Source organism: Camellia sinensis, chromosome 12, assembly GCF_055761805.1.
Source record: "Camellia sinensis isolate YWXY chromosome 12, ASM5576180v1, whole genome shotgun sequence".
In the NCBI taxonomy this organism is placed as follows: domain Eukaryota; kingdom Viridiplantae; phylum Streptophyta; class Magnoliopsida; order Ericales; family Theaceae; genus Camellia; species Camellia sinensis.
In genome coordinates, this window is record NC_138972.1 from 47,083,597 (window position 1) to 47,155,685 (window position 72,089).

The window sequence follows — 72,089 nt, forward strand, 5'->3', positions numbered from 1 at the left end:
CTATTTACACTTTTCAGAAATTCTTGTTGCCACTCAAGAAGTCCTGCATGTGTGAACACAAAAAAGTTTCTTTATTAATTGCGGGTGTGCCAGAACTTGTGAATCTAGTTCAAGGTGTAGAAATTGTTGAATACTTCTGACTTCTAACATAGACAAATGATTGTGTGTGACTAAGAGAAGCCGCCACTGGTTTGGATCTTGCCCCAATGAAGAGTACTTTTATAAATTTATGGGTGCCAAAGATAATTAGACTAAAATAGTGACTTGCATTAATTGAGAATGAAGTGCAATTGATAATCTAAGATAACTAAGCTATGAAACTAAAGAAACTAACCGATGAAGTTATGATAAAGAAGCTATGAAGCTAAACTAAGATAATTAAGTTATAAAGCTAAGATAAATCAGTTATGAAGCTAAGATGAATTGAAAGACTCTTGGTCAAGTTGATTGGTGCAGGACCCCTTCAAATGTTGCACTTGAAGCCCTTTATATAATGTTGAGAAAGCCCCTAATTCTGTTCAACTGCCAGAAACGTGGTAGTTCTTCTCAGTGACATGTGTCCTTGATCCTTAGCTTCCCTCAAAACTAGGAAACAGTTTTGACCACCAACAACTAAGGCCTATCCTTGTTGCTTTGATTTGATCCACCACTTTAGAAAGCCGCCATGTGTGTTTGCACATAAATTTCAACCAAATTTATGTTCAAATTTCAAATATAGTCAATTAGTTAATGACATGCATAGAGCCTATGATAGAATTGTTGTAGGTAATCACTTTCTAAAATGATCAATTTGATTCGTTAAAGTGCATAAATAAAACAACGTCGTATCTCAGCAATGTTATTTAAGATACTCAAATGACATGTGGAGCCTACGAAGGATGACACCAGTAAAGCCTACCAAAAGGACATCACATGAGATGAAATCCAAAGAGTCAATACGGTTAATCAGATATGATGATGTCAAATTCAAGCGGCATTATCATTCCATTTGAAATTCAAACTGAACATGCGACACTCTTATCACATGGATGACCCTCTATAAATATGAGGATCATCACATAAGAAAGGGATCAGAAAACCAGAAGTCAGAAGATCAGAGAGAGAGAGAGAGAGAATTCAAAAGTCAAATAAGTCTTTACAAAAAGAAGAAAAGAAACAAGAGAACTCAAGAGTCTACACTACATTGCAAACATGACAAGTGATAGGTAAAGGGTTCCAAACCCAACAATTGTATTTTGTATCTATATGTTCTAAATCCCTACAATTTCAATAAAATATTTTGTTTCCTAACTTTGTCTTCTGTTAATTTTTTTTTTCTTCAATAATCAAAGGTTTCATCAAATTAATATGTGTAATTAACGATCTGAAATACAGATTGAAAATAGGAACCTACTATTCAAATAATCAACATTGTTTAGTCCAAAAACCAAATAATGAATATTTGTAACATGAATTTTGAAATGTGTTGAAAGATTTCATGATTCGAAATTTGTGCCTAAAATGTGTCCTTCCAGATTTGAATTTGAATTGATTTTTCTTGATTTGGAAAAAAGGCTCATTTGTTGTTGCATAGAATTCTCTTCTCTTTGTGAGGCATGTTTATCCTTAAAGAATTCAAAAACCAATCTTACCTTGCTTGGAAAACTAACCCCTTTATTGTACATGTGTTGATCCTTCATATCTTCACCAATTACCACGTGTACATCAAAAACCCACTCGCCTTGATTTTGAAAAAAAAAATGGTTTCACTTTTGTAGCTTTGTTGTTGACATGTGAGATTTTCAAATCTTGTGTAAGCCTCATTATTAGCAACCTCTTTAACAATCATCTTAAATATAAGGACAAGGCACTTAAATAGGCCTCATCCACCAAATCTAAATTGTTTTATTTAATTAATTAATCAACTAATTTTCTTAATTAATTAATAAATTAAAAAAATTTCCTTTGCTCAGCCACCATGTATCTTTGGTGGGCCCCAAGGAATTTTTAACTCTTCATCTTCCATCACCATGGGCCATTAAAAGTTGGGGAAATTGCCACATGGCAATTCTGTCAAAAAGGATACAAATAGTATTATGTGTTGATCAACTAACTATTTTAATCTTGAAATTGTTTAAAATCAAAATGTTCAAAGAAGATTTTAGTACGAATGACATTGCCACATTATTTAAAATTAAAATAACTTAATTTTTTAAAAATGATAATGCCATGGTAATAAATTTTGTATAAAAATATTTCTAGTAAGATTAGCATTTTTTTCATAAATTTTTTTAGGATAAATTACACTGACTTCTCTCAAGGTTTGAAAAAAATATGGTAAACCTCACAAGTTTGATATAATTACACTAAGTTCCTCTAAGATTTTAACTTATATAATATTTGGCTTCCTTTTTATCAGAAATTCGTTAATCATATGAATGAAAAAATCATATTATGTATATTTTATTTCCTATATCCTAGTATCTTCAAACTATCTACATTAGTTTTAGTCTCTTTAACCTTATTGCACTACAAAAAATTAAGGTTTTATATACCAAAATTTAAGGACAAAATTATTTTTTAGGAACCAAATAATTTTGTTTCGAAAAGTGTCGTTATTATATTTTTAGCAACAAAAATTAGACATTAGTGATGAATTGTTATCTTTTTGGGACCAAATTTTTTGTTTCAAAAAATAAACCATTTTAAAACCAAATTATTTTGTTCCTAAAAGTTTATTTATTAGTGACATTTTCAAAATTTTGTCTCTAAAAGCCTTGTTTTTGACTTTTTTGGATAACATTTAGCGACTATCCTCATAACGATGGAAATTAGTCCCTAAATATATTTTGAAACAAATTTTTTACTTTTAAAGACCAAAATATTTAGTCTCTAAAACTCTTAGATGTTGTAATATTAAAAGAGAAATTAATATAATTATGTCAAAACTGTGATAATGTTGTATTTCTCTAAATCTTAAGGAAGTCAGTGTGATCTATCCATTTGTCTACAAGTTAAGCAAAATGTTTGGAAAACAAGATTGTAATTTTATGGAGGTACAAAAGCGAAAGGAATCAAATTCCTATGACATAAGCAAGATGTTTGGTTCTAACCTTAATGCATGGTTGAACTCTTTGATAGATCCTCGTACTGTGATGTGCAGAGGCTTTAAAAAGAACTGAAACTTTATTCTTTGAGTGTGAAGCAACTCCAAATAAAGTGAGAGATTAGATCCAAGTTGGACTCTCCCCAGGCTAGTCATGGAGCACATATGATTATAGGATCAACTTTCAGGTTTCAGCGAATTGTACCTAGTCTTAAAGAGTGTGAATTCAAATTTCTGCTTATATGAGAGCGCTTAACTTACTACTATATGATTAAGTGATTCTGTTGCACTATTTAAAGGTAACTTCTAAGACCTCAACTCCTTAGAATCTAACTTCAGAGTTCAATCTTTCTGTAGTTAAACCTTTTAAGATAGGCAGAAACCTAATCCATTTGACATATAAAGTAAAATAATATTAAAATAATGCCATTTATTGTAAACTACATATTCCAATATTATGCTTTAATTTTAAACTTAGACCGCCGTAATATCACAAGAAAGGATAATAATAATAATAATAATAATAATAATAGAAGAAGATCTTGTTGTAACCCTGGCTAATGAAGGCGGGACATTTGGTAACACAATAATTTGTTTAATCATCAATTATTGCAAATAAAAAAAAATTAATTTTGCTTGATTGTATTTTCATTTTGCTGCTTTTAATTTTTTTTTTCGGAAACAAAAATAATAAAAAAATTGAAAACATGTATCAGTTTTTTTTTTTTTGTACAGATTAGGTTGTTTTTAGACTTTTTTTTTTTTTTTTTTATCAAAAATAGTTTGCCAACTAAGTAATGTTATTTTTGAAAAATAAAAATAGGAAATGAAAACACAGTCAAACATGCAATTTTAACCCTTTACACAAGCCATAGTTGCAAATCAGTGTAGTAGAACACAATATGTTACAACTTAATTACTTTCATATATCATATTATATATTTAGTTTGATAAATAAACAACATGAATAAAGATGATTTGTTAATTACAAACAGAGATTGCATTTCTCTTCTAATGACAACATGTCACGCTTACAAGTAGGGCTGCAAACAAGCTGAGCCGAGCCGAGCCGAGCCAAGCCAAGCTTTAGTATGTTTGGGCTTGTTTATTAAGATTTTAACGAACTCCAGCTCCAGCTCGAGCTCAAGCTGAATAAAAAATTAACGAACCGAGCTCGAGCCGAGTTGGCTTAGGCTCGACTCGAGCTCGAGCCTGTTCACGAGCCTTAACGAACCAAAAAAATTATAAATTCATACCTACATGTGAGACTAAAGTTACAATTAAAACTTTGATTATACAATTATATATACAATATATATAAACATACTAAAAAAAAGTCCATATTTTACTAAAATAATAATATCTACTATCACTATTATGAAAATGTACTATCTATAGTTAACTATTATTTACATTTATATTTTTTAAATATATAAATAGCATATTTCTCTTATTTTTTATACATATTTTTGTATTATTTAATATATAAATAATAAATATTAAACGAGCCAGCTAACGAGCCGAACTTACGAGCCGAACTTTAGAATGTTTCGACTTGTTTATTAAAAATTTAACAAGCTCGAGCTTGAGCTCGAACGCAGAAAAAATCTAACGAACCGAGTTTGAACAAACTCTTACCGAGCCGAGCTCGAGCCTGTTCATAAACGGCTCTGTTCATTTGCAGCCCTACTTACAAGTAAGTATTTTCATATTCTCAATTTATATGAATAAATAGACATGAATTCTAATCAGTAGTCGGAAATTAAGACGTTAACCTAATCATGGGACTCACCTTTATTAGGCGAATAAACGTCATTAAATGAACATCGGTCAAAATCCAAGGGAAGTGAGCCAAGCAAAAGGTCACACCAGATCCGACCCACTAGGCCCAAATGGGTCCCTAATAGCAAGGCAGCGAATCCAAGGGAACTTACTGAGGCTCTAATTTAAAAATCGAAGAAACGGAAAAAAGAAAAACCAAAATTTTTTTAAAAAAAAAAATGAAATAGAAAATTATATCTAGAATTTACTCCTATGACTACGTGGGAATGTCCTGACTTGTAAACTACCCATATTTTATAAAATCCTTGTTTAGATGACAATGGTAAGTTGTTATTTATATGGTTTTGATGATGTTCTGTTACTCAAGTTCAATGGTGTGACAGATACTGCGAAAATGGTTAAGAAATTTCATGACCGCATCACCCAATTCTCGATAGGAACCGGCTGATATTACCGATACTGATACTCTGCGATCGATACCGTTACTTTACCTGTTACCGTGATTTAAAACTATGGTTGTTTCGAATAATGCTATTTTCTATATTTTGATAAGCATTTATAACACATTGTTTGTATTAGTAGTTGAATGAATTTGTTGTTCAGAAATACACCAGCATGTTCTTGTGCCTATAAACAGAAAAATATAGTCCCCTTATTGTGGTGTTAGCTAATTGTTCATGAGGTTTATGTATTTTGTTCAATTCATGAACATTGCTAGAAGTTAATTTCAAATACAGAAACTGGATATTGTAATATTTTGGGAGAAAAATATACTTAGGATGCCTAAAATGTTAAGAAGATAAACAAAAGTTTCTCTTTTTTTCCCAAATGATGGTGTGGGTTTGTGTGGATTTGGGTTGTGGAAGAAGGTTTAGGTGTGGAGATGGCAGAAGGGAATGGGTGTGGTGAGTTGAAGGGCATTTGGAGAGGAAAGTAGAAGAATGAAAGAGAGAAGAGGAAAAGACCATTTTGCCTTTTAAAATTGGTCAATGTATCATAATGACCCTTTTTTCATCAAAAATTTGGGGAGCCATTTTCAATTGGACTTACAGACACAAAACGAAGAATTAAAGGGAAAATGTGTTGTAATTCAAATGCAACAAATTGACACACATGAAAACCTTAGAGATGAGACGGTGTTGTAATTTGTGACCCAAAAAATTAGAGACTAGACGGTGTTATAATTTGTAACCCCAAAAAAAATCCACTTCAAATGCATGCAAAAACAAAACAACTTGATTCTTTAACCTACTGTGGCTAGTAGTTGAACACAGGACTAGGAGCTCTACTATTTTCGGATAGTTCACATAGATACATGTGATTTCGTATTTGGAATTTATTTATAAAATCTTACACTGAATGACATGGTGAACTGGTTAGAATTCTTCATCATCAAAAAATGTAGACAAAAACCAGGTGTTGGCAGAGTGAAATGGATATCATTGCTGGAGATAATTCTTTAGCCAGTACATAAAATTCAGTAGCTAATGATTGAACATACGGCTAGAAGCTCTACTACTCTGGGATTCCAAATTTGCTAAAGTTGATCACAGTGAAATGTAGTTTTGTTTTTCTTCCATAATCGTCCAACATTTCGCGATGAGTTGTAGAAGGCACATGTAACAAGTTGTAGAAGGCACATGTAACAAAATGGTACTGCTCAAGTGGCTGGCCATTTCACTTTGCGAACACCCGGTTTCGTCTGCAATTTTTTTGATGATGAAGAATCCTATCTGATTCCCCATGTCATTCCGTATAAGACTTGATAGTAAAATCCGGATATGAAGTCATTTAGGAGTTTGGATTTATTAAAGTAAAAACTGCAATTTCATAGTAAAATCGATCCATTATCTGACTAATTCGGATTCATTTTAGTGATCGAAACTGTTTATTTTATACAACTAGCTAAGAAAATTATCAATACAAAAAATCAAATTGATCCAACTTCGATTGTCATACTATTAGACAATTTTTATCTATATGTCCTACATATTTTTAAGAATAGACCGTTCACGTGTTATAATACATATGTGATTTGATCATGTGATTAATTTTCGCATATATGTTCTTTTCAACTTGTCATATGAAATAAACAGTTTAAATTATTAAAACGAGTCCAAGTCAAATAATAGATCAACTTTACCGTGAAATTGAAATTTTTAACTTCAACAAATCCAAACTCCTGAATGACTTCATATCCAAATTTTTCTATCAAGTCTTCTACTGAATGACATGGTGAAGTGAAATGGCCAGCCGCTTGAACAGTACCATTTTGTTACACGTGCCTTCTACAACTCATCACAAAATGTTGGACGATTGGGGAAGAAAAACAAAACTACATTTCACTGTGATCATATGGTCTCAATTACAATTTCAAGTGCACAGAATCTGTTTACAGAATTGTTTACATAATTGAGCACAACTTTCTCACACGTAAATCCCACCAAATGTATGAGTCCCACCTCCGTGTAGGAAATGTACAATTCTGTTATCTACTATGCACTTAGAAGAAGAAGAAAAAAACAGTGATTTTGGAGAATGTTGAATCCACAAGAATTTTTTGTTTGGTGGTTGGTTCCACCTCTCCCTATCAAATATGCAATCCCCACTTTCTAGACTTAGCAATTTTGAATATTTTAAGAAATGTTTCATTTTCCAAATTGAGTAGTACTAGATGACAATCAATTTTTCTTGATGGTCAGAATTCATGGCAAGCTCACATTTTTTGAAAATTCCCCTTAATCTTCTCCATTGAACAAATGATCAAATCAGAACTCATACCCATTAAAAATATAAGCAGTGTAATTGGAAAGTAATGGTAGCAAAGAGAGAATATGCTTCAGAAAACTTGTTTTTCATTCTTTGTTCAGCATTTATTCTCAAAGGCTAACAAAAGATTACGACTACGAAAAAAATATTGCCAGAGTCGGTGAACAAAATTGCATGATCAGAAGTTATAGACCTCATATATGTCTTCTGGCAATACAATAAGTAAAAAGAATGGCCAAAAGCTAACATGTTCAAATCACATACTTTTTAAGGTTGTTTACCAGAAAAATTAGCAGAGGAAGCAGAATCATAAACTATCTCTTGGAAAATTCTTGGCTGCGCTTGGCGGCAGCAACAACAGCATTCATGAGGATCCCACGAAACCCACCCTTCTCCAACTCATGAATACCGGCAATGGTGGTCCCGCCAGGTGATGCAACATCATCTTTAAGCTGGCCCGGATGCTTCCCTCCCTTGCTAACCATAGATGCTGCTCCCAATACCTACAAACAAAGAATTTTTAATTGTTCCAGCACCATGTGCATATTGTGATTATTACCACAATGGGCTTTAAAAGAAGGCTACTAGTCAATTTTTTTGTGAGCATGAATTCAGATACTCAAGTCATTTAAACTTTGAAACATCAAAAACAATAAAGAAAAATATATATATATATATATATATGTAGAGCGTTGTTGCAATGAAACTGTAGCCAGCAGGATCTCTCTGTCTCTCAATTTGCATCAAATGATGAGCGAGGTTGCCTTCTGCATTTTGGCTTAAGAAACACTGTCCAAGCCATGTCCCAAATGTTTCCAGCCCAAAAAATTAATTAAAAATTTGGGCACATCTTTGTGGCATGTTCAACATATCTCCAGCCACGTCCGAGGTGTGTCCATGTCCAGTATGTGGTGGACCATTTTGGCGTGTCGTGTCCATGCTTCATAGCCTATACGAGAAACAAGAGAATTTCCAACCACTGTATGATTATACCAAGGGTCACACTTGAGCCCATATTTATTTGCCTTAGTCATGGATGAAACGGCAAGGAATTCACACTAAACTAGAAACCTGGAGAGAAGCACTGGACTCAAAAGGGTTTAAAGTACGACTAAAACTAAATAATGTAACTTTAGTGACAATAGAATTAGAAATAGCTGGATGTAAAGATTCAAAACTGGAACTCTGGGAGATACCGAAGAGTGAACAATTTCATTACTTACGTTCGATAATTAAAAATGATGGAAAGGTTAGAGATAATGTGACTGATGGAATCAAAGCAAGTTGGCACAAGGGAAGGAGTGCTTCTGACAATTTTGCCTTCATAATATTCAATTCTAAGGAAGAATTCGATCTTACAAGAGGAAGGTGAGATAGAGAGAATGGCTTCGATCTTTTTGAAATTGTTTAAAGAAAGGATAGCTTGGCCCAATGATAAAGACTTGTCATTAGTGTCCTTGTGGCATGGCTTTGAGTTGAGGAATAGCTCTCCAAAATTGGCAGCAAAGTTGCGGACCTCTATTTTGAATATAGAAACTAGAATATTATGTTAAATATAAGAATTAGAATAGGAATTAGAATATTTTTATTTTGATTGTAGGAATCTCTTCTTGTTTATATTGTTTCCTAAAATTGTATCATGAATATATTATATATACATGGCTTCTACCTCATTCAAGGTAAGCCAATTCAATTTTTTTCATTTATTTGGTATCAGAGCCAAAGCAAAGAAACCCTAGCCTTCTACTTACCTTCTTCCTCCGTTGTTCTTCCTCTGTCGGCACTGCCAACATCATCTGCAGCCCCCTTTCCTCCTCCTAAGCCTTCAGCAGCCCTACCCGCCTCATCTTCTTCACTTGACGGGCCCCTCCTCTTCTAGACCACCCAACACCTGTCCTTTCTCTCCCCTCAGCAGGTCTTCTCCACCCCTACCGAGGCTTCAGTAGGTGCCAACCAGGAACTTTCCTGGTGTTTGGTGCTTCGTGAACCCTTCAAGGGTGGTCCGGGCCATCTTTTTCCCTTCCTAGGGTAATGTGCTGAATGTATTAAGCACTGTCTCTGCTTTTTTTTATTTATTATTCAATGGGCTACCAGGTTTGTTTGGTAGCAGTTATTTGGATACGCCGTGAGTTCTTTTTTCCAGTGTCTTGAGTTTTATTTGGACTGTGTTGCTACGTGTTTTTCAGCCCCTATTTTTACACCATGACTGAGCCATCTCTTGTTGTCTCTTCTGATGTACCCACCAAACCTATCCCAGTTGGTTCTGATTTTTCTCTTTCTCATCACATTCCTGTTAATCATATTACGATTGTGGTGTTGAATGGAACAAAAATTTTGTTGCATGGAGCCGTTCCCTTAAACTCTATTTAGGGGGAAGGGGAAAGGTCCATTGGATTTTACCTACTACTACCCAGCTAGCTGTGACCAACCCTACCCGTGCTTAGTAGGATATTGATAATTGTACTATCTTGGGATGGATGTTCAGCTCCATGAAGGATCGGATTTACCGCATGTTCCTTTATTGCGACATTGTTTCGATTCTATTGCGTGCCTTATCATAGATATATGTTCATGTCCCTAATTTCTGATGGGTTTAGACTCTGAGTTTGAATCTCTTCGAACTCAGATTTTAAGCACATCACCCATACCGTCTCTTTATGAGGCCTTTGCCACCATTGATAGTGATGAGCATCGTAGGCGTCTGATTCTGTCGAGCCCTCCTCCTGTGCCTCCGGTTTCCTCTGATCAGATGGCTCTTGCTGCAAAGTCTGGCTCTCGGGGTTCTACAAGTCCGGTTACATGTCATTATTGTGGTGCTTCTAGTTATGTTAAGGCTCGTTGCTTCAAACTTCATCCTGAGTTGCGGCCACAATCTTCTCGTCCTCGTGGTACTAGCACCCCTTACACTGTTGCGTTAGTGGAGGCTACTCCAACGCTAGGGTCTCCTAATATCCCTAATTTATAGGAGTTACAGCCTCAGATTGGTCAGCTTCAGGCTCAGCTTGGATCTCTCACTGCTAGTTCTCATGGCCCATCATCTTCCACTGCTGCCACACTCACTACAGATACTTCTACTGCTTTCCATGTTCGGTCTGCTAGTCCCTTATGGGTTATAGATTCTAGGGCTAATGATCATATGACGGATGAGTTTTTCTTTCTTTCTTCTCCAGTCCCTACTACTATTGCCTAATCCATGTCTGGCCGACGGTTCTTCATCTTATGTTCGTCATAAGGGTGTCGTATCTTTATCCCCTACCATTACTTTATCGTTTGTTTTACATGTTCTAAATTTTGTCTATAATCTCTTATCTGTTAGTCGTCTTGCCAAACAATTTAATTGTGCTATCATCTTCTTATCCTCCTCGTCTTTTACAGGACATGAGTTTGAAGAAGATTTTTGGCAAGGGTTATGAGCGTGATGGGTTTTACTACTTTGGAGATCCACCAGCCAAGCATTCCTTTTCTTCTTTAGCTAGTTTTCAGGCCTCTATTTTGCCTACTTCCATGTCTTGTGTTTTTAATATTCAAACTTTAGCATTATGGCATATGGGTCATGTCACTTTTCAATATTTATGTCAACTTTTTCCGTCATTTAATAAAGCTTGCAAAGATTCTAAATTGCATTGCGTGGTTTGTGAGTTATCTAAGCATACTCGTACTAGCTACATCTCTCATATGATTCATGCTCCTTTGATCTTATACATTTTGATGTCTGAAGTCCTTCCCCTGTCACTGCTTTTTCTGGTCACAAGTATTATGTAACTTTTATTGATGATCACACTAGATGCACTTAGGTTTTTATCTACTTTGTCGTAAGTCTGACGTGTTTTCCATTGTTGTTCAATTTTTACAAATGGTTAGAACTCAATTTCATACAGTTGTTCGGAATATCCGTTTTGATAATAATGAGGAATATATTTCTAATAAATTTCATACCCATCTTAATCAAACTAGTATTCTTCAACAACCTACTTGCCCTCGAATCTCTAAACAAAATGGTGTTGCTGAACGAAAAAATCATTATATTATGTCTGTTGTCTGGTGTGTTCTTCGGGATACGGGCGTTCCCCAGTCTTATTAGCATATGGCTGTCCTTACTGTTGTTTATGTTATTAATAGGACCCCGAGTCGTGTGTTAAATGGTCTCACTCCGTTTCATATCCTTATGCCCGCTTCCACTTTGTTTCCTCTCTTACCTCGTGTCTTTGGGTGTACCTGTTTTGTTCAAAATCAGAGTCCCACTTGCACTAAGTTAGATGACACATCTATTCGTTCTGTCTTCTTAGTCGACTCTTCCATGTCCAAAGGGTATAGGTGTTATGATCCTGTGCCTCGCCACTTTCATCACACTTTGGATGTTACTTTTTGTGAGAATCTTCCTTTCTTTTGTACTAACCCTCCTTTGCAGGCTTCTCCTCCCGTTACTTCCATTATTCGCCCGGTGCCCATTTTGGACGAGGTTGAGGATGAGGTTGTTCCCCTCTCCTTCTCAACCTTTGCCTCCTCTCCCATTGCAAATATACTCCCGTCGCCTACGCACTCAGCCCCCCCTGCTGCCTCTCCAATCTGTAGGTCATGTAACTCTTCTCCTTTAGCTCCTCTACTTCCTTGCCGTAACCCACCTCAGGATCGACATCCTCTAAATCATTTGGGTTATTTGAGTAGTACTAATCATTTTATTTCCCAGTATCTTTCCTATGACAAGGTTTTCAATTCTTACCATTCTTTCCTTAGCAAGCTTGAGTCGGAATCCATTCCTCATTCCGTGTCTGCAGCTCTTCAGAATCCCAAATGGGCCGCGGCCATGCAGATTGAGATGGCGGCTTTAGAATAGAATCACACTTGGGATCTTGTACCTTTACCTCCTGTGGAAAGCACGGTTGGTTGCAAATAGGTGTTCACTATCAAGTACCTCACTGATGGCTCAATCGACTGTAACAAAGCCTGACTAGTGGCCAAAGGTTTTACACAGATTCTTGGCAAGGACTTGGTTCCACTTTTGCCCGTGTCACCAAGTTTACTTCTGTGCGTCTCCTTATTTCCTTTGCAGCATCACATTCTTGGCCTCTTCATCAGCTTGATATCAAGAATGCATTTCTTTATGAAGATCTCCTTGAGACGATTTACATGGCTCCTACACTCGGTTTTCGGGCTGAGGGGGAGTATTCGGGAAAAGTGTGCCAGTTACATAAATCCTTATATAGTCTGAAACAGTCTCCATGAACATGGCTTGGTCGCTTCAATTCTGTTATTATATCTATGGGCTTTGTTCAGTGTCACTCAGATCACACTTGTTTCAATCGCCATAATTCTGCTGGTCAGTATATAGTCTCGTTAGTCTATGTGGATGATATTATTCCCACAAGTGATGACTTTGTCGGCATTGGTCAAGTAAAGAACTTGGGCCAAACTTTTGATATTAAGGATCTGGGATGTCTCAAATATTTTATGGGAATTGAAGTGGCTCGCTCAAAGGAGGGGTTCTCCTTGTCTCAAAGGAAGTACACCATTGACTTGTTTAAGGATACTGGTATGTTAAGGTGTAAACTTGCTTCTACTCCAATGAATCCTAATGTCAAGCTCACATCAAAGTCTGGTGAGTTGCTGAATGACCTAGGCATGTATCAGTGCCTTGTTGGATGCCTCATTTATTTGACCAACACTAACCTGATTTGACATTTGCAGTTAGTGTTGTCAGTTAGGTCATGCATGCACCTCGTACAGAGCACCTTGACACGGTTTATCACATTTTGAGGCCTTTGAAGACGTTTCCTGGCTTGGGATTGTTCTTCACAATAGCTCTCCAATCTGGGCTCTCATGTTTCACAGATGCTAACTATGAAGAATCTAGGACAAATAGGCGTTCCACTTCTGGCTTCTATACTTTCTATGGTGATCATCTTATCTCATGGAAAAGTAAGAAGAAGGCAGTTGTTTCTAGGTCTTCTGCAGAGGTTGAATATCGAGCTATGGCACATGGAACGTGAGATTCTTTGGCTTCGCTTTATTCTAGCAAGGTTGAGTTTTGAAGAGACTATTCCTTCCTCTTTATTTTGTGACAACAAATCTGCTATTATATTATCCTTTGATTTTGTGCTTCATGAGCATACCAAGCATATCAAGGTAGACATACATTTTATCAAAGAAAAGGTTCGGACTGACATTGTGCGTCCACCCTTTGTCTCTTCTTCTCAGCAGTTAGCAAACATGTTCACAAAATCTGTGGAACCAATGTTGCTCCAGTCTTCTATTGACAAGTTATGTTTATTGAACATCTTCACGCCAGTTTGAGAGGGAGTGTTGAAGATAGAAACTAGAATATTATGTTGAATATAGGAATTAGAATATTTTTATTTTGATTGTGGGAATCTCTTCTTGTTTATATTGTTTCTAGGAATCTCTTCTTGTTTATATTGTTTCCTAAAATTGTATCATGAATATATTATATATACATGGCTTCTACCTCATTCAAGGTAAGCCAATTCAATTCTTTTCATTCTATTCCCTAGACCCCACTTTATATTGGGTTTCCTAGGGCTTTGAAATTCTTCAAGTCCACGTTATACTCTAATTGTTTATTATTCTGCAAAGTTCAATTTAAAGTCCACAATTCAATTATAGGACCTTGAATGTTACTGTTAGAATTTACCTACACCTACCACCACCTACTACCACACCTACTACACCTACCACCAATTTACCCTCACCTACTCCTCACCTACTACCCAAACCCTCTCCTATATAATGAGCTACTCTGCTTTGTAATATAACACAACAATATACATCAATCAATAATACAATTCTCTATTTCTCTTTATACATCAATTTTAACATGGTATCAGAGCAAGGTTAGCTCTTGGTGATCTTCACCTTCCGGCGGGCGGCAACCTTGCCTTCACCGCCCGCCGGACCCCAACCATGCTTATTGAAACCTCCATCAACTCCATTACCTTCTGGTCCATCATCTCCAACCGCAATCAATCTTGACAAGTCACAATGGGTCACCATGAGTCAACCACTGCCAACACACAAGCTTCATGTGCTACAAGCTCTGCTTCAGTGAGCTGTGTAGAGAGTCTGATGACAGAGATAGTCTCTTCTTACTGCAATCACTTGTACGCCAACAAGCCAGAGCTCGCTGCTCGAAGGATCGAAGCTATTGGCTATCACGTCGGCCACCAGCTCTCTGAAAGGTATACGATGGACCGGCCACGGTTCAGTGATCATCTAGAGGCAATCAAGTTCATCTGCAAGGATTTCTGGACTGAGCTCTTCAAGAAGCAGATAGACAATTTAAAGACCAATCATAGAGGTACCTTTGTGCTACAAGACAATCAATTCAACTGGCTTTCACACATGTCAATTGAACCGTCCTCTCAAAACTCTGGTTCAGTTCAAGATCCATCTACTATGGCTGAAAGTAAGGCAGCACAAGCTACAGGCATGTATCTTTACTTCCCATGTGGGCTCATACGGGAAGCGCTATCGAACTTGGGAATTCCTTGTGCGGTTTCTGCAGATATATCGAACCTTCCTGCTTGTTCATTTGTGATCCGGATAAAGGCCTGATGAGTGGTATTAACAGAGGGATTGAGGCTTCTGTTCAGTTCAATGATCTGACCCACACCAAAGATGTGTTCTTCTTTCTACTCTCTCTCTACTCAACGACATCCACCAGGGTGACCACTTTCCAACCCCTTATCCACCACCTTTTGCACATACCCATACTTTTTTTTTTTTTTTTTTTTAAACCACTCTCCACCAAACAAGCCAGACAGACTACTTATCACCAAACCACTTGCAGCACATGTATGGCCATTATAATATTACAACATGCTAGCAAAAATCAACCCACATGATCCCCTTTTCTTTTCTTTTCTTTATTTTCCACTTTCAAACCCTCTCTTTTTTATTCTCTTTGATCACCCCATGTCTGACCAAACACCACTCTTTCTTTTTATTTCACACTTTTCTTTTATTTTAAAGATATATATATATATATATTTTATTATAATATATTTTTCTATCCCTACTTTTATTTTATTTTATTTTATTTTTTGTTTTTTCTATCTTTCTTTTTCCATCAATATTTCATTATTATACCACTCGTTAGTGAGCATCACCCTTTTTTCCATTTTCTTATTATTATTTTTTATATTCCACACAAAAAAAAAACAACACCCAAAACCATTTACCACTTTGCACAACAACCCATATTTTATTCATCTCAGGGGTTCACCCCGATCCACATTTTACACCACATAAAAAAAAAAAAAAAAAAAAAAAAAAAAAAAAAAAACCACACAAGATCACCATCACAACAACAACAGATTTGTTTTCTTTTCTGCCGACGGCCACCCACCGACCTCACTTCCACTACTCTGCCGCCGGTCTCTTCTTTTTGCCTCCATCCTGGGCAGTCCTTGACGGTGCGGCCTCCGTGTTTCCTTGTCCACCGAGCACGTTCACTCCCCCATACTCCTCCACTGCAGCATATGGTGTCCCTCCAAATCGGAACATCACGGTGGCCTTCGGCTTCAACTCCTTGTTTTCTGTCTTTAGCACACTTATCTCTGCTCACGCATCCTTATACATGCGTTGGAGCAGAGCCAGCTAGGAGTTTAACTGTTGCACCTCATTTGTCCTGCTCTGCAGCCGGTGCGACAAGTTTGTTACCGCCGTCATGCTTTCCACACATGCCTTCAGAGTATACTGATTGGCCTCCACATCCGACTACACTGCCATTCTTTGCTCCACCGACCGCATCGGAAAGTTCAACGGAGCAAACTCCGGGGCGCTTGGTTGCGGTTCCAGTGCCACCGCACCGGTTCTCTCTCTTGTTGACTCGTTGAGGTCGGGAAAGAGGGTGAGCAGTCCACGGGAAGACGAAGACGAAGCCATTTTCTGGGCAACAGAGTGTTATACAGAATCTCTCTCAGAAATCTCTCTCAGAATATCTCTCACAGGTGTTTTTGCCTCAACCTCAGCCTCTGTCTTATAGCCGAGGCAGCCACGCGCATCGCGCGCCTCTTGACGCCCGACAAACTGGCACGCCTTTTCATGGCACATCGTTTGATAAAGTGGGCACGCCTTTTGATGGCACGCCTTTTGAAAAATTGGGCACACCTTTTGAGGGTGCAACTTTTACAAGGGTCCGACAAGACTCTATAAACTGTCCCGACATTTGATACCGGTTAGCTTTTTTAAGGGTCCGACAAGACTCTGTAAACTGTCCCGACATTGATTCCGGTTAGCTCCTTTATGGGTCCGACAAGACTCTGTAAACTGTCCCGACATAGATTCCGGTTAGTTTCTACAAGGGTCCGACAAGACTCTGTAAACTGTCCCGACATTGATTCCGGTTAGCTCCTTTATGGGTCCGACAAGACTCTGTAAACTGTCCCGACATTGATTCCGGTTAGTTTCTACAAGGGTCCAACAAGACTCCGTAAACTGTCACAACAACTGTCACAGCATTGTCTGCTACAACGGTCCGACATGACCCCATAAACTGTCTTCTACATCGGTCTGGCACCACCATACAGTGTCCTCTACAATGTTATGACACCACCATCCAGTGTCCTCTACCACGTTATGACACCACCATACAGTGCCATCACCAACGGTCTGACACGACCATACAGTGTCTCCTATCTTTTTTTATTTTTATGTATTTTCTTGTTTTACTCCTCTCTCCAAACTCAAGTTGGTTAGTTTCTATCCTCCTTGAGTTTGCGGGGGGCTGTTAGAATTTACCTACACCTACCACCACCTACTACCACACCTACTACACCTACCACCAATTTACCCTCACCTACTCCTCACCTACTACCCAAACCCTCTCCTATATAATGAGCTACTCTGCTTTGTAATATAACACAACAATATACATCAATCAATAATACAATTCTCTATTTCTCTTTATACATCAATTTTAACAGTTACTTTGCTTCACCCTAATCCAAATTCAATTTTGGATGCACTAAAAATATCACAAAGTCAAAAGTACTTGTTAAAGTGTAAAAGAAGAAGCAAGTACGAAAATTCTGAAATATTTGGAATGGAAGTCCAAATCACCCCATTTGATGGGACTTAAGGCTTGATTTGGTTTGGTTTGGTTTGGGAAGTCCAAATCATGTTAAGGACAGCAAAAACAATGAGGTATTTGAAACAGATCGTCAAAATAGTAAATTTTAATAGAATCATAAGTCATGACTGCTTACATCCAGGATTACATGACTCTGTAAAAAATTAAGTTACAAATAAGAGCAGGTGAACTCACAGTTTGAGAAGCTAGGCCCAGTGCGAGTTCTCGTGGTAATCCTGCAGCCACCCCTCCATCAGCCAAAGCCTCTATTGCTAAGTAAATATATGCTGGGCCGCTGCCACTGAACATTTTGAGGAGAAAGAAATATATCGTTATTCGTTATAAAAAACAATTCATTCATCTCTATCCATCCAAATAAAGGAACATTCGTACAATTCCATACATGGGTTCGTATGTCCACCACTGAATGGAAAAGAAGGAAAACTTCTAGCATGGACCCACAAGCCCATATATAAAGCTCAAACAATAGCAGTGCCTATAGGCAATAGGCAAATGAAAGATGCTAGGACTTGTATGTGGGGTTTTTAATTAGCATGGTTCTTAAATCATAACAAACCACATACCTCAGCCCAGTTATTGCATCAAACAGCTTCTCATCAGCTTTCCATATCTTGCCAATTGCCCCAAACAACTTAGCTATTAACTCTCCATCTTCCTCTGTTGCCGCTGCTCCCAAGCTCATAACTACGTGAAGGCAGACAAAACTTTAATACTAACATATTTGCAATATTGATGAAAATCAAAAAATGAAATCCGAGCTCAGGGGGGGAGTTGGATTGCTAATTTTCTTTGAACCAAAATATAAATGTAATCTGACAAACAATTTAAGCTTTCAAGGCCAAGAAGTTGTAAACAAATCCTAAAGCTTTTGTCAAAGATACATCAATGCGTGTTTAACTACCATGTTTCTGGAAGACAACAATCTTCCCATAAGAAACATTCTTCCTGCTGCTTCCTATAATGTATAATTCAAAGATAGTATATTTGTTGCTGACGTGATGCAGCTTAGTTGATGCAAGATTCACATCAAGTTCCTAGTGAAGTTAAGAGTTTTTTTATGGAGTCCTTTTCTTAATTACATTTCTTGTTTTCCCTCTTTCAGATATTTTTGGGTTAAATGATGGAACCTTCTCTCTCTTCATTTCCCTCTATAGCTTCTCTCTATGTCCTCTTTCTTCCTATATTCTTTCTTCTCTGCTTCTACTGCATCTCCACTTCTTGTCTACCCCTTCTACTCTGGTTCTGCTCTTTTATTGCTTCTTCTATATCTCAATTTCTCTCTCAATATTTACTGTCATGTTTATTTGCACATCACAAGTTCGACAAAATTGTTCTGAACCACTGTTTCGGATCTAGCATCCTTAACCACATTGTCCCAAGAAAATGCTTTCTAAGTGTTATTGGTATAACAAATCCCAGTGAAACCTTCACAAACATGACTGCTTTTTTTTTTTTTCTTTTTTTTTCAGTGAGTACATGACTCAGCTCTTGATTAAAGTAACAATTCTATCTCTAAATAGATTTCTCATCCACTTAATATGGATACAAGACACCAAATGGTGAAACAAATTAAAAACTGGAATATACTGCATTTTAGATTCCCATTCATCTGCTATTACAGCAGAAGTCAGATTTCCCAAAATTTCATGATCTAGAATTTGGGATTAACCAACATCCCTATGCAATTTTGCAGTGACTCAGTCATCACAAATAAAAGGGAAAACCAAAACGAGGACTAAAGAATTCAGTAATCTCATACTCAACAAGAACAATGTTGAACACTTGCAACTTGCATCACTATTTTCAATGGTTTATGATGTACGATGGTTTATAAAAGAGGAATCTTAGTTTAAAAAAAGATTGATTACTAGGAATTGTGTAACTTTCAGCTCTTAGGTTTTCCCATGCCTTTCATACTGATGAATGTTGACAATAACAAGAACAAGATGACTTTACAAATGCATAATAACGAAATATTAATCACGAAAATTTTAATTTGATAATAGACCGACATCTGCCCATTTAAAGGAAATACTGAAGAAAACATATGACACCATAAGAAAGCGGGCAAGAATTGATACCTGATGCCGCCTCCCCTACAGCAGCAGGAGTATTCGGTATCACCCTAATAAATCGATTGTGACCGGCCCATTCCTGGATGAAACACAATAATGGCTTTCATGAAAATGTGTAAATATAACAGATATCCAAACTCGAAATAGTGTAGTCTCCATAATATAATTGCATTCATAAAAAATGCTAGAGGGTGAATAACAGAGACACAGGACAGAACAGCATAAAGCACGTGAAAGAGCAGATATTCTCAAGAATGGATGCACCTGAAATGAGTTTGCACCAATGGCATCTCAAGTCATTAAAAAAATTAAAAACATAAACTTCGAGAGATAATTTAGAATGAGTTAAATAGACTGAATGTTTTGCTTAAAATCCCACACACATAGTTGCATTGCACATCCACCCAGGGCCATTGTATAATGGAGCAGCAAGAAACAGAATGAGAAGTAAGGAGTTCCGTGGTACACTGGTGAATCAAGAGTATCTGCGGAATCAAAGCCATGAGGAGTGGAGAGAAAAGCAAGGAACTTTTGTGGACAACTTCTTCAGTGAGGTTAACCAGGTTTTGGTTGTAACAAATCTCGTCTTAGATCTTATAACTCTTAATTCATAATGGGTTGTTAGTTGGCTAGGTGTACCCATAGTTTTTCACCTCGAGGAGAAATCTTCAAGGTTTTCCACGATAAAATTTCATGTGTCCTAGATAACAATAAGCATAAGACCTTAACGAGCTAAGAGTTCATTAAGAAATTTTTCATATTTATTTTCTATGCAATTGATGTGTGGATACTTATTGATTAATTGATCATATCTTGACAAGGCAACTTAAATAATAATTAGCTTAAAATTTGCCAACCAACTTTAGGAGTTTGACCTATTCACCTCATTTATGCACAAACTTGTCAATCTCCACTATTCCAAATTCATCTAAATCATCACCGTCAGGAATTTGAGGAGAATGGTCATATCCACATTGTCATAGTAGAAATGTCTAAGGTAGAGCAGATAACTAGGATCGCAGAGGTGAATTCAAAAGCCCTAATGCTTGTTTGAAACAAAGATACTTCGATTTCAAACCGCCATAATGATAGCTGTCAATAGCATAGGCTTATGCTCAACTCCGTTAGCAAGCAAAAAGTTTTGAATAAGATGCAGCTACTCAGTAACTCAAGCTTCAAATGCACATGAATGTTCTTTTTCTTTCCACGGCCAGAACAATAACAGGTTGCCATTGAAGAATATGAATGTGTGTGTGTATATATTTGTGAAAGCATACAAATGATGTTGAGGTGCATATAGTGACTTATAAAACAATCAAAACAGATTCACATGTTCTAGGAAAAGTTAGGGAAAGGTTGGCCCTCAATGCACTTTGGTTCTCAGCCTTGTCCATTAGAAGTTGAAAGCCACCTAGAAGTTCAAACCTAATATTTTGCGATTACATCTTTTAAAATCTATTCACAAACTTATACAAAATTGAGGGCACTAGCCTTAAGTAACTGTAGCAAATGGAAAGGAAATCACACTCAAATTAGTATTATTTTTCACAGAAGAAGCATGGAATGGACTATTAGTTTCATTGGTCTTCCTAATCCATTAACATCAAATAAGCACAGAAGAATTATAGTTCTTTCTTCTTTTCAATGTTGTGAACCACCAAATCAAAGACTTCTTTCCAAAGATGATAAAAAAAAATAATAAAAAAATAAATGCCTTACTCCTTGTTTGCCACCAAAGGTGTGATGATTTTGTTGATAAGTGTATTTCCCCTCTCAGCCAATAGTGAAGAATTATAAAAAAAAATTGAAAATATGTACGAAAGAAAGAGGACTTTTAAACATAATTGCAGGTTAAATTACTTTATTAATTCACACAATCTTATTAAATGAAAGACTCTTGGAGCCTGGTCAACGGTCTTCCAAAAGAAAAAGAAAAAGAAAAGAAAAGAAAATTAACAATTAAGCTAATTTCAATTCATTCTCTGTATACATTATTATATTTAAATGTTGTGAAGCTGCAAAAAATCAACTTATACAGGATACAATATAATATAAGTTCTAATGCTCCAAGCATGACAAAATTTTCCACCTCGTGGCCTATGAGATGGAAAATTTAAATTGACCACGCCATCATGATTCACAAACTCAAGCAGTCACTTTCACATGGCAACAATTGCCTACAGGTCCAAAACAGCAAAGCTGTATTTATTTATTTATTTTCAAATGTTTCACTCTATTACATGGACTCTTCTACTTACCCCACGTACCTGTGTCCATTGGGTATGACCTGGGTAAACGAATGAGTATCCGTACACAATTTAGACACTTAGATCCTCTAATTTTATATGATAGTTTCAAGAAAAGACACTCACTTTTGCTAGTAAAGAAACCTTTCTAGTTTGTTACATGAATGGGTGATATAAATTTCATATTTTCCCTAAATCTCATTTAAATTGAAGTAAATTTCTAAATAATTCACATTTTATGTAAGAATATTATACAATATACGATATATATACATATTTAAGGCATGTCTCCATACTATACCCAACTTTTGGATACATATCTCAATATCCTAATATTTTGGTTTAGGAAGATATGATGCTTGGATACACTCGCACTTGGTACTCGTACCCTAGTCCATGTAACACACCAAAGCAGACTATTATACAATATTAAGAGCACAAACAAACATTCTTAATAATCTATGCACACAGATTTAACACAAATAACCAAATAAAAAATAAGCTGAAGATACGTACTCATAGACATTAAAATTAAGATAACTCTACTCTTGCAAGGGGCATTATGTTACATAATATTAAAATAGAATGGAATAAGGCTTTCAGCTTTAGTAAATTCATCGATCAAGGAATATTACGTGCAATGAGCCATAGACAGTTGTGGTGCCAAACCTGGAGATCTGCTAAATTAACTCCTGCAGCAACAGAAACCAGAAGCTGCTTCTCTGACAGTAGTGGTCTCAATTGCAAGGCCACTTCCTTAACTGCAACGCCATGAAACAGCATAATGACAATGGTAAATAGAGAATTATGTGAAAATTGTTATACATAAGTCAGATATTATAATCTAATATACATAGGAATAGGCTATCCAGAGGAGCACTTAAAAAATAATTTTATTGCATGAGAAGCTAAAGAGAAGTGGTCCCATATAAGAAGCTCCCTCAAATGATTCAAAAAATTCACCATTTACCTACTACACCAAATCAACAATGTTATAAACATGCATATGCTTAAAAAATTTAATGTTAATTGCACCACATGCAGATTAGTACTTTTTTTGTTCACCATTAGAAGAAGATGACAATAATATCTATAGGAGAGACAAAACAATGTAGCAATGTCAGGAGAAAAACATGCATATAGATTCCACTAATTGGCGATTTATTCCTTTTTGCTTACTATGTACACTAACTGCTAATGATTTCACAGAAAAGCCATGCAAGGAAATAAACGGCTTTTTATTGGGTTTTCAAGAATATCTTAGTGATTTAATGTTCCCTAGAGTCATTTTTATTTGGAAACATCATTAGTCCTGTACATACATGTATATTGCTCAGATCAGTATCAGTGGGCAGCAAAGCTGCATCAACTTCTTTAGTGCAAAGATTTTTTCAGATCCATGGGTCACTCTCTTTGTATTACTCTTATACACGCATATAAATAGTATCAATCAACATTAATGGGAAAGGGAGGGGCATCAACATGAGCAAAGAATTTTCTAGATCCATCAGGGGACCATGGCCCCACCTGCCACCCTGGCCATATTGCATATGAGAAGATCTAAAACTTTCCAAAGCTTCATTTTGTTCTTATCCAATATTGTACACGAACTTACGAAGTTACAAAGCATTATGAGAAATCTCCTTATGTCATCCAAGTTTGTACATGAACTTACAAAGCACCCCAAGGAATCTCATTATGTTCTCATCCAAGTTTCTGATGAACTTAGGAAAACAAAATGTGATAAAGGTGGTTGTTTTCATGAACTAGTTGGGCCAATATGCTGCAAACATCCACAATATGCTATTTGAGTAAGTGGGAGATGTACTATTGTACCTGTTGAAAAATGGGTTGGGTTTAGAACCCAGATCCAACTAGATCGCCCATATTGGCATGACCCAGTTAGGAGAGATTCAGATAATAACAGAACTTATCTGTTAGTTGAAATTTGAATAAAGGATAATTATTAATATGAGATAAATATTAATATTGGATAAACATTATCCGAAATAATATACGTATCCTCATAGGGGTCTCTCAGCTTTCCTATATAAACAAAACTTGGGTTTTGTATTATGTACAAGGAAAAAAATACAGAAACTCTCACTCTTGTTCTCTCTCCATAGAAATGCAATATAGCCTTTGTGTTAAAATCCACCTACTCTCCACCTACTTCACCCACTTAAACCTACTCCACTAAACCTAACCCACTACACCACTACCACCTCACCTACTCCACTAAACCTAACCCACTACACACTACCACCTCCACTTCACCTACTCCTTACCTACTACACACTCACCCTCTTCTATATATAGGAATCATGAATCATTGTAATAGACATCAATTAACAATACATCAATAATAATACATACAATTTATTCTCTCTCTTTCTCTATACATTATTTCTTACATGGTATCAGAGCTGGTTTAAAACCTAGTATTTTCGCTTCCCCGGCGGGCGGCAACCTCACCTTAGCCGCCCGCCGGGCCTCAACCTATTCCGCTGATAAAATCAACAAAGATTTGTGCAACTGTAGTCATGTGTGAGGCTGATGGAGAAGAATTCTTCACCTCATATGACGAGACAGTCTGGAACTGGAAACACTGCAACATTCTGCTCTGGAATTCTGCAGCAGCTAGATTATAGCTTGGTTGAGTGCCAAGCTTTGGTTCTTCCACCCACTCTTGAACTTGCCCAGCAAAGTGTGAAGGTTCATGCTTGTGTTGGAGGGACTAGTGTGCGCGAAGATCAGCGCATTCTCTCCAGTGGGGTTCATGTTGTTCTTGGTACTCCTGGTCGTGTGTTTGACATGTTGCGGAGACAATCACTTCGCCCTGTTTACATCAAAATGTTTGTCTTGGATGAAGCTGATGAAATGCTGTCACGAGGTTTTTAAAAATCAGATCTATGATATTTTCCAGTTGCTGCCACCCAAAATCCAGGTTGGGGTGTTCTCAGTTGCTGCCACCCAAAATCCAGGTTGGGGTGTTCTCTGCCACAATGCCACCAGAGGCTCTTGAAATCACCAGGAAATTCATGAATAAGCCTGGAAAGAGAAAAAGCTCATGCTAGGATTTGCGAAGTGATTCGCTGCAGAAATTTTGGCTTTGGATGAAACCCTTACCATACTCCACTCATTCTCTCCAACTGTTCTAATTTTTTATTTTTATTATTATTATTATTATATCAAATAATCAATGCACTCATGTTCCCCACTAACAGTGTCCACTTTTGACACAAACCATTTTCAATCCATCATTTCTCCTTCACCTTTTGCACCCCACTCACCGACTCTCTCTCCACTTTATCACATGGGTTTGTCCTTCTCTCTCCTCCATTTGATTTCAAAAATCACTTATTTTTATTTATTTTTTCCAAGTCACTTTTCCTCTTTTTTAAATACCCCACTTTATTTTGAAACAATCGCACTGATGTTTTTCATATAATCCATCTATAAATATTTTTTATCTATTTTCTTTCTCCCTTGTTTTCTTTCATTTTATTTTTATTTTTTCAACAAAAAAAAAAAAAAAAAAAAAAAAAAAAAAAAAACAACATTTTACAAACTTGTCATTTCTTCATGCCGGGGATCAACCCCGATCAGCATTTTACACCATAAAAAAAAAAAATAAAAAAAAAATAAATAAATAAAAAAACACAAAACACAACCAACACAAATCGGAACAGTGGGATTTTTCTTCTCGCCTATTCCGCCGGTCTTTTCTTCTTGCCTCCGTCCTGGGTGGTCCTTGCCGGTGTTGCCTCCGTGCTTCCTAGACCACCAAGCAAGTTGCCTCCTCCCTGCTCCTCCACTACAGCATACGGTGGACCTCCAAATCGGAACATCACGGTGGCCTTCCGCTTCAGCTCCTTGTTTTCCGCCTTCAGCACACTTATCTCTGCTCGCGCATCCTTATACATGCGCTGGAGCAGAGCCAATTGGCCATTTAAATGCTGCACCTCATTTGTCCTGCTCTGCAGCCGGTGCGACAAGTTTGTGACCGCAGTCATGGTTTCCACACATGACTTCAGAGTATACTGATTGGCCTCAATATCAGTTTGCACCGCCATTTTTTGCTCCACCGACGGCATCGGAAAGTTCAACGGAACAAACACAGAGGTGTTTGGTTGAGGTTCACTGGCCACCGCACCAGTTCTCTCTCTTGTTGACTCATTGAGGTCGGGAAAAAGAGTGAGCAGACCACGGGACGAAGAGGCCATATTCTGGGTAGCTGAACGGGAAGACGAGGCCATGTTATGGGTTGCTGAGTGTTTCAGAGAAAGGTTGGTTACAGAATGGCAACAGAGTGTTCCAGAATCTCTTTCTCAAAAACGGAAGAGTTTTTTCAAAGGATTTTCGGCGGTTTCAGACTGGTTTGCACAGCCTCCGCCTCAACCTTGGTTAAATAGCCGAGGCCGACACGCCACTCTGTCGCTCACGTGCCTCGCCGCGTCTCCGGCTCACCTTTTAATGGCTCGACGCTTTCTGTCAGGCACGCCTTTTGATGAAGTGGGCGCGCCTTTTGAGGGCGCGACTTTTGAGGGCTCACTATATATATCCATATATATATATATTTGGGCAGCCTATATACACCATCATACAGTGTATTTTTTAAGGGTCCGACAAGACTCTGTAAACTGTCCCGACATTGATTCCGGTTAGCTCCTTCATGGGTCCGACAAGACTCTGTAAACTGTCCCGACATTGATTCCGGTTAGCTCCTTTATGGGTCCGACAAGACTCCGTCAACTGTCCCGACATTGATTCCGGTTAGTTTCTACAAGGGTCCAGCAAGACTCCGTAAACTGTCTTCTACAACGGTCCGACATGACCCCATAAACTGTCTTCTACAAGGGTCCAGCAAGACTCCGTAAACTGTCACCACAACTGTCACAACATTGTCTGCTACAACGGTCCGACATGACCCCATAAACTGTCTTCTACATCGGTCTGACACCGCCATCCAGTGTCCTCTACACCGTTATGACACCACCATACAGTGTCCTCTACATGGTTATGACACCCCCATACAGTGTCCTCTACAACGTTATGACACCAGCATCCAGTGTCTTCACCAATGGTCTGACACGACCATACAGTGTCTCTTATCCTCTTTTATTTTTATGTATTTTCTTGTTTTGTTACTCTCTCCAAACTCAAGTTGGTTAGTTCCTATCCCCCTTGAGTTTGCGGGGGGCTGTTAAAATCCACCTACTCTCCACCTACTTCACCCACTTAAACCTACTCCACTAAACCTAACCCACTACACCACTACCACCTCACCTACTCCACTAAACCTAACCCACTACACACTACCACCTCCACTTCACCTACTCCTTACCTACTACACACTCACCCTCTTCTATATATAGGAATCATGAATCATTGTAATAGACATCAATTAACAATACATCAATAATAATACATACAATTTATTCTCTCTCTTTCTCTATACATTATTTCTTACACTTTGTACTATGAGTTGTGTGGGTAGAGCTCCAGTAGTTCTACTCCGTCACTTGTGGAGTGAAGAAGAAGATTCTAAGAGTTCGCAATTCATCAATCAATCCAAATTTGTCGTGTGATTAGTTTACCTAAAAGGTATGCCCGAATCCATATTCTTCTGCTGCGTATATGTATATATTTATTCCTACATCACCAATCAAGTCAAAGGTATCTAAGATATTCATACCTAATAATTTTCCACAAAGTGATGATGACACGAGCTAAAGCATCTGCACAACTAGGACATGAAGTTCATCATTTTATAGTTTGACAAATTAAAATTAAAATGACTTAAACTGGATAAAGTATGTTTACTGCATCTTAACCATTTCTGCCAATACCAATAAACTAAGGGACTAACCTATAAAGCCCTCCTTCACCTATTACACAAACATAAGGAGAGAGCATTTACACTCTATTTGGATGGAGAGGTTTGGTGAGAAAATAAAGGAAATGGTGAGAATGAGGTTTCTCATCACTTGTTTGGATGATTAATGAGGTGAGTAATGGTGAGAAAGGAAGAGAAATGGCGAGAACGACAAATCACTCATAATTTAAGTTCTGTTTCTCACCAAAAGTGGTGAGATTTGGTGAGAAACCAAAATTACTCTTTACAAAAAAAATTTATAATCCTAAATTATCCCTCTAAATACAAAGCAAATAAGATAAAAAGACATGTATCCTATTTTAATCAATATTCATCCAAACAAGAAGGTGAGAACCCACAATCATTTCTTTTCTTCTCTCACCTAGATGAGAAACGACAATCATTTCCTTTCTTTTCTCACCCCATAATCCAAACAAAGTGTTAGTTTTGAACTAATAATACTTTGAGTTTACGTATCTATTATAGAAATGTCAACTTAAGGATTTGAAGATTTTTCACTCTTGATTGGTATGATTCATGGGACACATTTACCCTTAGTGAAGTTGTCAAATCAATAATCAAATTGTGAATCAAATCGAATCAAGAGACATTAAGATTTAGTACAAACTATAAAAATATACATATTAAATATTAAATAATTGTATATATGAAATAATTTTTTTTTTTTTTTTTTGGTATATATTATAAAATACTTCTTACATAAGAACATGATTATATCGTCTAATTGGGAAGACATTGCCTTCTTTGCAAAAGACATGGCCCAAATCCCACCAACTATAGAATTATTAAAAAATTATAACATAATCTCACTTTGCATTAAAAAAATGGACTTAGGAACCATATATAGAGTACAATAAGAAGAATGAGTTCAAAGAAATCCTTTGTTTTAAAACCTAAAACACTTTAAAGGAGTGTATGCTTATTGTTTATAAAAAGTTTTACAAATAACAGTTGTAGAACTATTGGGTCTAACTGACCTGACCCATGTAATACTGAACCATATTTATTTCACTAAAATACCAATAGATAATTCATAGGCAAAAGTTACTTTAACCTTAAACATCCTCAAAAGATGTATTATGACATTTTTCAAAGAAAAAGAAAAAGAAAAAATTAAGAATATGTTAGGTTTGACTAGACCTGATTGGATCTAATTGATTTCAAATTCTCTAGTGGCCAAAATTACAAAAAATCATACATAGGTATTGGTTATATTCATACTAACATCCATCGAATTTTGGCTTGCCCGAATCGCCCGAATTTGTGCATGCTAGTTGTCTGGCCGATCATCCGGCAACAAAGGTGACAACCGCGGTAGACAAGGGTTGCATCGGTCATCCGAGGCGGTCGACCAGCATGCACAAATTAGGACGATTCGGACAAACTCAAATTCGGTGGATAAATCATTTTTGGAAGTTGTATTATGCCATTTCACTAAAAAATGTAAAAAATTGTCAAAATCTGTTGGACAAAATAGTTTCAAAAATCTCTTGAATCATATGATTTACCATAGATTCCATATCAAAATAGATTCGTATTGATCTATGCATAAATCACGAATCATGATCGTGAATCGTAAGATTATCATGACTGAGAACTTTGGAAAATTTTCATATCCGAATCTTATTAAAAGCAGCCTCATTGCTCACCTGATAACAATATCCTTTTATCTAAATTACAATTTTTGTATTAATCCTCAACAATATTTTAAAGGCGGAATACTTCATCCTATGCTCCCATCATGACATCAATTGGGGTGGCATTGAAAGCCATGAATGTCAAAGAAGAAGATTTATATTCCCAAGTGTTATGGTCCTTTAGTTTTTAAGGAAAGTAAAATTAAAACTTACTAAAAATTTACGCATGACTTAAATTTTTTTTTTAAAAAAAAAAATACATATATTTATATTTTTTTTTAAATTAAGATCAGCCTTTTGTTGATCTAACGTTTTTTAGACCAAGGTCAAGAATATGAATATGCATAAGCATCCATAATAACTACTTCATCGTCGTAATTTGGTGAAAAAAATTGGAATGAGCTACTTAGTTTTTTGGGTTTTCTAGCTTCTTAGGTTAAAGCCAAATGTAATTTCTTCTAGAAAACTATATTACTGTTCTTCATTAGGTCTTGATTTCAGTTCCCCTTTTTATTCTTTTCCCAAATCTCATTTCAATTATATGCATGATCTGCAACATCATTTTCAAACTACTCTACACAAAATCAAAGATAAATTTCTTCAATGAAATTTGAGTATAAGATAAAGGATGTTGACTTTCTATGAGATAGAAATTGTTATTTATCATCTTTTTGGGCCTTGTTATCACCTCCTTTAGAGGGATTCCTTTTATTTCTAGAGATATGAGGGTGGTCTGCAATAGATATGTAGTGAGAGACTTTGTTTAGTTTTGTATTCACTCTTTGGGGGACTCCTTGTCCTCCAATTTTCTTGTATTCTTCTTCTTTCTTAATAATACTTCTTTTGTTTTGTTGATGACAATAGATATATATATATAACTTGGGGCCTAGGAGTGTGCTCTCTCTAGGTCTTAGGTTCAACTCCCATTAGGAGCAATCTGTTCTTTGGGGCCACGCCCGCAGGTTCTACCCGAGATTTGCTAGATCCACATGAAGGAGACACTTTGCATGGGTCCCAGGATTAGTCAAGGTGCATGTAAGCTGGCCCGAATACCCGGCCATAAAAAAAAAAATTCTATATAGTGATTTTGTCAGATCATACTCTCTTACTGACTATACAAAAACATGTACAAGCAGAAACCATGGTTATCAAAATCCCGATTCGAATCGTAGGATCTTACAATTCTACGACTTCAGTTGGCCAAACGATCCAGATCACACAAGGATCTTAAATTTAGTAGAAACTTAAAGTAACTACGATCCAAGTCATAAAATAATGTAAAATCGCATACGATCCCAATTCTACTACAATCCCGATCCTACCAATTTTTTTTGTTATTATTTATTTCTTATATATATGTGTATATCTATATAAAAAAATTGACTATAAACTCATTTTTTAAACGTCTCCTCTAATTTATGTTAATATAGAATATACATTATATCAAATTTATCAATTTCCTTTAATCTTTTTAAAATTATACAACAAAGATTATCATTATTCGATAATTTTTTATTTTATTTTGCATTAAAAGTAGGATCTTATGATTCTCGATCCGATTTTACGATCCGATCCACAAGCCCCTCCCAATGATCCTCCTTGGGATCCCAATTTTAACAACCTTGGTAGAAACAAGTAAAAAAGTGAGCTTCAACTAAACTTTGTGCTTTTTGATGGCAAGACATGGATGTTTACAAATTCCCTCCCTACGATTAGTCAAGGTTAAGGACTTGAAGGGCTTTGTCATGTCTCAATCTGACACACACACACGCGCATGCATGCGCGCGCACACAGATTTTGCCTAGCACTGCAATTGAATAGAGAGAATCGGATGAAGTCAACAATTTCTTTCTCAATATTCCTCCCCTACGAATTCTACTTGAGAATCTTTTATAGGTTCCATTTAAGGTCAAGCATAGCTGCTTGGGCCTGTAAAGAGTATTTTTATGTCTACCAATCTAAAACTAATCATACAATAATACCACTTAAACATCTGGATATCTTGATATTAGAACTTATATATATATAAGAATCTAACGACGATTTTACGTGTTGGTGTCAGGCTACCTAACATACAACTCTCCTAATATGGAGTTGGGACCAGCTATGTAAAAGACAAAGCGCTAAACACGACACGGATGGAGTCATTTAGATAACTTGATATTGTCTTCATTAATTTCAATGGTTATTTATTTTTATTCCTCTTCCATAGCAGTCCCCATTTTACTTTTTATGTTTTGGCCAAGAAACCTCATCTGTTTTTTCTTTCTTTTGATATATGCACTAAGAAACTTTCAAAAAAGAAAATTGGTCAAATCAAGCTATAACTAGAACCACATGCTTCTACACAATTCCAATAAAGAACTGAATTTTGGGATATATCACATTTCCCTCACCATCAGACACACAAGTCATTTATACAATATATCATGTAGCCTTTTCCATAATAATTTAGGCATCACATCACAATAGAAAAAGAGAAGAATAGAAAAAGTATCAAAGCAAGAAACATAGCATCGTCACCACGCATTGGCCAAAATATTTTCACGCTACAAGCATTAGTAGCATACATACCAGAATTAGGTTAGAGAGCTACAAGAAAATGTTAAGTGGAAAAATAATGCAAGGCAAATTTCATACCAATCTGAGGTTTGACAGAGAAGATGATTACATCACTGTCTTCAACTACCTGGAGATGATATACAGAACACAGATTTAACATTAAACACAAAACTCTGGACATATTTTGATGATAGAAAGACAGACGCAAAGGGAAAACCACAACTAGATCTTGACCGAGACAAAACAAATCAAATAATTAATAAATTTTAGCTCTGAACTTAACCACTTATATGATATATGATTTGATAATAAAAACAAAATATAAAAGAAACCTTTAACAGATATAAACCGAAAAAATTACTGTTTGAATGTAAGAACTGAGTTGCAGCTTTAAAAAATAACTTTTAAAAAAAATTAAGAGGAAAGAAAAAAAAAGAAAAAAAAAAAAAACAGTTGGTGGTTTAGAATCTTGAGATGATACACCACAAAAACAAATATCATATTCTTCATTACAAAAGTGCTCGTATAACATTACCTAGACTTATATTTTATTGTAACAAAAATAGGATCATATAAGATATATCCAGATCATTAAAAACGATTACCACCCATAAAATAAAATTTTCAAAATTGGCAAAAAAGAACAAAAGAAAACAAATTATTATATATACTATTATATAAAGTGCACCCCAAATTGAAGTTGTGTAAAGCTGATTTTATTTCTAGAATTATGCAACAATTTATGTAACTAACATTACGCGCACACCAATGCGTTTGGCTGATCAGTTTAGTGTGAACACGAAACCGAAGCAGTGTAAAGCTGTTTTATTTCTAAAATTATCCAACAATTTATATAAATGCTGTGTTTTGCACACAATTCATACACACACGGACAGATCAAACAAGGGGCCAGGGAAGTCACATGCCCTGCCTCACTTTTGAAATATATATATATAACATAACTTAAGAATACAAGATGTGCCCAAGTGACTCCCTACCCCTCACATACTCCCCCCGTCGTTCTGTAAGGTCTCCTCCCCCACCCCCCTTACTTTTCTATCACAGCACAAAGAAAATAACTATAAAGCATGAGTACTTCAAAAATATTATCGTACACATACCAGGTAATTATCCAATACGGGTATGCGTACTAGGTACGTGAGATACATTTCTAGTGTCTGGTATGCAAGATACTCTGGGTACGGCTTGGGTACGAGACGGGTATGGCTTGGGTATGAGATAGGTATGGCATGAGTACAGGACGAGTATGGCATAAGTACAGCTTGGGTGCGGGACAGGTACTTTTGTGGATACTTTGAGGCAAAACTATAATTTTTTTTTACAAAAAAGGGATACTGAACAATTATATTGTGCCTATTTTTAAAACTTTAACAATATAGGGTATTTTTACAATTATGAAAAATATAAAAAAAAATAATTGAAATTCTTTTTCGACCATTACAAAAATACTTTAATTATTTTTTGCGTTTGATTTTTAATTATTACATGTCATTTACCAGTACAAATTATAAAAATATATACCTTAAAGAAAGTACACCAGACCATACCTGTACCCTTTTTTTTTTTTTTTGCTTTGTTGTATCACGTACTCGTAGCATACACACCTGCACCGCAACTGTGCTTCCTAGGACACTGTCCTATCATTGTGCTCTCTCCAATAAAGCTCATGACACTTAATGATCAATTTGATATATATATATATATATATATTGTCGACATGAGAGTCACAAGGTTGAATGGAATTACTAATGTTACTAGGAAAATGGTGGAGCTATGAATATTGTGAAGAACCGACTGCGAATCCGAATGGGTGAACAAAACGTGGTTGTACACATAGAAAGAGACAATCCTTTTACCTCATTGATAATGATATTATCATGGAAAGGTTTAAAATGAGAGTCATCATTTATTTGGGGCACCATGTGGGGGCACCATGTGGATTTGTCCCAAGACCACATAAAATTTTTCTGAAAATTCATCAGGATCAATTATCAAAGTTTTTATGATTAATACTAAAAAGTTGTAATAATTAACTCTAAATTAATTTTCTGGCTCCACCACTGCATTCACATTCTAGAAAAATATGTATACATAAGATCTATTCTAAGAAACCCTGAAAAGTGGAGACAGAAAGAGGTTTATTTTACACCATAACAAGATTAAAGAATTACAAATTGCGATGTATGTATATATATATGGATAGATCTAGATATAGATATAGATATAGATAGAGAAAAGCATGCATGTAAATATTAGACTGGGGAGAGAGGATATGAGAGATTGATGTACCTGATTATTGAGATCGACAACTTTGACGCCGAAGGACTCGAAAGCAGCTCTGCGAGCGGAGCCGAGGTGAGCGGTTCGGATCCTGGAAGCCGGCAATAAGCCTGATTTGACGACGCCTCTGGCGATGCTCTCCGCCATTTTTCCGGCACCGATGAACCCTAGCTTGTAACTGTCGCTTGGAATCGGAGTAATTACACCCGCCATTGCTGGACCCTGCACAGCTCTCTCTCTCTCTCTCTCTCTGAGGCTCTCCCTCTATGGAATTAAAAAAAAAAAAATGGGGTGTTGTTTTGGAGGGAAGGGATTTGACAGTTGCCTCCTCCACTGTTTCCGAAATATCTACCTCAATTAGAATCAAGATCTAACAATAAAAGTTAATTAAATCAAGATCTAAGAATAAAAGTTAATTAAATCAAGATCTAACAATAAAAGTTAATTTTATTAGACAATCTAACAATAAAAGTTAATTTTATTAGACAATTATAAATATAAGAATAAATAATAAGGTTGTAAACTTAAATTATTAATTTTATAAAATAAAATGTGATTTATTTATGTATTTATAATTGTCTGATAAATCTAATTTTTTTATAAATAACCTTTATTGTGAAACTTATGAAGGATATAGTTTTGATCATCAAAGTGAATTCGAATTGAGGTCATAAGAGGAGTATGGATGAGTATAGAGAGATGAAGTATGAAAGAAAGTGTATCTCTCATATGGATCTCATACTCATATAAAACATTTAGTAAAAAAATTAATAACATTTTTGGAGTCTCTAATATTATTATTTTTTTTAAATATTTCATCCCTCAATTTTTTTTCTCTCTCCAAACTCTTTCAAATCATGTGGCAAAACCAATCAACCCTCTTCAAATTATCTATCACATCATTAGGAGAAAAAAATTAGGGAATATAGCGTTACTCAAATTATAAATACATTCATTGAGATTTGTTTAAAATGCATATGATCTCTTGTAATTTTAAAAATTATAAATATCTCTTTTTTATAATTTTTTATTTAATAGAATTGATAGAAAAAATAAAATTTTTAACTGTTCTCTTATACAATAACAAAATTACTAAATTTTTTAATTATAATATATTTATGATATACCATTAAAAATGATAATTAACTTAATAATTTATTAATAAAATAAGTCATTTGTTATGTCATTATAAATTTAAAAGGACGAAATATAATTTCTAATATATAAAGAGTAATTCATATTTTAAATAAATCTTAAAATTGTATTTATAATTTATTCAAAATAATAAATATTTAATATTTTTTATTTAATGAGATGGGTAGATAGGGTAAATATTAATGCAAGTACGATTCTAGGTGACTACATTGCTCTCTAATAAATAATCTTGATTTACCATAGATACTATAATAATATTAAATTAGTGTCCGACCGTGCGATATACAAATTTATCAAAAATAAAATTTATTAAATCTATCAAAAATCATAAATTTTATTTGTATTAAAATATTTTTTATTGCAAAAAACTAAACACACCGAAAAATTCTATAATATACAAATTACGACTTAGTTACAACTCATGGTATATTATTTTAATTATTAATCGAAAAGGTCTTTATTAATTTCTTATATTTTTAGTTATGTATAAAGTGGTGTATCAGATTTTTAACTATACTTCAAGAAACGTTTGATTATGATCTATTATAATATTTTTATATCACAATATTTAAGTATTTTATTATACGAAAAAGTGCTTAAACCATTGACTCAAAGGTATGATTTATATTTATATCAATAATATCATAAGAGTTATTGACATTGATATATAAAAAATTACAAATTCAAATCATAAATAGTATCCTCAAAGAGAATCATGCACAAAATCTCTATAATTTTAATAATTTCAATTCTCAAAGGGTTTTGATTTATTCCAGCCAAATTATTTTTGGATATCTTTTCTGGTAAAGCTCATAAAGGTGCATTATCAATAATACCACAAATTCAAAAATTTTATTTAAAAATTATTTAAGAAACATCAATAGGTGCCTTAAATATATACAATCATTTTTGATAAATCATTATTCTTTAAAAGAATCCTTCACACTATTTATTATTTGACATTTGTCAATTTATTTTCAAAAAAACTTATCAAAAAAAGTATTGAGTTTCATTATTTTAATCAATTAATATCAAATTAGACGCTACACATGTATGTGAATCACTTATAAAAATATGGGGTTCGTTTGGTTTGTATTTCTGAAAAATTTTTGAGAAATTTTCTCTACAAATAAGTTTTTAAAAGTAATCAAACCAAATAAATTTTCCCAAAAAAATTTCTCAAAATTTGTAAACCAAACAAGTTTTCCAAACAAATCTCTCTCTCACACACATCAAATCAATCACTTTTTCCAAAACTCTCTCTCAAAATAATTTTTCAAAACATCTTTTGAAAAAAACCAAATCAAACAACTTTGCGTACTTTTTATCTCTAAAACACATCTCTCAAACACAAACCAAACATACCCATGATGTCTAACATAAAATCAGAATAGAGTTAACTTTAATTAATTTAATAATATTTTATATTATGATATGTGTTACAAAAAAATAATATTAATTTAAATTTAAATTTAAATTAAAATTTAAGTTATTTATTTTAATAATCTTAACCTCATCGTTATATAAAAGTGTTACTTGAATACTTATATATAATAAATTTATTTAAACTATTCATTTATTTTGATAATTTTAGTTATACTGTGCTATAAAAGTGTAATTATCATATAATGATTTTATATAATATATATTAAATTATAATATAGAAAAATAAATACTCATTTTAATATTAAAAATAAGTTAAATTATAAAGAGAATTAGTAATATATAACTAAAAGCGACTTGGATTATTTAATTTTTATTTTTATTTTTATATTTATTTGGAAAATAAAAATACGTAAAATTAGAATTACACAAAATTTATTTAAAAGATTAAATATAAATTTGTTGTGATTGGATTAAGAAAAAAAATAAATTAATTATGTAAAGTATTGATTTTTTTCTTTAATATTCTTTTGGAATTATTTATACATATTGTATATAGGTATATAAAATTTTAATTAAATATAAATTTTTATAATAAATAATTTTATGTGAAATATAAATTGATATTAAAACATCAATAAAATAGACAAAAAGATAAAAAAATATATATATAAAAAATTAATTTGATCCGTATAATGTACATAATTAAGCATATTCTGTCTTGTTTATTTATTTAGTTGTATATTGAGATAATTTTTTTAAAATATCATAATAATTAAATTATAATTATATATATGAAAAATAAGTATTTCTCAAATCGAGTCTATACAAAATTGACTATTATAATTAAAATTAAATTTGTATAAAATTTTATATGTAAACAAAAAAATATACTAATGTAGTTTTTTTTTTTTAAAAAAAAATAAGCATTTAGAACGTGCCACATAAAAAAAAAAAATACTACTTTACATATTTAGTTTGGGGTGTCCTAAAAAAATGTACTTTTTATCTTTTTACGAAAAGATGTATAAAAAAGTAGAGAGGTGATATGATAAAAAAAAATAAAAAAAATAAAAAGATAAATTACATAATGTACCCCAAATCAACCCATAATAAGTCAGAAGAGATTTTAAAAATGTCCTCCAAAACGGTTCAGATGGTTGACTCTCGATATCCAACGTTTACAAACGCCTTCCCCAACATTTCCTGCCGCTTTCTTTTTACCAACCCCGCCCCACCGGGTGTTCACCATGCCGTCACTCTCTCTCAATTAATAACCCTTTTTTTAACTCACCACCAATGCTACCCACTCAAAAAAAAAAAAAAAAAAAAATTGCACTACATATGGGTTAATATGTGGGTTTGTTGTAGGTTTTTAATGGTTTGGTTTAATTTATGTTTAAAATTTTAATTTTTTTCTAACTTCAAAACAAAATAAATTTTGAATTTTAAATTTATAAAAATTATTTTCAAAGTACACAACTAAATAAAATTTCAAATTTTACAAACTCTTTTAAAAAAATCTAATTGTAAAATTCATTTGAAAATCAAAACTAAATAAACCATGTATTTATATATATATATATTTTTTTGAACCTCATGTATTTATATTTTGACCTCAATTTTTTTGCAACAAATTAAAAAAAAAATCCATTTTAACCTAATAATTTTCTATTCAATTATATTTTAATTCTAATATTATTTTTATCTTGCCTTGACACGTAGATATACACTAAGTATATATATAGGCCTGTTTGGTAGGGCTTATAAGCTGTTTATTTCAACTTTTAACTTAATTTAAGCTAAAATATTGTGTTTGGTGCAGTTTAAGTTAACCAGCTTATAGCTTAAATTACGCTATTTCTCAGCTTATTTCAAAATCTAGTCAAGGGGTGCTTAAATTTTCGACTTAAGCGCACAGTTGGTGTGGGGCTAAAATTACGTAAATGCCCTCGTTAATACCCAAATATTAATATTAATATTAATTAAAAAAGAAAAAATTGTATATTTCTGAAGAAAAAGAAAAAAATCAATCTTTATTAAAAAATAAATATTAATTGGTATTAATTATTAATAAATTCGTATTGTATATTTTTATATTAATTAAAAAAGAAAAAATTGTATATTTCTGAAGAAAAAGAAAAAAATCAATATGAGAGGGAATTAATGGCTGCTCGGTCCTTGAGAGCCTCAGGATTGGTCTTTGGTCCCCTTGGACTCTGTAGGAAAATAGAGGGTAATTGTAAGTGGGAGCGCGGTCGTGCAAAACGAGCTAGAGTTGAGCTCGGTCGTGGATTGTGTCAAACCATCTCGGTCGTAAATGCTAGCCAAGGAGCTCGGTTGCCCGAGCGAACCAGAGATTAGCCCGGTCGAGCGACCAAGTCCTTTTTGCTACCCCGGTTTCTCCTAAGGTTGGGACAAACTAAAGATTTGCTCGGTCTGAGTGATTTTTTGGACCGAATGAAGATCTGGAGCCCGGTCCGCCCCAGATCTTCATTGTTCATCAGGGAAATTGAAGAACAGTGAAGAAACTAAGGGGCATTGAAGGTTTTGGGTGGGGGAGGCCCTAAACCTACGGATTTGGTGCTATAAAGAAGAAAAATATGAAACGAAAACAGTAATAACAAGGGCTCGGAGAACTTACCAAGAGAGGGCAAAGTCTTCTTCTTCGAAGACGAACTCAACAATGGCAAGCAAGCGAAGGCAGAAGCTCTGGATCGACAAGGAGGAGAGAGAGTCGGTAAGGTTGAAATGAAATAAGGTTCAATATGTTTATAGAGATGAATAAGACCGCCAAAAATTTGAATCTGAACGGACGTGATGTTTGGCTGCTCGAGGTCAATCAACCCACGACACGCGTCCCTATTGACGGCGGCGCCAGTACTGAAGAGACAGGATGGTAAATCAAGGCATCGACCGGGCAAGTTTTGAAGACAGGCATGTCAAGTAGCCCGGTCACCGTATTGCAAACCGAGGACCGAGGAAGTGGTATCCCGGTCAGAATTGTTAATCTCGGTCATGCTTGTGCGGACGAAATTAAGGGGCAATTGAGAGGGAGAATTATGAGCTGGGTATGGGCTGAGTTAGAGGCCAAGCAAATTGGAGGCCCAATAGTGCGTTGGGCCGCGATAACTTTGGATTTGCCTGGAGTTGGGGCTGCTCAGAGATGGACCGAGCCACTTGGATCTGCGCAGATGATAACCGCGCAACTTGCGTTGCTCGGTCAAAGGCGCACACTGTTAGCCCCGCCGAGAAGCTTGTGCCAGAAGCCCGGCTGGATGGCCTTTGGTTAACTGGTACGACCAGTCTCAAGGTCGGCTCTACCGAAATGCTGCCGAGCATGGCTAGAAGGGATCTCAGTTCTTGGAGCAATTGTGCATGGAACACAGCATGGCCGTTGACAGCCGAGAAGATTCAGCCCGGCTGCCGAGCTCCCAGTAGAGTGGGCTGGCAGTCGGGTTAGGTGATGTTCAGCAAGATTTGTGCTGACAGATGGGATAGCAGAACCACGTGTCGAGAGATCACTAGGAGTAGATTTGGGGCACAGAAGGTATATAAGCAAATCTGTGCCCCCCATGCTGAGGACATGAACATTTGGTAAGAAAAATACTTACACTCAACTCAGTCCTCTCTCTCTCTCTCTCTCTATCCTCAGGTGTGTGCTAACTTGATCGTCGGAGGGGTTTTCCGGCCACACATCGCCGGGTAGCTCACCGTTGTTGTGCACGCAGGTGATCGGATAGAAACGGAGCTCGGAAGCAAGGAGTGCGGGCTCGCCTGAATATTTGCTTCCCGTACAATTGGCGCCGTCTGTGGGAATTCGACAAACAAAACCTTGTCTTCCAGGCTCATCTGATCGCCATCCATGGCGAACATTGAGGAAATTTCGCTGTCCGCCGTCGATGGAGTTACCCCGGAGTCGGGCAGACGGAGATAAGGACATCCCACCATCATTCCTCCGATGGCGGACCTAGAAATTTCTCCAGGAGGACATTCAAGAGATGCGCGGGATAAGCGCGGAAAAAGTTATGGTCATTCACGGAGTCCAGACGGTCATCGGTGGCGGAGAGAATCACATGCCAGACGTCTGGAACACAAGTTAAGGGACCAGGACGCCGTCATCCGGCGAATGGCGGGGGAGATGGAGGAGCTGAAGCGGCATGTCAAATGAAAGGGTGTAGCTGGAGAGGGAGACCATAGTGAGCGCACCCAACCACGCCGTACAAGCAGTCAGAGCCCGTGGCGTACACCGTCCATCTCAATCACCAAAAGTTACAAGGTTGGAGATTCCGACGCGCACGAAAAGAAATCCAGCACGCAAGATAGTACCTACCGACCCTCACGTCCGGCGATGACGTCGAGGTATTCTTATTCTACTAATTCAGAGGATTTGCGGGCAGTTTTAAAGGAACGGGCTCGCTGGCGGGAGGCTCAAAGGGTGCCGGCGTTCCAACGGCTATCCTGTGGGGTTCATGCCAGCGAGGAGGTCGGAATGCCTCTACCCCGCCCAACCGCGCCTCTTCTTGTAGGTATAGACTTGGCAAGGCTGAGTGCCACTCCATTCTTCGTCGATATTGAGACCGCACCACTTCCGATGGGCTTCCACCAGCCAAAGTTCACGCTCTATGACGGAAAAACCGACCCGTATATTCATGTAAGTCATTTTCGACAGGTCATGGTCGGACATAGGCGGAATGACGCTCTTATGTGCTTGATCTTCCCATCGAGTTTGGGCGAGCTGGGTTTGAAATGGTTCGAGAGGCTGCCGGAGGGGAGCATTGAAAGGTGGCAGCAGTTGGCCGAAACCTTTGTGACGCGCTTCAAAACCAACACCAAAACACCAAAGGAAGTTGATCACCTCCTGAGTGTCAAGATGGAACCGAACGACACATTGAAGGCATACAACTCCAGATATTGGGAGACCTTCAATGAGATTTTGGATTGCCCGACTAACCTTGCAATCACACAATACAAGCGAGGTCTCCCGGTCGGACATAGACTGCGGGACTCGCTTACCATGCACCAGCCGACATCCATAGGCCAGCTAATGCAGCGCATCAATGAGCACATCCTAGTAGAGGATAATACGTCAGCATCTACCATGAAGGCAACTCCGGTTACAACTAACAAGCGGTCAGCTGGCAAAGTGCACGCGGTCGGGCAGGAGTCCTGCCGATCCAGCGACCGCGCTGAGGAATCGGACCGTGGCACTAATCGCAAGAACCGCGGTAGGGGACGTCGGAATGACCGGGATGATTAGCCCCGGGATGACGTAACCGATGCTAACAGAAGGTTGAAAGCAAGGACAGGCATCACCACGGTCTTTAAGATTCCAATCTATCGCATACTTAGTGAAATCCGTGACGAGGAGTATGTCCGGTTTCCTGCTAAGTTAGGCGACGGACAGAAGGGCTTCAACTGCGGTACCGTTACACGTTTCACCGGGAGCGAGGCCATCGGACAGAGGATTGTTTGCCTTTGAGGCAACACTTGGAAGAGCTAGTCGCAGCCGGACACTTGGACCTTTACATTGATGGCGGCATGAAGGCCAATCAAGCTCCGGTTGATCCGTTGGGACCAGATGACCGAGATGCGCCTCCCCAAGGGGTTATTAATGTCATCCACGGCATAGTGGAACCGGTGCGTGTATGCAAGCTCTGAAGAATGATCAAAAAGGCAGAACACATGAGGGAAGTTTTGTCGGTTCAGCCTACAATCAAAAGGGGGAAGACCAAAGAGAAAGACGTGATCAGTTTCTCCTCAAGAGACCTAGAGAGCATTCAGACGCCGCATAACGATGCCCTAGTGGTAACACTCCGCGTCAAAGAATTCGATGTCAAACGGATCTTGATCGATCAGGGAAGCTCGGTCGAGATCATGTACTACGACGCTTTCAAACAGCTCAAGCTTCGGGTTACAGTTGGCCCCAGCGACTTCGCCACTGGTTGGTTTCAACTCACAACCGGAGTGGCCTTTGGGAAAGATTATCCTGCCGGTCAAAGCGGGATCCGTTGTCAAACAAGTGGAGTTCTGGGTGTTGCAAGTGCCATCCACTTATAATTTGATCCTTGGAAGGGGATGGCTTCACGCTATGCAAGCCGTAACGTCGACCTATCACCAGGTGATGAGATTTCCCTCGGTTATGGGGGTAATCGAGGAGATTTGGGGCGATCAAGTCATGTCGAAGCAATGCTTCGTGGCGGTCAACGGGAGCCGAGCTGCCAAAGGCTTCGTTCAAATGATTGAGGGACTGGGAGACCGGGGAGTCCTTGACGATGTGGGCACCAAAGCCGAGGACAAAGCTGTCAAGGAATTGGTGGAAGTGCGCATCGATACAGAGCATCCGGACAGGTTCTTTTTGCTCGGCTCAAGCCTTACAGCCCAAGAAAGGACCGACATGGTTGAATTTTTGATGGCCAATATCGAAGTCTTCGCATGGTCACTTTACGACATGTCCGGTCTTGATCCAAGCTTTATATGCCATCATCTCAATGTCTTCCCCAGAGTAAAGCCGGTCATTTAGCGCACAAGGAAATTGGCGCTGCATCACGCCGAGGTAGTTGCGGAGGAAGTGAAAAACTTGCTTGAGGCGCGAGCAATTCAGGAAGTGCACTACCCTCGATGGATTTTAAACACGATCGTGGTGCCCAAGAAGAATGGGAAGTGGCGAGTTTGCGTTGACTACAAGACCGTCAACCGAGCTTGTCCGAAAGACAGCTTCCCTCTACCTAGAATAGACTAGCTTGTGGACTTAACGGCTAGACATAATAGGCTTAGTTTCTTAGACGCCTACCGCAGCTACCATCAGATTGCCATGCATGGGCCCGACCGAGAGACCACCTCGTTTACTACACCAAGGGGACTATTCTTCTACCGAGTCATGCCTTTTGGTTTGAAGAACGCTGGGGCAACTTTTCAAAGGATGGTGACCAAGATGTTCGCTCCTCTGCTAGGTCGGACAATGGAGGCTTATATTGACGATATGGTGATTAAGAGCCGGCATCAAGCAGACCATTTGTCCGATTTGGCTGAAGTGTTCTCCATTCTCAAAAAGCACAAGCTATGCCTGAATGCGTCTAAGTGTGCCTTCGGCGTGGGATCCAGAAAAATTTTGGGTTTTCTAGTCATGAACCGAGGTATCGAAGCAGACCCTACACAAATTCAAGCTGTGTAAGAGCTAAAACAGCCTAGCTCGGCTAAGGATGTGCAGCATCTGGCCGGAATGGCCGCCGCGCTTAACCGATTTATAAGCCGGTCATCAGGTCGCTGCCGCCCTTTTTTTCAAGCCTTGAAATCAAAGTTCTTATGGGATGAAGAGTGTGACCGGGCTTTAGCCGAGCTCAAGGAGTATTTGCCTTCCGCCCCGTTGTTGGTCACACCGAAACCCAGAGAAGAACTTTACCTTTATCTGGCCGTATCGCAGCATGCAGCCAGTGCAGTGCTTGTCTGGTCGGAAGGAATCAAACATCTACCCATCTTCTACGTCAGCAAAACCTTGCTACTGGCAGAATCAAGGTACTTGCCACTAGAAAAACTTGCGTTAGCATTAATGATGGCTTCAAGGAAGTTGGCACACTATTTCCATGCCCATACCATCATCGTCTTGACCGAGTTCCCTCTCAAAGCTTTGTTCGAATGGGCAGACTTCTCCAGTCGGATTCTTAAGTGGGCGGTCAAATTAGGACAGTTTGATGTGAAGTTCCAGCCGTGCACAGCCATTAAAGCCTAGACTCTGGCCAATTTCGTTGATGAATTCTCACCTGGAACTTATCCGGCATGCCCGGTCGATATTGCCGTGGCAGATGAAGAAATGAATGCAAGCTCGACCGAAATACCACAGCTTGGCGGCATTGGCGACGCGGAGCTTGCGCGCCCCGCCGAAGCCCCTTCAGTTAATACGGTACTACAACCCGGTGATGCGATGGCGGAGTTGGTTGTCACTGACCAACCCGCTTTGTCCGACACCACATCACCGCGAAGGGAAGAAATGGAACCGCTCAGCCTAGAGCCTGTGGCCGGCATAATACCGCAACTTGGCGATTCGCCTACGGACTTAAGCATTGTGGATCAACTTGCTGAGTCCGCGCGCCGAATCACCAAGGGGGGCTGAAGTGGAACCGCTCAGCCCGGGACCGGAAGCCGAACAGCTGAGCAACCGTGATCCCATCAACCTTCAAGCTTCTCAGGACCCCTCAGAGTGTTGGAAGCTCTTTGTCGGCAAAATGTGGAAACTTTTTGTTGATGGAGCCTCGAACCGTCACGGTGCCGGGCTGGGTATAGTCCTGATTTCGCCAGACGGACTGACTATTGAATATTCTATCACCCTTGGCTTCCCAGCATCCAATAATGAGGCCGAGTACGAGGCGCTATTGGCTGGTCTCAAGAGCGCGCTTCAGATGCAAGCATCCGAACTAATGGTTTACAGTGATTCCCAGCTTGTGGTTAACCAAGTTTCTAGGGTTTACGAGGCAAAGGATGACAGAATAATGAAGTACCAAACTCTGGTCAGAGACCACATCAAGCGATTTTAGGCGATCAGGGTCCAACAGATTGGCCGAGAAGAAAATGGCCGAGCAAATGAGTTGGCCGGTCTTGCTTCTATGGTTGACAGCACATCTCCCAACCCTCTTTTGATTGAATTCCTTCCGAGGCCCAACATTGAGGAAGCCGGGCAGACAGAAGTACTCTGTGCCGAGCTAGGTCCTTCTTGGATGGACCCCATAATCCTCTTTCTCAGAGAACGGACCCTTCCAGCTGACAAGAAAGAAGCACATAAAGTGCGGGTGAAGTCTGAGCGGTTTTGGCTTTCTCCATCAGGCGCTTTATACAAGAAGTCTTTCACCGGCCCCTACCTGAAGTGTGTGCACCCTAGCAGCGTGGAAGTCTTCCTTTGCGAGATACACGAAGGCATCTGTGGCAGTCATATAGGGGGCAGGTCCTTGGCCTATCGAGCTATTTCGCAAGGCTACTGGTAGCCGTGCATGCAAGCCGACGCCTAGAAATATGTTCGCAAGTGTGAGAAATGCCAGAAATTTGCCCACCAAATCCACCAGCCGGCCAGGGCACTCCTTCACCTCACTAGCCCTTGGCCCTTCGCGATGTAGGGACTAGATATAGTGGAGTTGCTCCCAATAGCACCAAGCAACCGGAAGTTCTTCATCGCGGCCACAGACTACTTCACCAAATGGGTTGAAGCGGAGCCTTTGGCAACAATCAAGGAGAAAGACGTGAAGCGGTTTGTCTGGCAGAACGTGGTCACGCGGTTTGGCATCCCCAAAATTCTGATCTCTGATAACGGCACCCAATTCGACGATCGCCTATTCAGAGGGTTTTGTGAAGATTTGAAGATCGAATTCTACAACTCTACTCCAGCTTACCCGCAGTCCAACGGTCAAGCCGAGGCTTCGAACAATACCATTCTTGATGGACTGAAGAAGAGGCTTGAGAAAGCCAAAGGAAAGTGGGCTGAGGAACTCCCCAGTGTCCTTTGGGCATACCGAACAACCCCGCGGCGATCTACCGGGGAAACTCCTTTTGCTTTGGCATATGGCATGGAGGCGGTCATCCCTTTGGAAGTTGGTATGCCTACCCTCAGAAGTGAAAGTTTTGAGCCCGAGCTGAATGCTGAAGCCATGGCCTTGGAATTGGACCTAGTGGAAGAACGCCGAGAAAAGGCTCTTATCCATGTGGCCGCCTACCAACAAGAGCTTTCAAGGAAATACAACAAATCCGTGCACCCCAGATCGTTCAAAGTGGGTGATTGAGTCTTGCGGAAGGTCATGGGCAATACCCTAGTGCCAGGCGAAGGCAAACTAGGGGCAAATTGGGAAGGACCCTACAAGATAACCGGTTTGGCGGGCAATGGGGCATATCACTTGGAAGACTTGGATGGTAAAGGAATACCCCGGCCATGGAATGCAGCCAACCTCAAGTTGTATTATTTCTAGCTTTTGCCCTCTTTTTTGTGCAAAGAAATTTTTTACCTTACACTTCATGTAATATTCATTTTTGTCAATATATAGAAGTGACTCATCTTTGCCTTGGCATTTTTTGTTGCTTTGAGTTTTGCGTATTCTCAACCGAGATGTTTATTTCGGTTGAAAGAGTTGATGTTTTGTTCAACTTAGGTATTCTCAACCGAGATGTTCACTCCGGTTGAAGGAGTTGATGTTTTGTTCAACTTAGGTACTCTCGGCCGAGATGTTCACTCCGGTTGAAGGAGTTGATATTTTGTTCAACTTAGGTATTCTCAACCGAGATGTTCATTCCGGTTGAAGGAGTTGATGCTTTGTTCAACTTAGGTACTCTCAACCGAGATGTTTATTCCGGTTGAAAGAGTTGATGTTTTGTTCAACTTAGGTACTCTCAACTGAGATGTTTACTCCGATTGAAAGAGTTGATGTTTTGTTCAACTTAGGTACTCTCAACCGAGATGTTTATTCCGGTTGGAGGAGTTGATGTTTTGTTCAACTTAGGCACTCTCAACCGAGATGTTTACTCCGGTTGGAGGAGTTGATGTTTTGTTCAACTTGTAAACTTTCAACCGAGATGTTTACTCCGGTTGAAAGAGTTGAGGTTTGCTCTAATTCGGCATTCTCAACCGAGATGGTTAGTCTGGTTGAAAATTTGATGTTTTGCTCAACTCTGGGTGTACTACTGAGATGATTTACTTCGGTTATATGAGTTAATTAATGAAATTGGCCTTGCCGAGATATTTTGTCCGGTTGAAGTTATTCAATTCTAGGATCGTGCAAACACTTGGTGAAACTAGATCTTTTTCATTAATGAAAAAAAAGAACAAAAGGTACAAAAGGAGGGGCAGAGAGCCCGGTTACATGTGCAAAGCAAAAAATGAAAGAAAACTACACAAGGGGGGAAAGATTGGAGAATTCGTCATCAGCTGCTTCCATGTCGACCGTTGTTCGCTCTTGGACACCGGTCTCAATTACTCCGGGCTGCTCCTGGCCGCTTCCCTCCTCGGCATTGACCTCAGTTTCTTTGGCAAGCTCTTCCTCAGCCTCAGCTTGCAACGCGCTGAAGACGTCGTTGGCATAGGGCACGAGGTAGACCGGTAGGAAGGCAGCCAGGGGAGCGGCAAACACATCGGAATCAGGACCTTGACCGAGATGTTCGCAGGCTGACTTCCAACCCGCTTTGAAATAAATGTCTTGAGTAGCAAAGACCTGCTTCTTATAGTTATCCTCGGCTTCCTTGAAGTCGGTGTTGTTAGCATCCTCGCACTCCTTCTCCCTTGACTTCTTGAGCGCATCCAACTCGGCCTGGAGCTCATCCCTCTTCTTCTCGGCTTCATCAAGCTGGCCGAGCAACCTATTGTTGTCAACGTTGGCAATTTGCAGAGAAGATTTTGCTCGGCCCAGCTCGGTTGGAAGGTTCTGCACTTGGCCGGCAGTATCATTTGCCTTCTGCCGAAGTCGATGGATTCGCTCCATGACCAAGTGTTGCTTCTGGATGGCCTGCAAGAAAAAAGTTCGATCAGAGAAGAAACTGCGCAAACACTTGTAAAATTTCAGTAGAAGATTGAGATTCTTACCCTGGTCATGGACTTCACGACTGATTTCACCAACCGGGTGTCAAGGACATGGTCGCTGCCCACCACGTCGCTCGGCAGCAGAAGGGCTTTTGAAATGTCGAAGGCGAGCAAGTGCTCCTTGTCGCCCTTGACGGAAGCATTAGCCGGGATGTCTTTACGCCAGTGTTTTAGCTGCGGTTGCCACGGAGGTGTTGGGTCGATAGTATCGGTGGGTTGCTCGGTGGTTAGCTCAGCAACCAGCTCGGCAGTTGGATCTACGCGAGGTCTTTTGCCAGCCCGGCGAGTCTCTTGTCTGGCCTGCCCGGCGGCTGGAGACGCCAAGGCAACCACGGGGCCGCTGGATTGACCGGCTGTATGAGAGTGGGTGGTGATGCTCGGTATCTCGGCTGAGGCGGCTGTTAGGAGGTTCTTGATGCGGCTTCGTTTTGCCATCTCTTGTTCTTCGGTCAGCCGGATTAGTGGCACGTCCGGTAGAGTTGGGTCCGGAGGAGGTATTGGAGCACGGAGAAAGTCTGTAACTTTGCTCCGGCGTGGAGCTGAGTATCTGTAGGTTGGAGTGTAGCCGAGCAACTCGTTATAATCCCGGTGGCTGTAACGGAGCACGGTTCGGATGGCTTTAACGTTGGGATATTGGTAGTTGGATTGCAAGGCTTGAATTGCTGCAAAAGAAATAGGAAAAATAGTAAGTATAGAATGTTGAAGGCAGGGACTTAACTGAGCAAATTAGCGCGGCTTACATGTGGAACCAAAGTTCTTGCTGATGAACCAGCCCGGTACGTCGGCTGTTTCATAATTGCCAGACACCCAGAAGAAGTCGTCATCATGTAAGTCCTTGTCCGGGGTGCCGATTACTATCTTCTCTTTGCCCGGTCTTATTTTTAAGTAATAGGCCAGGCCGTTGCCGGTGTGCCCAAGGGTGTATTGTCGTAGTATCTCGGCTAAACCTAAGTTTGTTTCTAGCCGATTGTTTAGCTCGTGCACGCCATTGGTTATTCGGTAAGTGTTGGTCGACACCTGGGTGGGTGCTAGCCCGGTGCGGCGCAGAAATTCGGTCATCAGAGGGTTGACCAGGAAGCGGAGGCCTCCTTCAATTACTGACAGCACGGTGAAGGGGCATTGGTCAAGCCTGCCCCAAGGGGTTGTTTTTATCTCGGTGAGCTCTATGTGGACGTCTGCCAGGATACCGTATTCTTCCCTGAAGGCAGCCAAGGCAGCAGGTGTGTCCACAAGGAAGCGGAATTTCCCCATGTTTGACTGACAAATCTAGCTCGGCTGAGGTGGTTGGGCACAGGCTGGGAATTAATGGCTGTTCGGTCCTTGAGAGCCTCAGGATTGGTCTTTGGTCCCCTTGGACTCTGCAGGAAAACGGAGGGTAATTGTAAGTGGGAGCGTGGTCGCGCAAAACGAGATAGAGTTGAGCTCAGTCGTGGATTGTGCCAAACCACCTCGGTCATAAATGTTAGCCAAGGAGCTCGGTCGCCCGAGCGAACCAGAGATTAGCCCGGTCGAGTGGCCAAGTCCTTTTTGCTACCCTAGTTTCTCCTAAGGTTGGGACAAACTAAAGATTTGCTCGGTCTGAGTGATTTTTTGGATCGAATGAAGATCTGGAGCCCGGTCCGCCCTAGGTCTTCATTGTTCATCAGGGAAATTGAAGAACAGTGAAGAAACTAAGGGGCATTGAAGGTTTTGGGTGGGGGAGGCCCTAAACCTACGGATTTGGTGCTATAAAGAAGAAAAATATGAAACGAAAACGGTAATAACAAGGGCTCGGAGAACTTACCAGGAGAGGGCAAAGTCTTCTTCTTCGAAGACGAACTCAGCAATGGCAAGCAAGCGAAGGCAGAAGCTCTGGATCGACAAGGAGGAGAGAGAGTCGGTAAGGTTGAAATGAAAGAAGGTTCAATATGTTTATAGAGATGAATAAGACCGCCAAAAATTTGAATCTGAACGGACGTGATGTTTGGCTGCTCGAGGCCAATCAACCCACGACACGCGTCCCTAGTGACGGCGGCGTCAGTACTGAAGAGACAGGATGGTGAATCGAGGCATCGACCGGGCAAGTTTTGAAGACAGGCATGTCAAGTAGCCCGGTCACTGTATTGCAAACCGAGGACCGAGGAAGTGTTACCCCGGTCAGAATTGTTAATCCCGGTCATGCTTGGGCGGACGGAATTAAGGGGCAATTGAGAGAGAGAATTATGAGCCGGGTATAGGCCGAGTTAGAGGCCAAGCAAATTGGAGGCCCAATGGTGCGTTGGGCCGCGATAACTTTGGATTTGCCCGGAGTTGGGGCTGCTCAGAGATGGACCGAGCCACTTGGATCTGCGCAAGTGATAACCGCGCAACTTGCATTGCTCGGTCAAAGGCGCGCACCGTTAGCCCGGCCGAGAAGCTTGTGCCAGAAGCCCGGCTGGATGGCCTTTGGTTGACCAGTACAACCAGTCTCAAGGTCAGCTTCGCCGGAATGCTGCCGAGCATGGCTGGAAGGGATCTCAGTTCTTGGAGCAATTGGGCATGGAACACAGCATGGCCGTCGACAGCCGAGAAGATTCAGCCCGGTTGCCAAGCTCCCAGTAGAGTGGGCTGGCAGTCGGGTTAGGTGATGTTCAGCAAGATTTGTGCTGACAGATGGGATAGCAGAACCACGTGTCGAGAGATCACTGGGAGTAGATTTCGGGCACAGAAGGTATATAAGCAAGTCTGTGCCCCCATGCTGAGGACATGAACATTTGGTAAGAAAAATATTTACACTCAACTCAGTCCTCTCTTTCTCTCTCTCTCTCTCTCTCTCTCTCTCTCTCTCTTTCTATCCTCAGGTGTGTGCTAACTTGATCGTCGGAGGGGTTTTTCGGCCACACACCGCCGGGTAGCTCACTGCTGTTGTGCACGCAGGTGATCGGATAGAAACGGAGCTCAGAAGCAAAGAGTGCGAGCTCGGCTGGATATTTGCTTCCCGTACACAATACTAATTAAAAAATAAATATTAATTGGTATTAATTATTAATAAATTCATATTGTATATTTTGTATTAATTAAAAAATAAAAATTGTATATTTCTGAAGAAAAAGAAAAAAAATCAATATTAATTAGTATTAATTATTAATAAATTAATATTGTATACTTTTTGTAATGAATTAATTATTAATTGATACAAATTAATAACAATTGTTGATTATTAATATTAATTGATACTAATAAAAATTAATTATTAATATTAATTGATACTAATTAATAATTTTAGTATTAATTGAGACTAATTAAGCCATTAATTGATATTAATTGATAATTTTAGTATTAATTGATACTAATTAATTTATAATGGAAAAAAATTGTAACAATAATACTTCCATTACATTTTTATCAAATGTATCAATTTTTATATTAATTGATACTAATTAATACTAATTATATTAATGAAATAATTTTTTTAAAATTAAAATTGAAAAAAATGACAAAATAATCATTTTTTATATCATATAATGGCAGAAATGACAATTATACAATAAAAAACTATTTTCCAGTTTATTAACCAAGCACTACTCTGCTGCTTAAGTTCATAATCTCACAGTTGCACCAAACAGATTAATAGTTTATGTTCACAGCTATAAGCCATAATCTGTTAAGTTATAATGTATAATCACTTTTCCACAACTCTACCAAATGGGGTATATGGCATGATTAGTGGGAGACAATATTTGTTTAATTAATTCTTCACAACTTTTTTATTAATTGGGAAAAGCGTCTGCACGTGTAGTCAAGGGCCTGCATGTGCGGGAAGATGTGTCGCAAATATATATATATATATATATATATATATATATATTTTAACATTTCCAACTCTTTTATTGGGTTTTTCCCACTTTTTTCTTCATTACAACATATCTCTCTCTAAACATTACTCTCTTCTCTTTTCTTCTCCTCTCTACCCAACTCCACCAACCATCTCTTTTTCTTTGATTTAGCAAAATCCATAGATTTTTTGACCTTCGTTATTGAGGTCAAATTGGAAAGCACATCAAGGGTTTCGTTTTGTAGTGGAGATCGGATTTCGTTGATGTGGAAATTTGGGGCTTTTCTTCTTTTTCCCTTCTAGGACTTGAGGTAGAGATTTCTTAGAGTTATATATATATTTTTACAAGTCTAAAGTAGTTGTGATGTTGATTTCTTGAATTTTGAGTTGGGGTTTGATTTATGAGATTCCTATGTGATTAAAGAGGGTTTTTTCTCAAATTTTCTCCAAATGTTTCAATTTATGAACTATGAGAATATTTTGAGATTTTTGTGAGCAAAATCATTAAAGTAAATGGAAAACCCTATATATATATATTTGAAAATGTTGGATTGATGAAGAAATTGAGTTTGGTTATAGCTGTGAACCCTATTTGTGGAAAAACTTTTCGCAAATGTCGAAAACCCAAGTTTTGTGAAAACCCTAGATTTTTTAAAATTTGGGGAAATGTTGTGATATTAGGAAGTTATGCTTTGTAGAGTATCATCGTTGAGAAATAATAAAGAAATTGATATGTATTTTACTTATTGTTGAAATCCCATGAAATTGAGGATTTGATATTGAGAACTTATGATTGATATATTGTTATATTGTCCTAGAAGATGGGAGTTGAAAATGATGATTTCAAATGTTCAGAAATTATCGATTTAGTAAGAAAAGAGAATCCATGTTAAGAATCGTTATTCTTTATCTCTTGGAATATATTGTGTATATATATATATTGAGTAGAGATGTGAAATTTGATTACAATGGGAGATTGTGTGGGTGAAATGAGAGTTTTGAGAAATTAGAAAATTTCAAGGAGTTGATATAGAAATATATTGTATTGACATTTCATTTCATTTCATTATCATTGCTTTTCGAATTGGCATTGTTGAGATCATTTTTGAAAAAGAAACTGTTTTGTGAAACAAACGTTGTTGTTGAACTATTTTGGGGTAAATATGGTGGTAAGTCCGAATAGGGGGTGTAATTTTGAGAATTAAGTTGGCTTGAGGTCCATGGTGAAAGACTAAAAACATGCGTAGAGCATGTGCTTATGCCTTCCGGTTAGGAGCCGGTAAAGTAGGTTTTAGTAATGCTTGATATGCCTGCTTGCAGACACAAGCTTAGGGATTAGCTGAGCCGTATTTACCACTCCTTGATGTTACTTTGAAAACATAGATTTGATTATATCTTTGAACGAGCATTGTGCATGAGATTTTCAAATGAGAATTTTTTTTTTTTTAGCATGGCACCACATATGCATCCATCTCATGAGATTGTATAAAAATATATATATATACATACTTTGTCAAGATTTCTTTACTGAGCTTTATGTTCACCCCTAGTAGATTTGTTACAAGGAAAGATGTGGTGATCCCACCTAAGTGAAGGCATGGTGGGTATTTGGAGCACGAGGCTCTTTGTTTCGTTATTTTGTTTTTGACAAGCCAAGGGCTTAACATGTATGGGTTAGAAAATCACTTATCTATAACTGGGCTTGAGCCTTGGAACTTGTAGCCCACAAGGGCACTATTTTGTGTTTTGATTTCTAATGAATTCCCATTATATGTTGTAAATCCACGTTTCAAGACTTGTAGATGTACATAGACATGTGAAAAAACCCTTATATATCGTGTACATGTGTCATGAATATATATATATATATAATGAACTGAATAAGAATCATTTGATTATTCAATAGCGAAGGATTTTAAATAATGGAAATTGACTATGATTAATGGGTTAATCGGTCTTATCAAAGGTTAATTATTTGGGGGCATTATATAAATAGGTTAGAAAGGTATTTTTGAAAATTAAAATATATCTGAAGTCTTCCCCTTATAATAGCACTAGTAGCGTATGCCCCACCTGATGAGTGTGTTGTTAAATATGAAAAATATAGATTTTGATTTTGATTTAAAAGCACACATATATTCTACTCAAGTAGTATGAGTCTTGTCTACTAGACTAAAGATCTTGGTTTTGATTTCCAACATCTTCTCAGTATAATTTTGTATTTTAAATAGGCTGGAAGGGCATTTTTGAAAATCAAAATGTCATATTGTGTCAACACCATCTCAAGCCTTCCCTTTATACATGATGGGTGTGTTTTTTTTTTTTTTTTGAAAGAAAATCTTTATTGCAAAACCGATAAAATATCGAATCAATATGGTACGACGGTGTCATAAGTTTTCAAAAAGAGATAAAAACTTCTATAGAATGAAGGAATCCAAGCCTCCATAAGGGAGGGAAGCAAACATCCACACAAGAAGGATTATTGTATCAATAAACTAAAAATTAAGAAAATTGAACCCAAAAAAAAAAAGAAAAAAAAACCAGTTCCAAGTCATCATTGAACTAATCCAAAACTTCATTACCCCGCAACCTTCAACTTAGAATCTGAAGACCCCATCTTCACTAGTCAAGATAGAATATTAAGGTTGACGTGGTTGCTTAGCTTGAAATAAATGCGTTATCTAGCATTGGCTTTCAAACTGTGAGAAGATCTGAAATCAGATCTTAAACCAAGTTGAGGTTGAGTTGTGTGTTAAATATGATAATTACAAATTTTGATTTTAATTTAAAAGGACTCACATGTGTTGCTCATGTAGTAAAGATCTTATGTACTAGACCAAAGGCCTTAGATTTGAGTCCTAACCTCCTCTCGATATAATTTTGTACTTTAAATAAGTTTGGAGGGCAATTTTGAATAAAATTCTTATGTCAGTGCCATCTCAAGGGATGCCTTTATTCACACACCACCTTTCATCTCAAGGAACACCATTAATTTTTTTTTTAATTACAATTTTAACCTTAGATAAAACGACCACAAAGGACAAAGGGTTATGATACACACCATTTGTATAATTACCATAAAGGACAATAATGAATATAATACCCATCAAGAACTTCAAACGTTACTTACGTATCTTGTCCGTCAAGAATCCAAAAACCCTACGAGAAAAACCCAAAACCCTTAAAAAAAACTAAAAATATACATATTATTGAAGATTTTGATTGGATTGACTGATGGATGCATCTGATGATATTGGTTTGGAACAATGAAGCAAGGAAAAGGTTATTTTTTCATTATTTTTTTCGTTTTCGTGTACTTGCTGAGTGGTATACCGTTTGTATTAGTTCGATTATCTAAAGTTGAATATTATGTTCATGTTCGACTATATACAATCGTACAAATTGTGTTTGTTTGATTGACTAGTGTCGAACAGTTTCCAAAGTTTCGGTTTCTAAGTGTCAAACATAAAATATCTGTTCGGCTATCAATAGTTGAACATATCTTCTTTGTTCGACTTTGTACTATCGAACATGTATAACCTTTTTTTTTTTTTCAAAATTGTGCATCCACGGAATGCAGTAATGTTGGATCCGAGTGTCTTGTTGACTACACAAGTCAATTTATTACTAATGAGGTAGTCTCATGTCATTAGTATAATTTTTTTTTTCCCTCATGTTTAATTACTTTGGTTAATTTGACATGTAGGTTTTCAAGTGCAAAGAAGAATTGCTCAGTTGGGTATAGGATGTTGGAAGCAAAAATGGTTTTGTGATTGTTATCAAGACATCAGACTATGGTGGTGGTTATAGGACACCAAGAATATATCTTGCCTGTGAGAGAAGTGGTCAATATAGAGCTCATAAGAAATTAAAAGGAGATGGTTCAAACAACAAAATTGCTAAGATAATGGGTACAAAGAAATGTTGGTGTCCCTTTGAGTTGAAGGCTCGTAAATTGATGGCTGATGATGATTGGATGATAGATGTAGCATGTGGAATGCATAACCATGCTCTTGCTAAACATTTTGAAGGACATTCATTTGTAGAGAGATTATCTGAGGAGGAAACATCATTATTGGTGGACATGTCCAAAAGCATGGTCAGACCAAAAAAGATTTTGGTTACCTTAAAACAAAAGGATGCTTTGAATGTAACCACTATGAAAACCATTTACAATGTATGTCATAGAAATAATGTTATTGAGAAAGCTAGGAGATCACAGATGAAACAATTGTTGGGTGAATTAGAAAAGCATAATCACATTGAGCGGCATAAGTGTGACAACAACATGATGACTGTCACAGACTTGTTTTAGGCACATCCTGTTATTTTAGATTTGCTCCGTTCATTTCCAAAAGTGTTAATCATGGATTGCACATATAAAACAAATCGACATCGTCTTTTTCTTCTTGAGATAGCTGGTGTGACATCCACTGATATGTCATTCTCCGTAGCCTTTGCATATCTCCAATTTGAGCGGATTGATAACTGTGGAGAAGTGGTTTGGAAATACTCTTCGGATCCTGGGAGACGCTAGTGATCCTCAGCTAGTCACCTAAAAAGATACAAACACTCCGGTCGGGGGTGCCGGAATTAGCACTCTGACGGACAAGTTAGTTCAAACACTCAGGATAGCTTCTTTACTAAGTTTTGTGAAGTGATTCTTACATACCTTTCTACAACCGTTGTTCCTGTATTTATACCTGTTCTTTTTGATCCTCGGGGCCAGGGCCTACTTTTTAATCATTGTCCTTTTTTTTATTCGGCCCTAAGGACTTACACTTATTTGGCACATATATTATATTCGGCTCCCCACTCTCGTAGGATATAACCAGTTAATATCAGTCTTCCAATGGTACGCACCATCTGATTTTTCCATGTATTCGGCCCCCACAATTGCCCCCCAAACTCCCCATTGACGGAAGTTAATCGGCGTGTTTGGTCTTGAATTGGAAAGGTTAAAATAGGTCAGGCAACTTCGCGTACCCCAATATAGATGTCAAGATGCGCACACCTTTTCGTTCATCATTACGCTTTCCTGCCTCAATCGTGCGTCTCGCATTTATTGTGATTTGAAATTTAAGTCCTTTCGAATGCACAGTTCGTCGAGTATTCGAGACTCTTGGACCGCCAGCAGATATCCCTTCTCTGACTCGCATTCTCTGCAACTTTTCTCTCTCTACCCTCGTCTCCCTTGCTCCTTGTAAGTCTTCTTCTCTTTTCTTTGCAATCTTACTTTTTGTTTGTTATTTTCATTTTGGTGAACCCTTTATTCCTCGTGAAAATGGCCAAACACTTGAAAGACCTCCTTTCTGAGGGTCGTGTCTCCGGATTCCGGCAACACTTTTCCATCCCCGACGATGTTCATCTATCTCTAGTGACGGACAACACTCTAGATATGGAGAGAGAGGATCAAAATTCAATCGTCTTTCCTCTCCTATCCATTGCAGAGGGCGGGGTCCGTTTTTCCCTACATCCATTCCTTAGGGCCGTCCTCCGCTATTGGGGTCTGATTCCTTCTCAGCCCAACGTGAACTTTTTTTGAATCGTAATGGGGATCGTAGAGTTGAACCGGCGCCTCAGGATCGATCTTGGGATTCCGGCCATTCGGCATTGCTATGCTTTAGCCAAATTTTCCGGTCGGCTTGGGCGGTACTTTCTTAGGGCCAAGGATACTGACCATCATTTGGTAACCATGCTTGCCAGTTCTGGCAAGCGTGTGGAAGACATAATGGTCAATATCCGAGGGAACTGGGAATTTGGCGAAGGCGAGGATCGCCTAGGCCCTATTCCCAGATAGAGGGGTGAACCAGGTTGCCGTGTGTCTCCTTGTGTTTACTGAACTTTTCTTTTACTCGGCTTTCCCCTGGTGTCTAACCCTTTGCCTTTGCAGGCAGTAATTTGAAGAAGATTCTGGTTTCTACCGACGACGCGGTCCTTGTGCAGGTTGCAACTGCACTTGGATACTTCGGCGTCCAAACTTACAGAAGCAAGGGAGAGCGGCCCACATACTTCTTCGATACGAGCTTACTTACACTACTTTTTCGGCCGCTGACAATATTCCAGTTCCATCCGGTGATCGACAGCTTGCGGCTCTTATCTTCCCTAGCTTCAAGAGTCTCAGACAAGTTGGTCTCGAAGCCTCTGACTCGGGGCAAGACGTCGAGCCGGTGGTAGAGGTAGTCGCCGAACCAGACAGAGAGTTTGCTGAGGAGGCCGAAGAGGTTGACGAGGACCTAAACTCGGCGTTTGAGGCAGCCAGACGTAGTCAGCCTACCTCGCCGTCCACTTCGGGTCGGGTGAAGTTTTGTTTTGGAGATATTTTTGGAGGTTTGGGAGACTTACCCGACGATTTTTTTGAAGGTATGGCTGGGGAAAGCCTCACGCAGATGGCTCGAAAGAAAAATACCGAGCGTATGGCCACCCGGAAAAAGGCCGAGGCCGCTCGTTCTGGACCTACCTTGGTTGAGTCTTCCGAACCCGTTATTGAAGAGCCGGCTAAGATTGTTGCGACCGAAACGGCGAAAGAGGTTGAACAACCGGCCATTGATGAACGGTTGATTTTGAAAAAGCGGTGCAAGAAGCATAGCGCCGAGGGAGAGGCCAGTTCAGAAGATAGTCTTGCCGACAAAAGGCCTCGCTTAGAAGAATCGGATGTGGTTGTTCCTTTTATTGTTTAGCCAAAGATTAGAGACACGTCGATTCCTTCTGACATATCCATCATTACCGACCCGGCGGTAGCCTTCAGCCTGGCGGCGTCAGTCTCTCTACCAGCTGATAAGGCATCCTTTCATGCCGTGCCGGATTTGGTGGCCATAGCCCTATTTGCACAGTCAGCCCTTTTGGTAGGTGAACTTTGACTTGTTTTGATTTTGGTTGCCTATGGTATCTAACAATCCCAACTCGTTTTGCAAACGGTCGGCAGGATCACCGACTTGGGCCGTCGCCTACACGATGCCCTTGAGAGGATTGACCGTTTGCAGTCAGAAGTGGTCGATCAAAAGAGAAGGGCCGAGTTTGAGATGATGAGGGCCGCTATGGAGACTGCGCGAGCCGAAGCCGAAGTGGAAAGGGCTTGGGCTGCCGATCAGCACCGTTCTGATGCCGAAGATAGGGCGAACGTGAGCAAAGAATCGCTTAGGCTAGCCGAGGAGGTGCTTAACAGGATGGAGATTGAGTTAGCAGAGTTGGAGGCGGCCAAGGAAAAGGCAGAATCTGAAGCTTCTGCCGCATTTGAAGCAGGAAAAGGCGCCGCCTTCAAAGAATACGTAGATGAGGTCCCCAAGTTCGAGAATCAGGGGTTCAAACACGGGTGGCTCAAGGCCCTTGATGCCGCTGGGGTTACATTGGCCTTGCCAATTCCTTATGAGCAGGTGGACGTTGAGCCACTTGAGTCTGACCCCGAGGATTGATCTGGGAGTCTTTCGAATTTTATGAAATACTTTCCCTTTTAATGTATGTTTTTGTTTTTAGGAATTTTGTTGGTTCTAAGTAGTTTTCATGTATAAATTGGCTACTGTCTGCGCTCAATTTATTAATGAAAATTATCTTCTTGTTTCACTACTAATGCGTAGTTTGTGATGCTATGTTGGTGTAGAATGTTTGCCTTTCACTACTTTAATTAGAATGACTACTCTGTTGACCTTTCTATGATTGAATATCATGGCAATCTTATCATTTATATGCCGAATAGGTCGTTGGTATTATGCTGAAACGATTTATGGGCCGGCTGGGGCATTTAATCTGAATAGATTGATTATTTTGCCCTTACCCCAGGCGATGCATGATCATTCGAGCGTCGGAGGAGGCGAACTTAGTTTTGTTGTCGATTCATGGGCCGGCTGAGGCACTTAAGCTGAATGTATTGATAAATCTATCACGCCCTTGCCCCATGCAGCATGATCATTCTGAAGTCGATTCGTGAGCCGCCTGGGGCACCTAAGCCGAATAGATTGATTAATCTATCACGCCCTTGCTCTAGGCAGTGCATGATTATTCTGAAGTCGATTCATGAGCCGGCTGGGGCACCTAAGCCGAATAGATTGATTAATCTATCATGCCTTTGCCCCAGGCGGTGCATGATCATTCGGGCGCCGGAGGAGGCGAACTTAGTTTTGTTGTCGATTCATGGGCCAGCTGGGGCACTTAAGCCGAATGTATTGATAAATCTATCACGCCCTTGCCCCAGGCGGCGCATGATAATTCTAAAGTCGATTCGTGAGCCGACTGGGGCACCTAAGCCGAATAGATTGATTAATATGCCCTTGCCTCAGGTGGTGCATGATCATTCGGGCGCCGGAGGAGGTGAACTTAGTTTTGTTGTCGATTCATGGACCAGCTGGGGCACTTAAGCCGAATGTATTGATAAATCTATCGCGCCCTTGCCCCAAGCGGCGCATGATAATTCTGAAGTCGATTTATGAGCCGGCTGGGGCACCTAAGCCGAATAGATTGATTAATCTGCCCTTGCCCCAGGCGGTGCATGATCATTCGGGCGCCGGAGGAGGCGAACTTAGTTTTGTTATCTATTCATGGGCCGGTTGGGGCTCTTAAGCCGAATGTATTGATAAATCTATCACACCCTTGCCCCAGGCGGCGCATGATAATTCTGAAGTCGATTCATGAGCCGGCTGGGGCACCTAAGCCGAATAGATTGATTAATCTATCACGCCCTTGCCTCAGGCGGTGCATGATCATTTGGGCACCGGCGAGTCTATCCAGTCGGCGCTGGGTGATTGAGGTTTTCACAATTAATGAAATTGCCTTAAGGGTGCTGCCTCTGTAAAGGATAAATGATTAAGGGTACAACTTTTATGAAAACAGTAAACAACTGACTCCAACTTTTGAAGGTATCGTGTGAATGTCGAACAGACTTTTCTTTAACAATAGAGGGGAAGCGAGGACGCTAGCTGAGCTGGGTAGAGACATGCATCGAGGTGGTGACCTTTCGCGCACAGGGGGTAGGAGTTCCAGGGATCGAGAGAGGCGTCAGTCTCCTCGACGTCGAAGCAGGTCGCCCAGGCAGGACAAGCAGTCGCAGGGCAGATCTTCTCAACCTCGAGTCAAGAAGGGATCTGACTTGAATCCGTGCCCATTAAGCTTTGCGATATTTGTGGGGAATAGACCCATGACAGAGGTGGACTCGATCGTACGGGACCCAAATGTAGTGGTCGAGTTTGCTCGGCAAATTTTTCCTCCTGAGGTTCAGCAATCGATGGTAGGTCGTCAAGACTACGAAGTATTTCGCGAAGGCATTCACGAGGCGGTGAAGGGGCTTTACACTGCCTATGAAATCGGCATGCGGTTGCGTGTTGCCCGCCGAGAAATGGGAAAGAAAGAAGAACGTATTCGAAGTTTGGAAGCTCGCGCGGAGGCGACTGAGCGCGAGTTAAGGAAGACCAAGGTGGCCCAGGCACAACCCACCGGGCACGGAAACCCAATCGTGGAAGAAAGGGTTACCAGTCGGCTCATCAGTTCCGCGCTTGCCGATCATGAGACGGCGAGTATGTTCGCAATGGAGAACGCGAAGGGGGGGCCTATGAGAAAGGTTTTCATGACGGGCGAAAAGTTGGAATCGAAAAGACCAAGGAAAAACTTGCCAAAGAAGTTTGCCGATGTGAAAATCGTGGATTTAGGCACGGTTGGATCAAGGCATCTCAAGCCGCAGAAGCTCTTCGAGCGTCGGGCATGGATTCAGCATCGCCACTCTACCACAGTAAACATTTTCTATTTTCTGCTTTTGAAGTCGAGAAGAGTGAGGATGAGGGTGATGCCGTATAAGTATACTTATTGTAAGGTTAAAATGCAGATCGCGTTCAAAACTATGTAATATATTGCTTGTTTTATTGAATAAAAAATGTTCTATGATAAATATTTTGTTGCAGTTCGTATTTGGTATGTATGCGTTTCGTTTTATTGTATATGTTTGAATGAATGTATAAACGTTGATCGGCAGGGTCGACCCATACGTGATAGCCGTTTATCCCTGAATGAGGCTATTGTAACTTAAGGAAGCCGAAAGCCAGTGGGTAGAGTGGCTGCGGCAAATTCAACTCGGCTCGGGGCCTAGATTTTCGGCTAGTGTACGTGCTTCAAAAATTCATTTGGATAACTACACCATGGCGAATGTCAACCAACGTTTTTCTCATGGAGTTTAGTGTTTGTGAAATCGCCTCGCGATTGGGGCCTCGAGATCGCTGCCAGTATTGAAAATAAAAGGAGTGGGCGCTTCGCGCAGATAAACAATCACTCATGTGTGGTGGGATAAGTGGGGTTGTTAGTTAGAGACTGGAGTTCAGCCAATCTTGGTGTTGCCATGGAGCGCGGCAGAGGACCCATCCATATGGGAAGTAGGGCATCCAAAAGTTGGCATGAATCTTCAAGTAATCGAAGGAGATCACCTCGAAAGAAAAGGCAACAACCGTTGGGTTTTTATCCTTCCTTGTCCTAGATCTTTGCCTTAACATTGTCAATAGTATCAGGGAAGGACTTAGGCACAGTTGGCTCAAGGTATTGCAAACCGCGGAGGACTTCCAGGTGACGAGAGTTGATTCGGCGCTGCCGCTTTACCAATGCGTCTTCTCCCTTTTTTAGCTTTTGAGTTTGGAAATTGGTATTGTAATGCTCAAATGCAAGTTGCATTTATGTAACAACTGTGTGATTAAATAAAAATTGTAATGCTCAAATGCGGGTTGCGTTTATGTAACAACTATTTGATCGAATAAAAAGCTTTATTTCGAACATTTGCGTCTTATTCTGAATTTTTTATATGCTTAGTTAAGCACCTTATTTGCGTCTTATTCTAAATTTTCTATATGCTCAGTTAAGCACCCTATTTATGATATTGGCGAGTTTTGTTTTGTTCGTGCCAAAGGGTACTCCGAATCCGGAGGCTAAATCAGCACTTAGGTGTCATGCACCAAAGGGGGCTCTGAATCCGGAGTCTTAGTCGGCCCTAAGGTGCCATGCACCAAAGGGGGCTCCGAATCCGGAGACTTTAATCGGCCCTAAAGTGTCATGCACCAATGGGGGCTCCGAATCCAGAGACTTTAATCGGCCCTAAGGTGTCATGCACCAAAGGGGGCTCCGAATCCAGAGACTTAGTTTGGCCAATCGTGATATCCACGAAGGGCGCTCCAAATCCGGAGACTTTAATCGGCCCTAAGGTGTCATGCACCAAAGGGAGCTCCGAATCCGGAGACTTAGTTTGGCCAATCGTGATATCCACGAAGGGTGCTCCAAATCCGGAGTCTTTAATTGGCCCTGAGGTGTCATGCACCAAAGGGGGCTCCGAATCCGGAGACTTTAATCGGCCCTAAGGTGTCATGCACCAAAGGGGGCACCGAATCCGGAGACTTAGTCGGCCCTAAGGTGTCATGCACCAAAGAAGGCTCCGAATCCGGAGACTTAGTTTGGCCAATTGTGATATCCACGAAGGGCGCACCGAATCCGGAGACTTTAATCGACCCTAAGGTGTCATGTACCAAAGGGGGCTTCAAATGCGGAGACTTAGTTTGGCCAATCGTGATATCCACGAAGGGCGCTCCGAATCCGGAGACTTTAATTGGCCCTAAGGTGTCATGCACCAAAGGGGGCTCCGAATGCGGGGACTTAGTTTGGCCAATCGTGATATCCACGAAGGGCGCTCCAAATCCGAAGTCTTTAATCGGCCCTGAGGTGTCATGCACCAAAGGGGGCTCCGAATCCGGAGACTTAGTTTGGCCAATCGTGATATCCACAAAGGGCGCTCCGAATCCGGAGACTTTAATCGGCCCTGAGGTGTCATGCACCAAAGGGGGCTCCTAATCTGGAGACTTTAATCGGCCCTGAGGTGTCATGCACCAAAGGGGGCTCCGAATCCGGAGACTTAGTCGGCCCTAACGTGTCATGCACCAAAGGGGGCTTCGAATCCGGAGACTTAGTTTGGCCAATCGTGATATCCACGAAGGGCGCTCCGAATCCGGAGACTTTAATCGGCCATGAGGTGTCATACACCAAAGGGGGCTCCGAATTCGGAGACTTAGTTCGGCCAATTGTGATATCCACGAAGGGCGCTCCGAAACCGGAGACTTTAATCGGCCTTAAGGTGTCATGCACCAAAGGGGGCTCCGAATCCGGAGACTTAGTTTGGCCAATCGTGATATCCACGAAGGGCGCTCCAAATCCGGAGTCTTTAATCGGCCCTGAGGTGTCATGAACCAAAGAGGGCTCCGAATCCGGAGACTTATTCAGCCCTAAGCTGTCATGCACCAAAGGGGGCTCCGAATCTAGAGACTTAGTTTGGCCAATCGTGATATCCACAAAAGGCACTCCGAATCCGGAGACTTTAATTGGCCCTGAGGTGTCATGCACCAAAGGGTGCTCCGAATCCTGAGACTTTAATCGGCCCTGAGGTGTCATGCACCAAAGGGGGCTCCGAATCCGGAGACTTAGTTGGCCCTAAGGTGTCATGCACCAACGGGGACTTCGAATCCGGAGACTTAGTTTGGCTAATCGTGATATCCACGAAGGGTGCTCCGAATCAGAGACTTTAATCGGCCTTGAGGTGTCACGCACCAAAGGGGGCTCTGAATCCGGAGACTTAGTCGGCCCTAAGGTGTCATGCACCAAAGGGGGCTCTGAATCCGGAGACTTAGTTTGGCCAATCGTGATATCCACGAAGGGCGCTCCAAATCCGGAGACTTTATTCGGCCCTGAGGTGTCATGCACCAAAGGGGGCTCCGAATCCGGACACTTTAATCGGCCCTAAGGTGTCATGCACCAAAGGGGGTGTTGAGAAATGAATGGAGCCACGAAGAAAAATGGTTTGCATTGCAGAAGTGATATATATACAAGTATCAAAGCCCACAGGTCAGGTCAGTGATAGGGTTTTCATTAAAGCTCTGCTTGTGCCAATTGGGGGGAGCCACGGATCTTTTCAATGCCATGGGCTGTTGGGAAGCGCACAAGCTGATGATAAGTGCTTGGAACGGCCTTCATAATATGTATCCAGGTTCGCCCCATGATGACATTATACGGCGAAGGGAGCTTTATGACCAGGAATTCTACTTCGACCGTTCTGGAGCTCGCTCGAACAGGTAATATGATCTTTCCTAACGGGTATTCAGGATTCATATTAAAGCCGAACAATGGGTGAGGCGCTGGAGACAGATTTGACTCGTTGAGGCCAAGTTTGATGAAAGTTTGGTAATACATAACCTCTGAAGTACTCCCCGGGTCTGTGAGAATGCGTTCAATGGTGAACCGATTTATGCGTAATTTAATGACCAATGGATCGATGTGGGAAGCTGTTGTGCCACTAAGATCGGAGTCATTGTAAGTAATTGTCAGAGCTTCTTTGGGCCATTCAATCGAAATACGTTGCTTTTGGGGGATTGGATGCAACTGAATTGTGTGCACGGTTGGGGGTGCAGGCAGGCTGTAGATCATATGGATCACGCCAAGTGGAGGTGAGTCCTGCCTTAAGGCCAGTGCCTGGGTTGGCTTTCCCTTTCTCACATATTGTTGCAGTCGGCCATCTCGCACCAGTTCTTCTAGGTGATCTTTTAATGAGCAACAACTTTCTGTTTTATGGCCGTGATCTTTGTGATATTCGCACCGCCTATCCTTCCTTCGCGTGTCGGGCGGCCCCCCCATCTTTGACGGCCATTTGAAGAATGGAAGGTGTTGGACTTTGGTCATTATTGCAGCGATTGGTTCTGACAACTCTGTGTACTTCTTGTCGGCACACCTCGAACGCCTGTTGTCGACTTGCAGTTGTTTATTCGTCCGGTGGGAGCATTGATCGCTTAATCGGCGATTATCCCGTCTTTTGTCTCGTTTAGCGCGTTATCGAGGCTCTGAGCTAGGAGGTGGCGCGGAACTTATTGGTTGAGCAATTTCAGGGGGGGCCATTTTGTTGGACATTTGGCCAGCTTTTATTCTCAAGGCATCATCTTCTACTTTGCAATACTCTTCAACTTTCTTCATCAACGCCCAGACTGTTTTGGGGGGTCTTCTGGTCAGGGAACTGCGAAGAGGACTGTTAGGATATTGTGATACCCCTGTTCCGTAGTATGCTAATTGGTCCTTAATTTGAGTATGATTATGTGTTTAGCATGATTTTATGTGCCATTATATGAATATATGTGATTTTGAAGTTTTATCTATTCACTGTAGGAATATCTGTTTGAATAATCTGCTTTGGAAATTAAATTGAGGGCCTTATCGGCCACAGAACCCGAAATTGATTACGCCATTGTGGTTAGTGTAATTTTTAGAGCCTACGGTGAAATTTAATTAAAAATTTATTCGGATCAGATTAAACTGATTAAATTGATGAATTGAGTGCCCAATTATTTTATATTAAAATAATATGTTAATGGGGCTTGTTGTATGTTAGCACTACACTCTCCTTTAACTCTATTAAACTCAAAATCTGAGTTATACAATTGAGATTGAGAGAGAGATGGCTGTTAGAGAGAGAGAGAGAGAGAGAGGAGAGAATTGTGCATTTGTGGTTCAAGACTTGGACCTTTTGGAGATTAAGGTCAAGTATTGCTAAATTGGGGAGATTAAAGCTCCTTGGTGAGTGATTCATGCATTTATAGTCATCACCTTGTGAATTCAAGTTTAATAGATGGCCAAGAGCATGAATTAGTTTGAATGTAAGGGAATTGAGTTGCTTGTGTTCAATTGAAGGCCAATGAAGGCATGCATGTATATAATTGTTGTGGAAATGTATAATCTAGCATGTATTGAGTTGAACATGGAAATAAAGGTGTTAAATCTTACATGCAAGTATGCTTCTGTTGTATTCCATGAGAATGAACACCATTTGCATTGTTTGGGATGGAAATGAAATCAAGATTAGCATGCATGTTTGAATAATTAAGATATGAGCTTTGAAAGTATGATTTTGTTTGTATTAGAATGAGTTGATGGGGGATTGGGACATACATGTGAATTAATTGTGAATTGGGCTCCATTGTAATGTGTTTTGGTGTTTATGTCATGTTAGCATGACTATATTTGAGATTTGAGCCATAACATGCATGTTTTGTTGGTTGAAATTCGAATTGGAGCTCAAGAACTCAATCTGGGAAACCTAGATTTTTTATGTCCGCTCGAGCAGGGGAAGAGCCGCTCGAGTGGGAAAATCGTGCTCCCAGCACTTTTTGCAGAGTTGGATGTCCACTCGAGCGGTATATATCACGCTGGAGCGGGGAGTTTTTGTAGACAGGCCTTCCGCTCGAGCGCTCTATCCCACGCTCGAGCGTATTTTTCATGCAACCAGTACTTTTGCAGGCCCTAAGGGTCCGCTTGAACGGGGAAGTTGACGCTCGAGCGAGGACCCTGTTCCCTGAAATTTTGTATACTCGTTCTGTGTTTCGTTTTCCGTTCTCTTTCACTTGTAAGCACTCTTAGGCATATGTTAAGCATTGTAAATTAGTTAATGAGATAAGAATAAAGCCTAAAGAGGAATATGCAAATCAAAGAACGGATTGAACTGTTAGTGACTCCCTTTGTGTTCATGAAATGTGTAGGGTCAAGCTCCAGGGGAAATCCACAAGCCGATCACTGTGAGTAATATCAATATATGAAAGCTTGTCAATGTCCAATTGTTTATTTCTCTTATAAACTTTATGAGTTGCTAATTGGGATTGTGGACAAAAGTTTGACATGATAAAAATGAATGGACCGAAGGTCGTTTTGATAGAAATGAATGGACCAAAGGTCGTTTTGACATGAATGAGTGGGCCGAAGGCCGTTTTGGCATAAGTGAATGGACCTAAGGTCATTTGGACACGGATGTATGGGCCGAAGGCCGTTTTGACGTAAATGAATGGGCCGAAGGCCGTTTTGACGTAAATGAATGGGCCGAAGGCCGTTTTGACAAAAATGAATTGGCCGAAGGCCGTTCTGACATAAATGAAGGGGCCGAAGGCAGTTTTGACATGAATGGGAACCTGATTGGGCCAAAGGCCAGTATGTTTGGAACTACGGTCATTTGATCTGAATTTTGTATAAGTGTATATATGTTAAGCAGAAATATGCATTGGGCCAAAGGCCGTTCGGAGCATGTTGTTCTTCATATTGCTTATGTAACTTATGTATTCATTATTATTCACTGGGCTATCGCTCACGCTCATTCATGTGTTTGTAGGTGAGCTGAGGGAAGTCCAAACCCAGCCCCAGTGAAGCCTGCCAGGAACAACATGAGTTTTGAAGAGTCAGACTTGTGTCTCACGTATGAGACCTATCCTTGCCATTTTGTTATGTAATTATATTTTGTCTTGTTGGCAAGGACTTTGTGTACATCTATATATAGTTTTGATATGGGTTGACTCAGTTTGGATGATCCTGTTTGTAAAGGATTTTGTGATACTGTACTTGTTGTGGGTTATTAACGTATATGTGCATGGTTTGTTTTGAGTGCATATAAGCACGGCTCTATAGACAAAGTTTTAAATTTTTACTTCTGTTTGGCCCCTTTACTCTGATGAGTTATGTCTGTTAAGGTTTGAGGCCGTAGGTAATCTCAGGATTACTGGCCGGTTATGTCCTTAACCCATAGAGGCAGGTTCGGGTCATGACAGATGTAGTCCCATTTTGAAGGCGGCGATGGCCATGGAGTCGTTGCAAGGGTCATCGACGAGGTTGAAGCACTCCCAATAGCGCACCGAATACGCTCTGAGCATTTCTCCTGACTGAATCTGCATAGCCTAGAGAGAGTCGGCCTGTTTCGGTTGCACCTCGTTGGTGATGAACCTGGCCCTGAAGGATTTCTATAATTGATGGAAGCTTTTGATCGAGGCCGGCTCCAACTTGTAATACCACCTAACAGCTAATGGCCCCAGGCTGCTGTGGAATATTCGGCACATGAGGGCTTCGTTGTCTGCATGCAATGTCATGGCCTGCTTGTAGTGACGGATATAATCAATGGGGTCTGATTTTCCATCGTAGAGAGTGAATGACGGAGCTTTGAACTTCTTGGGTAGGGTTGCCCTTGCAATCCGTCGGACAAAAGGATCGTGCTGGTCCTCTTCGTCTGAACTGCTCCTCCTGCGCTTGTTCCTTGTATGTAGACTCTTTTCGGAGGAGCTGGGAGTTTCGGATCATCCCTTCTTGTTGAGCTCCGCGGTTAATGAGTTGGAGTCGCTATCGGTATCCTCTAGTCGGGCTCGAGGTCGTTGTCCACCGGCCCTCGGGGGTCGTTCGGGATCTTGGCGCATGGCTTCTCTCGATTTTGCGACTTCGAGGGCCAAATCTTGACGGAGATGTTCATTTTCAGCGATCTTGTTCTCCAGCCTTTGTTCATTCTGCTTTGCTTGTTCGATGATCGCCTGCATTGTCTCGTGCGCTGAGGTCATTGGTGAGTCGAAGTTCAAGGCGCGTCTTGCAGCGATGGTTTCTTTTCCGAGCATATTTGCTAGAGTGAGGCCATCTCCTTGTGCGGTCTCGTCAATGGCTACCGGAGGATCTTCAATCACGCCTGCCATGGATGTATTTGAGTATTCCCACAGACGGCGCCAATTGTGGAGAAGTGGTTTGGAAATACTCTTCGGATCCTGGGAGACGCTAGTGATCCTCAGCTAGTCACCTGAAAAGATACAAACACTCCAGTCGGGGGTGCCGGAATTAGCACTCCGATGGACAAGTTAGTTCAGACACTCAGGATAGCTTCTTTACTAAGTTTTGTGAAGTGATTCTTACATACCTTTCTACAACCGTTGTTCCTGTATTTATACCTGTTTTTTTTTATCCTCATGGCTAGGGCCTACTTTTTAATCATTGTCCTTTCTTTTATTCGGCTCTAAGGACTTACACTTATTCGGCACATATATTATATTCGGCTCCCCACTCTCGTAGGATATAGCCGGTTAATATCAGTCTTCCAATGGTACGCACCATCTGATTTTTCCATGTATTCGGCACCCACAATAACTATGTTTGGTATTGTGTAGTCTCTTGGATGACATTGCTATTCTCGAGGTGATTGTCACAAACAGGGAGCTTGCTTTAATGAATGCTATTGACAGCGTATTTTCTACATGTCGACATTTATTATGCCGCTGGAATATCGGTAGAAATGTATTGACGAAATTCAAGAAAATGTTTGACAGTAAGGAGAAATGATACAAGTTTATACTAGCATGGAATTTCTTAGTACTCTCCTCAACTAAGCTTGAATACAAAGAATGCCTTGCTATGCTACTTGCGGATTTTGATACACATCCCGAGGCAGTGCAATACGTGTCACAAAGTTGGTTAATTCCATATAAGGATAAGTTTGTTGCCATATGGACAGATAGTTGTATGCACTTCGGGAATGTTACAACCAACATGTAATATATATTTGTCTACCTTACACTATTAGTCATTATGATTTTGATTATTTAAACTTAAGTATGTTAATTGTTTACATTGTACACATGGATGAAAGTGCACATGCAAAACTTAAACGGCAACTTGGTTCTAACTAAGTCAATTTTGAGTGTTCTTGGACAAAGATCCATAGTTTGCTTGAGTTGCAGCATGTTGATATTAAGGCATTGTTTGAGAAAAGCTTAACCGTTGTACAACACCAGTTCAAACCATCCCATTTTAGAGAGCTCCGAGGCAATATCTCTATTACTGCATTAGATCATGTCTTAGCGGAGAGTAAGCGAGCGAATGATGTTGGCATTGATGCTTCAGTATGGGGATGTGTTGTTCAATGAACACACGGGTTACCTTGTGCCCATGAGATTGCGGATTACATCCAACAGGTTCGTCCAATACCATTTGATAGCATTAACCGTCATTGGAGGACTCTTGAGCTAGTACAAAAGTTGAAGAATGATGAAGTGGAATTGAGTTGTAAACCAAAGTTTGATCTCATGCTTAAGCGATTCAATGCATCTGATTACACTATGCAGTTGGAAATTCTGCATAAGTTAGGAGAGATTGCAAATCTGCAAAGTACTTTTCTCATTGAGTCGGATGTGAAGCCCAACCCTCGAAGTAAGAGACATAAGAAGATAGATGTATCTACTCGTCGAGACCCATGTGCATTTGAGTTGGTTCAGTCTGGACATGAGAGCCACTCACCTATGGGCACCTAGATCCTCACACAGAATTCTGTCAAAATACATAAAAAATGGCCTGCCAAATTGAAGGTACATGTAATCATTTTTTACTTATATTTTTGTTGATGATAGATTATGTGTTTTATTGTTCATGTTTGGATTCTTCCTTGTTGAATAGGTAAATGGGACTCGTACAACTACAACTTATTCTTATGTTGATGCCTTCCCAGTTGGATTGAAGCCGTACATACGTCTTATCAAGGATGTAGATGCCGATGGCAATTTAGGGCCATTGTTGGCTTGATGGAGCTTATAGAGGATAAATGGGGTCAAGTCAGGCATGATCTCCTACATGAATTGCACTAACACACATAGACCATTACACACATTTATATGGTTCACATGACAAGATTGAAAAACTGATCCATATTCTATCATACTTTGAGCCCAATCCAGGGTATCACCGTTGGATAACTATGCCTAATATGGGTCATCTTATTGAATCTTGTTATAATGTGGTATTGTACCACTTATCTGCACAACAATGCCTTACATTCCTCCCCCTACGATCAGTGCCAATATCACAAGTTCAACGGTGTGAGATTGCTATTGGGTTTGTTAATGGGAATCATTTTGTCCAGGTATAGCAATATGATTTGTGTAATACATTTATCATTTTGTACTGCATCGCTCTCAT

At 39.5% G+C, this 72,089-nt stretch overlaps 1 protein-coding gene, 1 long non-coding RNA gene and 1 pseudogene across 2 annotated transcripts; 2 read left to right on the forward strand and 1 right to left on the reverse strand.

The window, feature by feature from the left end:
* Positions 1-7,702: 7,702 nt before the first annotated feature.
* Positions 7,703-34,842, reverse strand: P5CR (pyrroline-5- carboxylate (P5C) reductase). The gene is made up of 7 exons (XM_082898467.1): positions 34,474-34,842; positions 32,242-32,290; positions 22,735-22,826; positions 19,826-19,898; positions 18,308-18,428; positions 17,919-18,024; positions 7,703-8,139 (listed from the first exon to the last, which is right to left on the reverse strand). Exons 1-7 carry the CDS (start codon positions 34,675-34,677, stop codon positions 7,951-7,953), a joined length of 834 nt encoding a protein of 277 aa, XP_082754593.1. The 5' UTR covers positions 34,678-34,842; the 3' UTR covers positions 7,703-7,950.
* Positions 14,618-15,268, forward strand: LOC114263647 (uncharacterized; annotated as a pseudogene).
* A 17,591-nt stretch (positions 34,843-52,433) lies between the features above and the next one.
* Positions 52,434-56,550, forward strand: LOC114312319 (uncharacterized). Its single transcript, XR_003646802.2, has 2 exons — positions 52,434-52,654; positions 56,050-56,550. It is a non-coding gene; the product is annotated as an uncharacterized LOC114312319 (long non-coding RNA).
* Positions 56,551-72,089: the final 15,539 nt, after the last annotated feature.

Coding starts and splice junctions, on each gene's coding strand:
- P5CR (XM_082898467.1), bottom strand. CDS start 34,677: ATGGCGGGTGTAATTACTCCGATTCCAAGCGACAGTTACAAGCTAGGG. Junction 22,827..32,241: donor CTCTGTCAAACCTCAGATTG/GTATGAAATTTG, acceptor ATGGCGTTGCAG/TTAAGGAAGTGGCCTTGCAA. Junction 19,899..22,734: donor TTAATTTAGCAGATCTCCAG/GTTTGGCACCAC, acceptor TGTTTCATCCAG/GAATGGGCCGGTCACAATCG.